The sequence below is a fragment of the Vigna angularis genome, chromosome 2 (assembly GCF_016808095.1).
Source record: "Vigna angularis cultivar LongXiaoDou No.4 chromosome 2, ASM1680809v1, whole genome shotgun sequence".
Lineage (NCBI taxonomy): Eukaryota > Viridiplantae > Streptophyta > Magnoliopsida > Fabales > Fabaceae > Vigna > Vigna angularis.
In genome coordinates, this window is record NC_068971.1 from 6,025,660 (window position 1) to 6,097,748 (window position 72,089).

At 31.8% G+C, this 72,089-nt stretch overlaps 6 protein-coding genes across 7 annotated transcripts in view; 4 read left to right on the forward strand and 2 right to left on the reverse strand.

The window, feature by feature from the left end:
- Positions 1–6,896: 6,896 nt before the first annotated feature.
- Positions 6,897–26,594, forward strand: LOC108329041 (sister chromatid cohesion 1 protein 4). Its single transcript, XM_017563021.2, has 14 exons — positions 6,897–7,494; positions 9,481–9,742; positions 10,028–10,125; positions 10,238–10,287; positions 11,247–11,339; positions 11,545–12,496; positions 14,528–14,971; positions 15,074–15,221; positions 15,834–15,970; positions 17,599–18,731; positions 24,409–24,436; positions 24,800–24,911; positions 25,402–25,531; positions 26,046–26,594. The coding sequence occupies exons 1-14, from the start codon at positions 7,371–7,373 to the stop codon at positions 26,142–26,144; spliced, it is 3,810 nt and encodes a 1,269-aa protein (XP_017418510.1). The 5' UTR covers positions 6,897–7,370; the 3' UTR covers positions 26,145–26,594.
- A 4,234-nt stretch (positions 26,595–30,828) lies between these two features.
- LOC108328182 (uncharacterized) lies at positions 30,829–31,723 on the forward strand. The gene has a single exon (XM_017562002.2). It carries the CDS (start codon positions 30,925–30,927, stop codon positions 31,477–31,479), a length of 555 nt encoding a protein of 184 aa, XP_017417491.1. The 5' UTR covers positions 30,829–30,924; the 3' UTR covers positions 31,480–31,723.
- Positions 31,724–32,242: 519 nt separating this feature from the next.
- Positions 32,243–37,741, reverse strand: LOC108329624 (phosphoglycolate phosphatase 1A, chloroplastic). The gene is made up of 10 exons (XM_017563931.2): positions 37,393–37,741; positions 36,627–36,694; positions 36,417–36,509; positions 36,250–36,321; positions 34,890–34,961; positions 34,444–34,503; positions 34,303–34,355; positions 33,652–33,749; positions 33,281–33,380; positions 32,243–32,638 (listed from the first exon to the last, which is right to left on the reverse strand). Exons 1-10 carry the CDS (start codon positions 37,670–37,672, stop codon positions 32,428–32,430), a joined length of 1,107 nt encoding a protein of 368 aa, XP_017419420.1. The 5' UTR covers positions 37,673–37,741; the 3' UTR covers positions 32,243–32,427.
- A 9,487-nt stretch (positions 37,742–47,228) lies between these two features.
- Positions 47,229–52,346, forward strand: LOC108329790 (chromatin assembly factor 1 subunit FAS1). Its single transcript, XM_017564174.2, has 12 exons — positions 47,229–47,962; positions 48,092–48,191; positions 48,485–48,632; positions 48,720–48,843; positions 49,281–49,627; positions 49,704–49,997; positions 50,287–50,368; positions 50,450–50,578; positions 50,828–51,223; positions 51,468–51,605; positions 51,837–51,873; positions 51,952–52,346. Exons 1-12 carry the CDS (start codon positions 47,429–47,431, stop codon positions 52,104–52,106), a joined length of 2,484 nt encoding a protein of 827 aa, XP_017419663.1. The 5' UTR covers positions 47,229–47,428; the 3' UTR covers positions 52,107–52,346.
- Positions 52,347–53,172: 826 nt separating this feature from the next.
- Positions 53,173–57,787, reverse strand: LOC108326884 (putative metallophosphoesterase At3g03305). Its single transcript, XM_017560478.2, has 4 exons — positions 57,358–57,787; positions 55,998–56,239; positions 54,015–55,589; positions 53,173–53,638 (listed from the first exon to the last, which is right to left on the reverse strand). The coding sequence occupies exons 1-4, from the start codon at positions 57,638–57,640 to the stop codon at positions 53,519–53,521; spliced, it is 2,220 nt and encodes a 739-aa protein (XP_017415967.1). The 5' UTR covers positions 57,641–57,787; the 3' UTR covers positions 53,173–53,518.
- An 11,925-nt stretch (positions 57,788–69,712) lies between these two features.
- The window catches only part of LOC108327904 (AP2-like ethylene-responsive transcription factor BBM1), a 4,432-nt gene continuing 2,055 nt past the window's right edge, over positions 69,713–72,089 (forward strand). Inside the window, exons 1-7 of one of the 2 annotated variants that reach the window (XM_017561637.2) lie at positions 69,713–70,146; positions 70,308–70,860; positions 71,084–71,166; positions 71,338–71,346; positions 71,467–71,555; positions 71,895–71,968; positions 72,057–72,089. The exon at positions 72,057–72,089 is cut by the window's right edge and continues 18 nt beyond it. In XM_017561637.2, coding sequence (XP_017417126.1) covers positions 69,906–70,146; positions 70,308–70,860; positions 71,084–71,166; positions 71,338–71,346; positions 71,467–71,555; positions 71,895–71,968; positions 72,057–72,089 — 1,082 coding nt within the window. In that variant the 5' untranslated portion in view covers positions 69,713–69,905. The remainder of the gene's footprint in view (positions 70,147–70,307; positions 70,861–71,083; positions 71,167–71,337; positions 71,347–71,466; positions 71,556–71,894; positions 71,969–72,056) is intronic. The other variant, XM_052873988.1, reaches the window with a different exon arrangement.

Below are 72,089 nucleotides of genomic sequence, written 5' to 3' on the forward strand. Positions count from 1 at the left end.
TGGTCCTTTTCTGTTTGTAGGATTTTGTTGGCTTATGGAGGCGCGATGCTTGCACAAGGTGTTGTGTTGTTTCGGGTGGCATAATGGTGTTCACGCATGGAGGAGATTGCGACGAAGGATTTCGCGATTTTAGGGTTTCTGTGTTGCGCGAATTTGAGGGTTTTTTCTGCTTCTGACTTGGGATTCTGGTTCTTTGCAGTGATTTCAGGGTGACACCATGGAGGTTGAACGAATTGGGTGTGCGTCACAATGAAGAATATTCATTTGGAAATTAGGGTTTTCTTATTTTTGGGTTTGGTTTGAGTTTGCATGTTGACGAAGATGGTGAAGGAACTCACAATTTGGTGCAAAGATGCTCGCGCTGGTGGAAGGAGTTGACTGATTATGATTTTGAAACTTGTTGTGCTTTTCTGGTTGTAGGTGGTTCACGAACATGCTTCCCGACGGAGATTGGTGATCTGATTCGCGATTTTGTGGTGGCCTAAGCGTGAACGATGTTTTTAGGTTGTTGCGAGAAACATTGCCAATGTTTCATTCATTCTTTCCAAAAAAAATTTAAAATAAAATATCCACGTCAGAATCAAGTACACCAAGTAATGCAATTCACATCGATTTAAAACATACGTGACCATGCCACGTCAACCTCACATTAACGTCGTTGGGTCCAATTTAACGACAGGGTTGCAATTTTCACAAAATAAGACCCTATTGAGACGTCGAAAAAGAAAATGACCAATTTGATATTCTCACCCCAAATAAAGACCTGATAAATGATTAAACTTTAAATTTCCTACATTTTTAATCACCCGACCATGCAGGTGAGGTCTCATCATGGAGTTGAAAGCTTCAAACTCGTCGTACTGTAGGTTCTCAGATATGGTTTGAAAGGATAGTTTTCAACCTTCATATGACAAATTGCATAATGTGATCCAATCTACAAGTTTGATTTTAATCTTTGTCGATATCACCTCACTGGAGATATGATCATTACCACTAATTTTGAGATTTATGTAGAATACTTTAACGTGTTCCATATAGTAATTAGGATTATGGAGCTGCATAAAATTTCTTTGAACCTTTAAAAAATAAAGGTTGTATAAAGTCTAACCTTGAATCGTCCAAAAACCACGAGACCACAAATTTATGTGACAACATGTGTCCCATAAAAATCATGCTAAGATATGAAATAAAACTAACTTTTAAACCACAAAATGCAAAATTTCATACAACTCCAATAAAAAACATAAAATTGTTTCAAACACTTTTATTGTTTTGATAATCTTTCCATATTTGATTTGTTATTTCATTCCTAATGTTACAACCATGTTTGTAGTCAACTTCACGATCTTGAGTATTTGAAACATCTTTGACTTGGCTCATCAATTCCCAATCCACTTCTTTGTGGAAGGCGTCATTGTTGTCTCCCCTCGTAAGAAGTTGTGAATAATGCAACATGTCAACACTACTTTGGTCATTGTACCGAAAAAATAATGAGGCTCTATTCCACTTGCTATGATGGCAAATCGTTTTTTTAGAACACCAAATGTCCTTTCAATAACATTTTGCATTGATGAATGACGATGATTAAACAACTATTAAGGATTTTGTGGACCTCTCGTGTTATACCCATTATATGAGTATTTTACATATCTATATGACGTAATTATGTTTCTTTTCAACATAAATCTCTCATCTCCGAAATAATACTTTTCTATAGTTAATTTCAAAATCCATGGTTACATCTAAATAAGAACCTATAAACTTCCAAGATATATTAAGAAACATATTTTGTTAACCTGTCGAGATGATCAAAGGATCCTTTGTCATTAAAACATCCTTCAAATTTTTTGAATCAAAAGATGTTTCATCTCACCTAACTAGTACATATGTGAATTTCATGTTAAAGTCACATGTTGTAAATACATTTTGCATTGATCAATCTTTCCTACCTCTGTATTTTGTTGTTTTGGATCTCAAAACATTTACTTGAACACGAGTTTCATCAATGGCCCCTATACAATCCTTATTCATACAAATAATTGTGTAAATGATAATGATAACACTTGTGAATATGTTAAGAAACATTGTCATTGACCATAAAAGATTACCTTAAAGTATGGATAAACCTATTATTGTTAAGGATATATGAATCAACCTCATTTATTGATGATTGACATAAAAGATATGATTCTAGCATCAAAATTGCATTTAATACATTGTGAAAATGCCTACCGACGATTTCCCCATATTAATGGAAGAAAAATGATACACTTCGATTCTTCACATTTAATGATGTGCATAAATTTAACAACTCGTTTCTCAATTGTTGATCGAAATGCATCCTTCATTAACCTAATTGTCCTTAAGTGTTGACTTAAATTAATAAATGTTTTCGGTCCCATGCGAATAATGTGGCGACACTGATTAGTGTGTACCAAATATAACATTAGATGTTCCCTATGATGCTCTTTCTCAAACATAAAATATTTAGGTGTACTTGTAGTTATTGGACTCAAATTCAATATTTGTAATACATATCCAATAATCCATAACATTATCATCATGTTAACTTTTGTCCTCGATTGTAACGGTTGATGCAAGTGTGAGATAATATTAAAACTCACACCTACATCATCATCTATAAAGTCCTCATTAACAAATGAAAACTCATCTCATCCTTCAATGTCTACCACCTTTTTAACGCATATGTATGTCTTAAATTTAAGAAAAATATAACCATATTTCATATTTGACATAATATTTTATACTAATATAAATTTAACTTAAAATTATAGATAAGATAATCTAGATTGTTTATATTATAATAATTAAAATCTAAATATAATAAACTAAATTAGTTAAACTTTACCTAAATTATAATTAATATATATTCTTAAACCTAAATAAAATTAAATACAATTATTTCATGGTCTACCAAAAAAATAATAAAATTCTATAATAAAATACGCATATCACTTTACACAATAAAAATATTACAAATCACCATAAAAAATACATATACCAACCAAACAATATATTAACCTACCAATTTATTTTTTAAAAATTTCACAATTACACTTCATACATACTATTTTAATAAAACATATTAAATAAAAAAAATCCAAATTCACTAACCTTTTCAAGATGTATAAGGCATAAGCTTAACCACAAGCAAGAAACCCCTAATTTCCTTAAGGATGAACCATAAGTACAAATCTATTCCTTTCCTAGCAAAAAGACACCAACAGGAACGACCCTAACCCAAGAACCACCACCCGGTATGCTACCTTGTTGTGAATATATCATCAACCTTCCACGAACACTAATCACACTCAAGAACCCAGGTAACATCAATAAGATACCTAAAAGACCATAAATTGACCACACATTAAAAACATCATACCACAAACGTTGTTGTGAATCCACTAACAAGAAAACAATTTTAGATTCATAGTGAAATTAATTTTATTGACAAGAAATATGAAAGGAATCAATTATATCCTCCTCGCAACCACAAAAATCATAAAACTGGAAATGCACAAAATCGATTCCAACAAGACCCATAATCGATTCTAATAGAATTGATTCCACCACTCCTGTAACCACTCACAAAATTGATTATATCATACGGTGAACATGAACATAATCAATTCTACCACGCTATAATCAATTATAGCATACTACAATCAATTATACCACTTAAATAGGATTCCATATTCAATTCCACCAATTCTATTACATTCTCGTAATTGATTCCATCACTCCATTACCACCACCATAATTGATTCTACAAGACTAAAAGTGGTTTTATCACTTCAATAAGACCATGGGGGCTTGAGCTCCAGTGCACCAACTGCTGACTCTGACTAACTCGCGCCCGGGCCCCCACTCTTTAGGGGCGCTTGAGTTCCATTTTTGCTGACATGGCATATTTGCTATATTTAACTCATAAACACGAAGAGCTTCGGGTCTTTGGTTTTTTGGAGGCACGATTTCACTGCTGGAGCTCATGGAGGCCGTGAGGAGCTTGTGGGAACATCTCTTCCTCTTCCTTTGGGTCTCTTTCTTCTTCCATCTTCCATTTTGTAAGCTTTAGGGTTCTCCATGGAAGTGGAGAACCAGATTCATCTTGTTAGGGATTGTTGTAGCCTATGAATTCTTGTGTAATGGATGGTTGATTTGATTATATATATGCTTTTTCTGTCAATTGCTAGTATTCTTGTTTCCAATCTTAAAGCTTGCATGTAATAGGAATGTTCATGACTTGAATTTAGGGTTTCCTGGATTATGGAGACGCAAGATGGAACCTTGAACTGAAACAAGAATCCTTGTGGTTATTGATTATATGGATGAAAGATAATTCACATGTTGCCTTAAGATCCTATCTCTTTAATGCGGGTTTGCTTGTTAGATTTTCCAAGGGATTGAAGTTTAATAGGGAAAACCTAGGCTCTTTCACCTAAGGGATTAGAGCTAGAGTGTTTTTGTGGATTGACTTTAGTAAATTGATGGAGAGGAGATGAAATTGGGTAAGCACAAGAGTGAAATAGGTGAAAACTAACCTTAGCAATGTCATTTCATACCATTTTTAGTCTTGTCCATATCTAAGTGCCTCTAATGACCAAGGTCCAACCATTGTATATTTGTGAATTTATCTCTTTGCACATGCTTGTAAATGAATGTTGTTCTATTGAGTCTAGATGAGTTGTTAATCGTACAATTCTCTAGTATTACGAGTCTCTTGGGAAAACGATACCTGATCTTACCATGATTTATTACTTGAAATGATCCGGTGTACTTGCCGAAATCATCCAACACAAACTCAAATCCTAAGATTCCCAGCATCACATGCATTCTCTCAATGGTTTACCACTACAACCTTGTTTAATAAAATACAGCATAACGAAAATTATCTCACCTCGCGAATGACTCCAACACTTCTTCTCTTTAAACTTCACCTCTCAATAGTGTAGCTAACTTTGTCATGTATCATAAATACACCAAATAACTACATTCATGGCGCTTTGATATAAAACTACCAACCTCATGCTTTATTTGTTTGTGGTTAAAAGTAACAAAAAAAATCTTATTGTGTGCATGCATAAATCTCTCAATGAATCTTTAGTTTTTTTTGTTAAAAATAAAACAATAGTACTTTGATATCTTATGTTTAAACAAACAATACCTTTTTTTCTATCTTTGCAACTTGCGAGATCACTTTATATCTCTTTCATGTAAATATACTCTCTTAAATTCCTTACTATATGAAAACAAAGCATAAGTATAAAATCTCTAATACTTAAAGAATCTAAAACGTCATACAAATAAATTTCTATAATTTGTTTGACCTAATTTAAAATAAGTAAAATTTATGAGGACAAAAATTAATTAAATAAATCTTAATCTATAAAAAGAAAAGAAAATTTGTGTTATATAAATAACAAATTAATAACTTACATTTACTATTACTAATAAATGAAAAGTGAAAAATTTACATTAACATGCCCTGAAAAAACATCATAATCATAATTTAGTAAACTATTATTTTAAATTAAATAAATTTATGGTACAATTAAATTTAACTTTATTAAAATTGTTATCTCCACTCATCCATTCGTCCACATTATTAAATGTTGTGTATTAAAGTATTAAAACCCTTTAAGACATGAATTTGAGATATCAACGTTAGAAGTATCAAAACTCAAGTGAACAGAATTAAGGAAATCTTTACTATATATTCCTCTGTCACAACAATAACAATAATAAAATAATTAATAAATGGTAAATGAAAAATGAAAAAAACTTAAAAAAATTATAAAACTATCTTTTTATTTTTTACCACATTCGATGAAATGAAACAATTTTACAATGTTAGGTTTCTTATTTTAATAAAAAATTATTAAGCTATAAAATAATTTTTAATTATAAAAAAAAAATATTTATAAACTATAAAATAAATTTTATAAAAAATAATTATAAAAATAAATAATTTTTATAATTTTTTATTGTGCAAATACTTTTTATTATTTATATAATTTTTTTAGTCTGCATAATTTTCTTTTAATTTTACTCTTTTAATAACTAATTTTTAATCCAAATCATTATTCAAACTAAAAATACCTGCATAATTAAAAGCCATTTATAATTAAATTATTTAAAACGTTTATTTTGATAATTTTACTAAAAACTATTTTGTGGTTTATTAATACTTTTTTCAGTAATTAAAAACAATTTTATAATTTAATAACTTTTATAGTAAAAATATAAATACACAAGTGTTTTTATTAATAAATAGTTATTTAAATTAAAAAACAATTATTAAAAAAAATATAGAAATAATTTTTTATTATAAATAATTATTTAAATTAAAATATAAAATATAAAATATATAAACACCGAAACCGAAACAAAGAGTTTCCGAAGTATAGATAACTAAATAATGATTTGGTAATATTATCAAGAAGCTTCTCAATCTTATCTAGCACGCTTTTCTGTATAGGAAAAATATACGAAATACAAACGAAGAAATTAAAGTAAAAAAAAAGTGAATGTGTTTGAAACAACTGAAAATTGAATAAATATTTAAAAACCTAAAACTACATTTTAATTTCTATGTACTAATTTTTTTATTATTTATTATTTAAAATTTTTTATGTACTATTTTTTTATTAATTAAAATTTGTATGTACTATTTATTTTTTTTATGAAAAACTTGCTGTAAATAAAGAGAAGAAGCAAACAAAATGGAAATGTAGATATGTATTGGGCAGGGTTTGACCAATCAGAGACAGCAGCAACGCAACAAGTAAAATACTCATAAGATGTTAGTTTGAGCATATAATATATTATTATATTATGACCACACCATTCCATACATAGACTTATATTTACTTTATTGTTTGTCTTGTCATATTATTTCGAAAATTAAACCCAAACACACCAAACCAAATCAAATCTGACTTTCCAAATCGCTCTCTTTCTCTGTTCAAATTTCAATTTCAATTTCAAAATTAGAATTACCCCCAAATCTATATTGTTCTTCATTTATTTTTTAATTCTCACATTTCTTTGTTCTCACACTGTTGTTAGGGTTTTCTTTTTCCACTTCCCGAAACCATGCTTAGTGATGATTCTCTCTCGCTCTGTGTTTTATCGATAGAACGGCGTTTTGGTGAATTTTAGTTTGTTTCACAGTGCGAATTGCTTTTCCCACGTGGTTGTGGTGGAGTTGTGTCGGTTTTGTTGACTGATGGGGTGCAATTAGGGTTTCTCGTGTTGGATTTGGTTTTTTTGAGGAGTTTGTGATGGGGTTTTAGGCTCGGGGAAAGGTGTTTGTTTTGGGTGGGGAAATTGCAAGGTGAAGAAAAGGGATGTTTTATTCTCAGTTTATTTTGGCCAAGAAAGGGCCACTTGGGACTATATGGATAGCTGCACATTTGGAGAGGAAGCTCCGGAAGAATCAGGTGGCTGACACTGACATTGGTGTATCCGTAGGTGCGTTTGCTTTGTTTTGTGCTTTTTGATTTGGGATTTTTGGTGCATTTGTTTTGATTTGTGTTTTTGGGTTTGGGATTTTAACGCTCTGAAAGTTTTCTTATGTTAGTTAATGGTGTAATTTGCTATTGCTAGTTAGTGGTGTAATTTATGATTGCAATTAATGTTTTGAAAGACTTTATTTTAATGAGGATATAAAAGTTTGTTTTATTGTTTCCTAATCTAAGTACCTTGTCGGTTAATTTCGGTTGTTGGGAATATTTAGTTATTAGTTACAGTTTAGAAAATTATGTAGCCATTGGTTTTCTTCAATCTGAACTTTTGTCTCCCTTATATGTGAAAACTGAAAAAGCTACTGGTCGGGTTGCACAAATTTCGAGCTTTGTTAGGTTTGTAACAATAGACCAACTAAAACAACAGCTACTTCCTAAATTTGTAATTATGCTTAGGGTAGCTGGTAAGAACATCAGTGGAGTTTGAGAATCGTGAGTGCCAAGGGAGATAGATATTTGCCAAGTTCGTCCTGTTTTGTTGTTAGTCCAAGTGCTTGAAATATTTTCTGAATATGACACTCTCTTCAGTGTAGAGGAATAAAAAAGGGATTTCCGAGACTAAATTAGATTGATGAATGGAATGGAAAAATATAGTACAAGCTAAGGATGAGCCAGAATTAGAAACATTGGGTGCTTTTGTATAAATTAGGACCATGAGTGCTTTTGTATAAACAACTTAATTAAGGGCTTGTTCAATAAGCTCATAAGATGGTATCATAATCTATCCTAGACACATTTGTCGGGGATGTTGTGCTACCCACTATCAGGCTCTTGTCGGACCGTTTTATCCCACACTTGAGACCACACTTGAGACGCTCATTCATTGGTGTGAGGGGATCCCTTGAGATATCTTAACATGCTCTTTACCATTATGCAATGAGTAAAAAGAGGATATGTCTTGAATCGGTGAACTCTGTTCATTTCAGAACTAACTTTAGATCTAGTAAGAATAACATACTCCAAAACACCAATTGTATATCTCCAAATAGTATAATCTTGAAATAAATCAACACAAGTTTAGGAAATTTACATGAAGAAGACATAGGAGAATAAATAAAGCGAGCTTCAATCATGTTGGCCTTGTGAAGGATATCTCAAATATAATTGTTTTGAGTCATGGAAAAAGATTTGTTGGGTAAGTGTTTAATCTTAATGTCCAGCAAATAGTTTAATAGCATATAATGTTTGAGAGAGAACTTACGTTGGGTTGTAATTTGTTGGATCAAGCTGAACTGCTATTGGTGACAATATCATACACATAGAGGAATAAAAATAGTGTGAACTTGATGGTTGTAATAAACACCGAAGGGTCACATTTACTGGCAGTCAAAATGAAATTACTGAAGTTGATTGCAAGAAATAAGTTGGGCTGGAGTAAAAGGTCTGCAAATCCTTAAAAATATTATATTCCAGATATGTCTATCTGCATGGCAGTGTAAAACAAATGCTAGCAACTATTTCTGTACTAGAGCCTTTTTGTGGTCCCCTGATTTTTTGGCTGATGTCAGTTTGTTGATTGTGCTTCTTTTGTCTTGAACATCTGATTGGAATTATTCTTGGGTAAAATAATGATGACGATGATGGTAATGAGGATAAGATTAATAGAGGAAAATATACCAGTCTTGTCAAAAGAAAGAGTTAACCTTGGTTGTGATAATTGTTCCTATGTAGATTTACCTTTTTAAGATTATAAAATATGCGAGAAAGATTGATTATATAGCTACATGTGTGGAGTGAGTGAAGACTATCCTATATTTATGTCAAATAATTTTGATTGCTTAAATTTTGTTATGATAGATGAAGAGGACTATCCTAGTGTGGAATTAATTTTGCTCAGAACGTTGTATGTGGATTTACTGCATTTGCTGTTGTCTAATTTTGATCACATTTTATCATTTCATATATTTATTTGGTCAATTTTATGAATGAACAGATTCCATTCTTTTCCCTGAAGTACCAATTGCACTCCGTTTATCCAGCCATCTTTTGCTTGGTGTGGTGAGGATATACTCTAGGAAGGTGAATTACCTTTTCGATGACTGCAGTGAAGCTTTGCTTAAGATAAAGCAAGCTTTTCGCTCCACAGCAGTTGATTTGCCACCTGAAGAGTCCACTGCACCTTACCATTCCATCACCTTACCTGAGACTTTCGATCTTGATGATTTTGAACTGCCAGATAGTGACATTCTTCAAGCGTTAGTTCTTAAATACTTGAATATATTGTCATTTTTAGCTTTAACAATTGTTTACTACAATGGTATTTTTGAGTTACATCTCAGATTTTTCCTTTGCATTTTCAGATGACTGATACAAATTTAGTAATAATGCCAGAATTTTTCAGTTGCCAACTTTTCATTTGTCTATCTATGCTTTTACAGAATTGCTCTATGTTCTAAATGGTGATTTTATGTTAGTGGTTCGAGTGGAAGATAGGTATATTGGCTTATTAATGGAGGAATTTATGTGTTGTGAACTTGCAGTAACTATGTTGATCACCATGTCAGTACTAGGGAGCAGATTACACTGCAAGATACTATGGATGGTGTGCTTTACTCTACTTCACAGTTTGGCTTGGATGGTTAGTCTACCTTTTTGTCTCTGTTTCTCTTTGTAGTGATTTGTTGATAGTGAATTTTAAATGTTCTGTGGAGAGTTTTTTGGCTAATTTTAGTGGTAAACATGTCTTGCAGAGCGCTTTGGTGATGGTGATGCTTCTCAAATTGGGCTAGACCTTGATGAGGTAAATTGTTTTTCTTATTTTAAGTTTCCCACACCACTCTGTTCGTGGAGTTGATTGACGAAATGTGATATATGTGGTTCAGGGCAAGGTTATCAAATTTGAGAGTTTACGTAAACTCGTGAGAGTTGAGTAAACTCGACTTGTAAACTCAACTCGTAAGAATTTACTTCAGATGAAAAAAAATTATATAAATAATATCTTAATTCAAATAAGTCTACAAAATTATATAACATTAAATAAATAAAATTTATAGTTATATTGTTCATAAAAATAAATATTGTAAAACATAAATACATGAATTATTGTCATTCATTTTGATGCATTTCATTAAATATATAACTTCCAAACTCGCAGAATCGCTCCAAACTTGTGATTTTACACGATCCTACTGATTTTACAATCGATTTTATCAAGTTTACGTAAAAAACGAGTTTACTTCCGAGTTAATTCGGAAGCCATGTTTGGGAACGTAAACTTATGAGTTTACGAGTTAACTCGAGAGTTTGATAACCATGGTTCAAGGCCTCCAATATACTGATTTGAATCTTATTGTTTTGTTGTCTGGTTATAACTAAGAAGCATAGATATGCTGCATTGGTGGGTAATATGCCAAAGAATTAACATATGCATCTGAAATGTACAGGCCTGGTATGCCTGATATATATGATACTTTTCTCTCTTGCATCCTTACATTTTTAAATATGTTTGGTATATTTATTCGTCACGAATACAACTGCTTTGCTGTTGTGTACCATCTTTATGATGTGCATAGATATGAACCTCTTGTTGTTATTGGAGCACAGTTATGCTTGGTTTTACTGAAACGGTGCCTGTTAACAAAGTGTCTTAATGTGTATTACTGTGTGTGGAAAATAATTTTCTTTAAATTGACTATGCAGAGTATAGATGCATTTTTCTTATTACTTCTGGAGATTTTAATTTGATTTGACAAAAATCAGGTTTTGTTAAATGACAAGGCTACTACTTTGGAGCATGATGACTTTGGTGCTAGTCTTCAAATGTCTCATCAAAATGATGAAAAGAAAGAGGAGGTAAGCAAAACTTGAGGTGAAAGGCTGTGGAAGCAAGATATTTTAAAAATATTTGAATGTCCTTGAATCTTTGGTTTTATTGCTTGTTGTGTTCTTTATTTTTCTCCCTTTTCTTTCTGGAAAGATGATGAAATGGAAGCAGTTCTATTTACTAGAGATTATAGTTTCTTCGGGTTTAATTAGTGCTCTGACTTGTTTTGAACAGATTGATGATTTACCCACCACTGGTGAAATACGTGAGTATGCTGAGGGTCCATCTACCCCCGGACTTCAAGAGCCTAACCTATTTGGAACTCAGATGGATCAGGGCAATAATGAAGTTGATTGTCCTAATTCAACTGATTTAAAATCAATGGATACACAAATCGAATTGTTGCATCACCAAAAGGATAACGATGTAAATGAATTCTCCTTGCAAAGTAATGGGAATCATATTTCTTTAGATTTGCATAATGAAGATAAAGGCTGCAATCTGATTGAAATGGATGGAAAAAGAGAGGAGCAAGGGCATTTAGAATGTCAGGTTGTAATCAAGGATCAAGAAAATTTGATGCATGATGATCATTCCTTAGCATCATTACCGTTGTTGGACTCTTCCAATAAAGAGTTTCCTGCCACCGTGTTACCAGAATGTGAAGGTGGGATGTTCAATGCATCTGCTGTTCATGACAAAAAGGAGGACTTGCAAGATGGAGTTTTGATGAACAGTGACCCAGCGACTGCTCCTTTGGTCCAAACTGTTACAAATTGTGTTATTTCTTCTCCTTTGACCAGCAATGAAAATGTTGCTTCTGATCAAGACAGCATCTCATGTAAACCATTGTCTAACATGGGTGGATCTCAGGTGCCGGGATCAGGTGGTCATTTGGAGGATGGTAACACATCATCAAAGCATGAAGTTCTGAATGACATTGAAGTTTCAAAGAGTGACAGACAATCCTGTCCGTCTGATGATGCTCTAGTATCCAATCTTATTAGTCCACTAGGATCACCTGGAAGACCTGAAATTGTTGTTGATGTGGAAGCTCAGGCTTCTCGAGAACTGAAGGAAGGTGAGGGTTTAAATCATGTATCACTTGAGGCTGTGCAGCCTACTGAATCTATCCTTCAACCATGCACCTCCCATCTGGGCCAGCCTTCTCTGTCATTTATTGAAGGTATTTATTCAACCTCAATTGAGGTGACTTATATTACGTAATCAGGTTCTTAAATAATGGACTATAATCCTTTTATATAGGTGTAGTGTAGGAATAGTGAAGTAGTCCTTGGCTGCTACAGTGGCCACGGTAGCAGAGCAGTTCAGTGTACCATCTGTTGTGAGGGAAATAGTGACCATAACAGACTTTAAGCACTGTCTCTTGATTTCAAAAAATGTTAGGGTGTTTTTGGTGGAGGCTATTCTCTGGATTTCAATTTGGAAAGCAATATTTACTTATAAAATCAATAAAAAAGCTGTTTCTCACTTTTCCCTCAAGCCATACTGCCTTGTATGACTTTTCAGGACTTCCATTTCTCTGAGTCCATCACTTCCCTTTATCCACTATAGCATCTTTTGGGCTGGCTGGCATGTGGTGCAACCGTGTTTAAAACACTGAATTTAATTATTATTTTTCTCTTCCTTCATTTACTGGGCTTTAATAGCTGGATACAATAAATTCTGTTGTATTATTTTTCATGATCTTGCTCTCTTCTTCTGAGCTGGATCGTGAGTAAAACCATCAAAAGGTGGGATCAGGGTAGGACTGTTGTAGGACCAGTGCAAAATTGTGAACTTGGATATCCCATCTAGCATCTTTTGGGCCGGCAGGCATGTGTTGGAATCAAGTATTTAAAACACTGAATTTATTGTTTTTTCTTCATTTACTCTCCCTTTTCTAATCCTTTTATTTTTGGGGTTGGGTTACACAACCTGGTATGCTACAAAGGTTTTTAAATTTTAACCAGTTTTTTGGTTCCCTATGTTGATACTTCCCCATTTTCAGACCTAGATGAACACCGTCTAAATTCTCTCTTGCCCTCCCTCTTTGATTCTTTCTTGCTCTACCTCTTTGATTCTCTCTATATCTCGACCTCTCCTCATCTCAGTCTCAACTTGACCCTCTCTTTGGTAACTGTGAATGTTTGCGGCTGTGCCTGTGACATGCTTTCAATATCACAGTTTTTCATTCTTGACACTGACTACTGTGACTGTGGGTACGTGCTCTGTTTTTGTATTCTTGGTAATGAAATTTCAATTTCAAGTTTGCTTTACGATCCTACTTTTAAGATTGTTCAACCTCCCTCCCATCCTACTTTTAAGATTGTGCAACCTCCCTCCCAATCATATGTACAATCTCTATCTGGGAAACATTGTCTGTTATTGCAATGCAATTTTACATGTGTTTCTTTTATATAAGAAAATAATTTAGTAAGAGAAGCGAAAGTTGCATAACAGGATAAGAAATCATGAAGTACTGTTGATGACAATGACCAAAATCAACAAAAATAGGGAACAGATATTAATAAACATGTGGCATAGCATACAGATCTTGTGAGGATGTTGGAACACCCGTCTGAAATATCATGACCAGAGTTTGACAGAAGCTAGAAAAATACTGGATTCGTACAACCCAATATAAGAAAATAATTTAGTAAGAGAAGCGAAAGTTGCATAACAGGATAAGAAATCATGAAGTACTGTAGATGACAATAACCAAAATCAACAAAAATAGGGAACAGATATTAATAAACATGTGGCATAGCATAAGATCTTGTGGGGATGTTGGAACACCCGTCTGAAATATCATGACCATAGTTTGACAAAAGCTAGAAAAATACTGGATTCGTACAACCCAATAGATGTTTTCTATTCTGCTAAATGTTTAGCATTTCATTCCTACTGCATGCACCAAAGAATTGCTGCCCAGTAACAGCGCCGAAGTCTTTTTGGCATTTTGCTTATTACCAAATCATCTGAACACCATGTCACCATGGTGTTGTACTGACTTTTACATTTGTCATGTTATTTCCATTTGATTTTTTTTTTCTGCATAGATAATTAACATCATAGTAATAGTACCCTTTTGTGGTAATTCAAGTGGATTCTGTTTTGTTAAGTTACTTCATTTAATTGTATAATCTTGTTGATAGATATTATCAAACATGCACATTCCATTTTATTGATAATCTGTTGCTTTTACTCTTTACAGGTGAAAAAGGTCATGGAACTGATGTTTCAAATCCTGCTTTAAGTTACCAAGAGAGTATAGAGCCATCCGTACCTAAAGAAACACCTGATTTTGGGAAAACAAATATGGAACTTGAGAGTCAGATATTTAGCAATAAAGTAGAAAGTATAAATAGATCTGCTGTTACTGACATGCCAGAGCCTGAAAAATTGCTCTCCTTAGCTTACCAACATGATGGTGAAGCAAATGATTTGCTGATGGCATCTACTCCTGACAACCAGGGTGCAACTGAAGGTCATGCAGGCCCTGCTGGGGTAAACGGCATTTCTGGTAAAAAACGTAGCTTCACAGAAAGTACTCTTACAGTGCAGAGTATGGATTTGATGGAGTCTTATGGGGGAGCTCAATCCAAGAGAACAGCCGAGTCTGTTCCTGATGATGACGATTTATTGTCATCCATATTAGGTATACGAGTGGTCTGTTAATGCTTTTTGCTATATGTTTTGTTACAGTGTGTATTTTCCCTGAGAATGTGGCAAGGGTGAAAAAACTTTGTTGTTGGTGCAGTTGGTAGAAAATCTTCAGTTTTGAAAATGAAACCCAGCCCTGCTGCCCCTGAAATAGCAACAATGAAGCGGGCTCGTTCTGCACCTCGTACTAGTAGTGCCTTGAAGAGGAAGGTGCTTATGGATGATATGATGGTCTTGCATGGCGAGTATGTTTTCCATCCATTCATCTGTACACATCTATTCATTTTGTTTTATATCGATTATAATGGAATGAAAAGCATAATATTGTGTCACTTATTTTTATAGTTTATATTTTTTTTACTATTTCTGATAGTTGATCTTTTACGCTTTTTATATATTTAACTGCCAAGGTAAGCCTGGCCGGGAATTGTTTTTTGTTGTACTGTAGGGAACTAAATGACTGAAACCATTCAGCACATTTGGAAGAAGAGAGAAAATTAAATCTGCTTAAACTTTTGTTTATCCATAATAGATGATGTCTAGAATGTTTAAAATAGCTTATATCAATATTAGATGGTTATTCAATTGGGAAGATATCTGATCCATTTATTTATAGACCTCTACTTTTTCCGTGTTGTGCACTATTTATTAAAGGATAACTTTAGTTATGATCTTTGCATAAACTGTCCGGCAATAGTTGTCACATGTAATATACCTTTTTTTTTCCTTTCAAACTTTGCTCACATTTCAATTTATTATAAAAAATTTTATGCCACTTTTTGTTTTTGTCTTGTATGCCATATCTCAGTGCTTTTGACTACCTGAATACTAATTGTTTTTCCTTCTTTGTTCTGAAGTACAATACGCGAACAGTTGACAAATACTGAAGATATCCGCCGTGTACGGAAAAAAGCTCCTTGCACTAGTAATGAGATTTTAATGATTCAGAGACAATTTTTGGAAGATGAAATTTTCCATGTATCGATATTTACAGGTGAGTTATGCATCTTGGCTTTGTTTATGTTATTGATTATTTGGAGCATTTGCTTAAGCCTTTCTCTCCCCCTTTCTTTAAATGTTAAAATCTCTAAAATGACGAGTTTATTCTCATGTATAGTATTTTCATGCTTTTTAACTATCTCCACAAAATATCTTTCCAAAACAGAAAACAAATGAAAATAAGTTGTGGTAGTGAAAGCATGTAAGCTGAAAATAATAACATTAATGAAGAAAGACACATTAGTACATTTTATGTTTGCAATGCAGTTTTTTCTAGCTCGTGATTTTTGAAATGAGGAAAAATAATACTTATCAAGGTTATCAAACTTGCGAGTTAACTCGTTAACTCGGACGAGTTTGCGTTCCCAGTTCTGACTTCTGAGTTAACTCAGAAGGAAACTTGATTTTCGAGTAAAATTGGTAAAATCGGTTCTAAACTCTCGGTGGGATTGGTTAAAATTGCGATTTTGGAACGATTTTGCGAGTTTGAAATAGGAAGAAACGAAGAAAGAGGAAGTCCTTTTGAGTTTAGGGCACCACCACGTTTCGTTGCCGTTCATGGTCGCACTTCGTTGGCTTGCCTTCATGTTCGTCGTTTGCCTGGCTCGTGGTAGGGCTCTGTTTGCCTGGTTTGCGCTCACCCCGCTCCTGATCTCGCCTTCTACAAGCTCCGCATATGGAGTGAAGCTTTTCTATTTTAACGTTACAACCCCTAAATGGCACTGTTTGTGCTTTTATTAAAGAAATTAAATCATTAGGGTTTTAATCCCCTCTACTGTGCGATTCTATCTTCGGTGTTTATGTTTTTTATTTTAGCATGTAAATATTTAATATTAAAATATTTAATATTAAAGTAAAGCTTAGTCCTCTGTCACTTACTATTTTGGATCATTGGGCCTCCTTTTACTATGCTAAACTTTTGGGTCAATATTAACTTCAACAACTTGTTTTTTTAACTGAACTCTCAATTATATTCAATTAAAATTATGAAAAAAGAATAATAATATTAAAGAAAAATATTTAAATATATATTATAAACTAATAATTATAATAATACTATGAAAAAATAAAAACATTATTTATAACATTATAAATATTAAATTATTTTATTATTTATAAATATTTTAAAATATTTTTACACAAAGTAAACTTTTATGAGTTTACGATTTGAGTTTATGATCCAAGTTTACAAAGCTTCCACGAATTTACGTAAACTCTCAAATTTGACAACCTTGATACTTATGATTTTACACTGTATCTAATTCACTGTTCGTCTCATGACAACATTTATCTCAATTAGTGAGGCTTCTAATGTAATATGTTCCATCTCTATAATAATTTTTCAAGAAACAACAATGGTGCCATTAGACCAGTTCATGCTTCATGTTATGGGCTGGCTTTAGTGGTCAACTACATATTGTTTCTGCATCTATGGGATAGTACTTTCTGTTTCTTTTCAACTGTTCTGAATTTCTTTTCTAAACCTATTTTTGTAAGTGCATTTGGCCATCATTATCCTGATTAAACCATTCTCATTTGCTTAATTTTTCACCGAGGCTCATCATATTCTTTTATGAAATTTCCATGTAATATAATCTATGTTCATTCTCTGATACATTCCAGATTTGACTACTGATTTTACTATTCTGCGAAATGAGACAATTGATCTGACTGGAATCAAGGTTTGTGATTATGGTATGGATAGCTCTTTCATAGAAAAAACAAATGATCAAGAGTCCTATTCTAGAACAAATACCGAAGTTCATGGAGTGGTGGGGAGTAATGAACCTATGACAGTCCAACACCAAGAAGATGCAGAAGTGCAACCTCCTGAGATACCTGTTTTGCCTGAGAGTCATCAATCTGAGGTTAATTTGGGATCTCATGATGTTGATGCTCATAGGCACACAACTCATGAACCTATGGGTGTTCAACTCCAAGAAGATGCAGGGGTGCATACTACTGATATACCTGTCTTGTCTGAGAGTCATCATTCTGAGGTTAACTTGGGATCTCATGATATGGATGCCCACGGGAATACAAATGTTGTTTCTCATGTGGAGGAGCTGAACAATTCTCAAAATGTTGAAGTAAACCATGTTGGAGGAAATATTGCAGTTTCTGAAGCAGAGAAGTGCTCTGCTGGCCCTGGGCACGAATCTACATCCTTAACTGAAGTCCTTGAAAATGATTTTACCACATCACTGACTCTCATGGATAAAACTAATGATCTCGTTGGTTCTATTCATTCAAATATTTTGAGCATCCCAAATGCTGAGAATTTGGATACAATCCCTATTCTAGAGGATGAGTTTGGGCAGGACCAGAGTGATAGAAAGGGAGTAGGTGCTATTGAGCTTAGCATGGAAACTGGAACAGAAGTTCAAACAGATGGTTTTGACGCCAACGATTTGTATGCTTCCTTGGCTACTGGTTCCAAAGAAACTGATGGATTTACTGATATTCAAGCTTCCTTTAGTGGTGATCTACCATCAGAGGAAAATGGAAACAGCATGCTAGGGCAGTTAAATGAGAATCAAATTGTTGCTTCTGCCATGGAGTGTGATGACAAGGGTGCAAGGTCTGACAGCATATTTATAGAAAGTGCTAAAGTAGACTGTTTACAATCTGAAGCTCTCAGTGTAGATGAAAAAGAGAGTTCTCTGAAAGATGAAGAAAACCTAGTCTTTCAGGAAGCTGGACTACAAAATACAATGTACCCTGAAATTAGGAGTCCCTATGTTGAACAGAATGATGTAAGTTCTCCAGTTTGCCTTAATTTTGCCTCTTTCCATATCTTTTATTTGTCTCTTATTCTTCTACTAGAATAGTTTATCATAGTTGATATACCTGAAAAATTTAAGCATTGTTTGATGACATTGAGATATGTGACTACAGTGGCAGCAATCTGTTTTTAATAGCCTGTAGTTTTGAAAATGGCTACAATTCTACACACCACTTTTATTATTATATGGTGAGCCTCACCTAACCCAAAAGGCACTCCATCCAACTTGCAAGTGTCCCTAACTTCTTCTGGCACTTTGCTATTCATTGAAATTGCCTTAAACTGCACTTTGGATAACACTGCACCTTGGGATGTGATATGAGAATAAGTAGTTATACTAATTTCACTACTCTTGATGTGTACATTTAAGCCTTTTTGGTTTTTATTATTGCACATGTTTTCTTTCTTCTGAAGTCTAAATATGTGTCACTATGTTTTTTGGCATTTATGTGATTGCCCTGTTGGAATTTTGAAATTTTATTTTGAAGCCAAAAGAGTGATGTGAACTGTAAAATAATTCTAGAGGGCTTGATTGATCCCTCTCACAATCTTCTATTTATATGAATAAATTGATACACAAATACATGATAAATAGGGTAACCCTAGACACAATATAATCATGATAAATAGGGTAATCCTAGACATAATATAATCATGATAAATAGGGTAACCCTTGACACACTATAATGATGATAAAATAGGATAAATATCCTAACACTTCCCCTCAAGCTGGAGCATACAAATTGTATGTACCAAGCTTGGAACAAATAAACTCAATCCGAGGACCCCTTAATGACTTGGTCAATACATCTGCGAGTTGATCGTTTGACCCAATAAACTCAGTACATATTTCTTTGGTCAACAACTTTTCACGAACAAAATGACAATCAATTTCTATATGTTTAGTCCTCTCGTGAAACACTGGATTTGATGCAATGTGGAGAGCAGCTTGATTGTCGCAATACATCTTCATAGTATGGATGTCACAAAATTTAACCTCTTGAAGGAATTGTTTCACCCATATAAGTTCACATGTTAGTGATGCCATTGCCCTATACTCGGCTTCCGCGGTTGATCGAGCTACTACATTCTGTTTCTTACTTTTCCATGAAATAATGTTTCCTCCCAGAAAAACACAATATCCTGTTGTAGACCGTCTATCAATAGGTGAACCTGCCCAATCTGCATCACAATACCCAGAGACATGAATGCTTCCTTTATCTTCATATAACAATCCTTGCCCGGGAGCCTTCTTTACATACCTTAGAATGCGAATGAGAGCATTCCAATGGTCAATACATGGAGCCTGCATGAACTGACTAACCACTCCAACTGCAAAGGATAGATCTGGCCTTGTAATAGTGAGATAAATCAGTTTGCCAACCAGCCTCCTATACCTCTCTGGATCGGAGAATAATTCACCTTCTTCTGTCCTTAATTTCTGGTTTGGGTCCATGGGACTGTCTACCGGTCTACAATCAATCATGCCTGTTTCTTGTAATATATCAAGAGCATACTTCCTTTGGGAGATTACAACTCCATCTTTTGATTGCGCTACTTCAATGCCTAAGAAATATTTGAGACTTCCAAGATCCTTGGTTTGAAAATGTCTACACAAGTACTCTTTTAGTTGAGATATTCCAACAGCATCATTTCCTGTAATGACAATATCATCAACATATACTATTAAGTAAACACATTTCCCGAGAGAAGAATGACAATAAAAAACTGAATGGTCTGCTTCACTGCGTTTTAGCCCAAATTTTTGAACAATGGAGCTAAACTTTCCAAACCAAGCACGTGGGGATTGCTTGAGGCCATATAGAGATCGATGCAATTTGCATACCATACCAGACTCCCCCTGAGCAACAAACCCTGGAGGTTGCTCCATATAAACTTCTTCCTCAAGATCACCATGTAGGAAGGCATTCTTGATATCCAATTGATGAAGTGGCCAGTGACGAATGGCTGCCATGGCAAAGAAGAGACGAATAGTAGTCATCTTGGCTACAGGAGAGAAAGTGTCACAATAATCAAGACCATAAACCTGAGTGTAACCTTTTGCAACAAGCCGAGCTTTGAGCCGATCAATTTCACCATCAGGGCCAACTTTAACTGCATACACCCATCGACAACCAACCGCCTTTTTTCCTGGGGGAAGGGGCACCAGCTCCCAAGTATTACTGTGGTCAAGAGCCTGCATTTCTGCAATCATAGCTTGTCGCCATCCAGGATGATCAAGTGCTTCTTTCACATTCTTGGGTATAACAACAGAGGACACTGAGGATAAAAGAGAAAAATAGGAGGGCGACAATCGATGATAGCTTAGAAAATTATAAATGGGATGAGGGTTCCGAGTGGAACGAGTACCTTTTCTGAGGGCAATAGGCCATGCTGAATCATTTGCACCAGGAGGCGTGGGAGGAGGTGACGAGGGAGAAGAATCTGAAGTAGGAGATTCACCATTGTCTTGGGGATGTGGACTATCCATTGGGGCCCTGTGTGGGATGATCTCAGTATGTGGAGAAACAGGTGTAGAAGGATTGTGATCATGACTGGGAATGACAGAGACAGTGGAGCTATTTGACTCAACCATTGGAATAGGAAGGACCTGCTGGAGGATAGAAACATCCTGAACAGATGGAGAGAAGTAAGGAGTCTGTTCAAAGAATGTGACATTGGCAGACATGTAATACTTCTTAGTTTCAGGAGAGTAACACCAATATCCTTTTTGAAGTCGAGAATAGCCTAAGAAGACACATTTGAGAGCGCGAGCGGAGAGTTTGTCTAGACCTGGAGACATGTCATGAACAAAACATACACAGCCAAACACTCGGGGAGATGTATGAAAGAGAGGATCATTAGGAAACAAAATGGAGAAAGGGACTTTATTATCAAGAGAGGAGGAGGGCATCCTATTAATAAGATAACATGCAGTTAAGATGGCATCCCCCCAGTGATGGACAGGAATATGGGCACCAAGCAAAAGGGTACGAGCAGTTTCAACCAAGTGTCTATTTTTTCGTTCTGCTATACCATTTTGCTGTGGTGTATGAGGACAAGTAGACTGATGTAAGATACCATGGGAACTCAAGATGGCAGAAAAGGAGGATGAAAAATACTCTTTGGCATTATCACTTCTTAATATTTTGATTACTTGACCAAATTGATTCTTGATTTCATTCAAAAAGGATGTAAAGATAGCTAACAATTCAGAACGATTTTTCATAAGATAAACCCAAGTACATCTTGAATATTCATCAATAAAGGTAACAAAATATCTATAACCAAAGGAGGAGATACGACTAGGTCCCCATATATCAGAATGGATGATGGAAAAACTAGAATTACATATTGATTGAGACCTTTTAGGAAAGGAAGACCTAACATGTTTTCCTAATTGACATGACTCACATTCTAAGGTTTGGAGACCACTAAGTTCAGGACACATCTTTTTTAATTTGGACAAATGAGGATGGCCAAGTCGATCATGTAGCACTTTAGGATTAAGAGCAGCAACACAAGACACCCTTGGACGAGATCCAAAATGGTATAATCCGCCAGCTTCATATCCTTCTCCAATCTGTCTCCCCGAACCACGCTCCTGTATAACAAAAGATTTATGATCAAAGGTTATTGAACAATTTAACATTTTAGTCAACTGGCTTAAGGAAATTAAATTAAAAGGACAATTAGGGACAAAAAGGACTGAGTTGAGATTGAGGGAGGGAGACAAAGAAACATGACCGACTCCTTTGGAAGAAGTTTTAGATCCATTTGCAAGGGTTATGAAATGAGGTTTTTCTCGAAAGGAAATAGATGAGAACAAAGAGGTATTACCAGAAATGTGATCAGAAGCACCTGAGTCAATTACCCATGAATTTTGACATTCCATAGATTGAGATGTTGATGTATTGGGAGATTGAGATGGTTGTGCCAAGCTGTTAGACTTTAACCTTAAATACTCTTGATATTCATCCTCAGAAAACATAGAAGTAGAGGTTTCAGTTTTCAAAGTGGAAGTTTCAGTCTTCGAAATATTGGCGGTTTTGGAAGGGAAACCATGTAAGGAGTAGCAATTCTCTTGAGTATGACCCATCCTTTTACAATATGTGCATTGAGTACGTCCCCGACCTCCTCGTCCTCCTCCTCTAGTGCCACGTCCTCCTCTTCCTCGTGTGGCAACCATGACAGATGGTTCCACTAGTTCATGCGCTTCTTGAGTTTGAGATACCGGGACACGCAGAAGGCGAGTGGTCAATGTTTCCATAGAGGGGACCTCATGACTAGTTAGAAGTTGATCTCTGAGATGATCAAAATCGGGATGTAGGGCACGAAGGATCAACACCATGTAGAATTTGTCTAGTTTCTTTTTTATATCCTCTAATGGATCTACTTCCAAAAACATCCTAAGTTCTTCGACAGCAGATTGGGCTTCAGTCATGAAGGACACCATATCATGGTCTGCCATTTTAAGAGATGCAAGTTTATTCGTAGTGTCATAGAGACGTTGAATATCGTTGGCATAAATGCTTTGGGCTTTCTTCCAAAAGGAGTGACAAGTTTTGAAAGCCCTCAAAGATACAAAAAGTTTGGGTTCCACTGATTGCCATAACAGGGCACACAACTGGAAATCTGCTTGTTTCCACTGATCAGCTTTTTCAGTAGGCACATGGCTTCCATCTCGCTCAAGGTGGTCATAATGCCCTTGGCCAAGGAACCACATTTCAACGGCAGCAGACCATGATAGATAATTTTTTCCATTTAGCTTCTCGGAGGTAATTGATGGACTTCCAGAGAAGGAAAGAGTACTGCCAGACGCCATTTCTGAAGAAGACGAATAGTACTAACGAAGAACAAGAAAACCCTAAGGGTTTAGACGAAGGAAACTTTGACAGTGATGGACGACGGTGGCCGGCAATGGCGGGCGGTGGCCGGCGGTGACGGTGGCCGGACGGTGGCCGGACGGTGGCCGGACGGTGGCCGGAGACGGTGGCCGGACGGTGGCCGGCGACGGCCGACGGTGGCCGACGGTTGACGGTGGCCGGCGGCGGGCAGCGGCGGGCGACAAAGAACTGTGGCGCCGAACAAATATATATTACGAGACAGAAACCAGAGCGGGATCGACCCGCTCTGATACCAACTTAAGATTGAAACTGTAAAATAATTCTAGAGGGCTTGATTGATCCCTCTCACAATCTTCTATTTATATGAATAAATTGATACACAAATACATGATAAATAGGGTAACCCTAGACACAATATAATCATGATAAATAGGGTAATCCTAGACATAATATAATCATGATAAATAGGGTAACCCTTGACACACTATAATGATGATAAAATAGGATAAATATCCTAACAATATGAGAATAAGTAGTTATACTAATTTCACTACTCTTGATGTGTACATTTAAGCCTTTTTGGTTTTTATTATTGCACATGTTTTCTTTCTTCTGAAGTCTAAATATGTGTCACTATGTTTTTTGGCATTTATGTGATTGCCCTGTTGGAATTTTGAAATTTTATTTTGAAGCCAAAAGAGTGATGTGCTGTTCCTTGGCAAAGATGTTTTAATTGAGATGCTGTCTGTTTATTTACTATGTTGTTCATGCCTAATCAAGCTCTATGGTTACATGGTGCAGGAAAATTACATGATTGCTAATGACACAGGTTTGCTTCTAAAAGCTCTTTGCTGTTCATTTTATGAAAGTGCCATCTAAACTAATTAGTTAATATTAGCCAGCAGTCAATCATTCAATGAATTACCAAGAGTCAATCACTCTTCATTTAGATGCCAGCTTCCTTTCCTCGATAGTTCCTTCATGTCTCTCCTGTTCTTAGAAGTTATTTGGTGTGGGTTATTTTTTGTGCGCACTGGTTTCACCCTTTTTTTTAGTTTGGAACATGCAAAACAATATTAAGTATGTGGCAAATATAAGCAATAGCTGTTGAAGCAGGAGATTGAGCTTTATTACTTCTATTTTTTTATGTTTCTTTGATCTGTGCTAATTCATTATTTCTGTATACTCCCAGGGTTTTTGAATGTTGGGGATGATGAGATAATTGATGATGATGATGATGATAATTTTCAACCATCTGCTGAAGGAACTCACCTTGAAAATAGTGGATGGTCTTCCAGAACCAGGTTTGTTTATGCAAGAGTTTAGCAACTAACGGCACTTCCTTTTTTTTTTTAATTGTTGAGTTGCTAATCCTTGTATGTATATGTTAAACTCAGATTTAAAAATCATTTTGTCATGTGTATGGCTGTTTGTGAATTTCCTTTTACACCTAGTCAAATACTTCCATTTCATTTGAAACCCCCTTCGCCATTGCCTTAGATGGGATGGATTCCCTTGAAGATATTGATAGATCACTTCATCTGCAATTAAAATGTCTTTTTCACCTGAGCCCAGAAGTTGTTGTGTGCAGATGATTCAGGTTTAAGTCATTTTGGCAAAATAACAATTAATAACATCTGAAATGTATTTAATATGGATCTGAATTTAGATTGTTTACGATTATATAACTAAATTTTCCTTGTTATTTCATTTGATTTCGCCAGATCTTTGTGCACTGATTCCCAGTTTCATGCATGTTATATATCAACAGCTAACTATTGCATTTATCCACAGGGCTGTTGCCAAGTATCTGCAGACTGTGTTTGATAAGGAAGACCTTCATGGAAGGAAGGAGCTGCATCTTGACAATTTATTAGTTGGTAAAACAAAGAAGGAAGCATCACGGATGTTTTTCGAAACTCTGGTATGGTTGAAAATTATTTGAATTTACACATACAATATCTATTGCAAAATGATCTTGTTCCAGTAATTTAACATCTTGACATGTATGATTATGATAATTGAAATATCTTATTTGAGAGGGAGGGAATAAACAATGAGCTGAGGACAAAGTATTAGGTATATTTTAAGTTTTAAAAGTGCCCAAAATCGATGCGTGGAAAAAGTGAATGAAAGAGAGAAACAAATAATGCCAAAGATTAAATCGTTCTCTTTACTAGTTGGAAGTCAAACACCCTTGAAACAAGTTAGCTGAACTCCAAAGGGGCTGAGAACAGTGTCTAAATAAAGCATGTTCTATTGATTTAGCTTTAGTTCCAGTTCTTACTTTTGGAGGGTCACACATCACTCATTTGGTGTTAGATTTTTCGTGTTCTCTCACACCGTGACCTGTTTCTTAATATGCTTCGTTTGAACTCTTCAAAGGCTCACTTGGAAACTCAGCATGGGTTCACATTCAATTTCAACTGTGATTTCAGGTTCTCAAGACAAGGGATTATGTCCATGTGGAACAGCCAAAACCCTTTGCCAATGTTAGCATAAAACCTCGAATGAAGCTTATGAGGTCAGATTTCTGAAATCTCATGTAGTGGCAGATATAGTTGTAAAGATCCATTCGGCGGTAGTTTGGCTGGAATATGCCGGGTTGGGATAATATTTTCAACATTTCTCCCCAATTCTGGCTATGGTTTTTCATTTATAATTTTTTGGAGATAGGATTTAGCTGTTCAGTTTTTAGTTCTTCAACGGCTGGGGGGTTGAAGTGGCGCTTGTATCACCCAATTGATTATTCTGGGTCTGAATGTATATATTTCTGTAAAATGTCACAATTTGTAATTTAAAGATGCTAATTTGTATGCCGTTTAAACTCATCCCTCCAAGAATGATATCCTGCTTTCTATATAGGCGTCAGATTTATGTAACAGAAAGCACCTTGTAATTTAACTGTCACTGGACAAGGATCATTTCTGTACTTTTATTTGTATAGTATCTAATAACTGTATTTAATATTTATCCTTTTAAGAGTATATCGTTTTCTGTACATGTTTTGTTTGGTTAATTTTTAGATGTAGATTATGGCTCGCATTGGATCATTGCCGTACATACTTTTATTTATTTGTTTGAGTTTTTATCCTTGAAAATAGTTTGCCATTGGTCTCAATCTCTGAAGGACTAAATAGAATTTTTTTTTAAATATTTGTGGGTTGATAACTTGTTTAAATTATTCTTTTATTGGAAATTTCCCCTGTGCTGGAACTGTAGAAAATAATTTAAGCTGTTGATGCTTACATTAAAAATGGCATGCCCCTTGACGATTTTTATATTGCAACAGCTTCATTTTGAGTTTCATTAAAATTAAAAATCTAGATAAAAGTATAAATGTGGGAGTAGGAGTATTCCCTTTTGGGTAAATTATGTTTTGGTTAAATAATTTTTAAATTATTATAGATGTAACTATTTTCACTAGAGTAAACTAGTTTAATGAGCACATAATACACTGCTAAAAAAGGACGTTATTTTGTTGTAAATATTATCATGAATGCATACATGTAATTTTCAAGGGGATTCTTTATGACTTGTATTTATTTTTAGAACTATTACACTTTCCTTCATCTTATAATTAGCAATGTCTTTTCTCTCCTAGTAAAGGCCGCAAAAAAATAAATATTCTTAGTTTTCTGGTGTAATTTTAATTCTTTTGTATAACTTTAGAATACCATTGATCTTTATAAGAATAGATGACAGTATGTCCTCATTATGAAATAAAGGTCTATTTTCAAGTGTATTAATTACTAATTTTACATAATTTGTTCAAAGTCTTTCACATGCAAATGTGAAACATTATTAAAATTATTTATAGTAAGTTCAAAACAAATGTCAGATTGTCGATGATAATACATATTTTTTGCTCAGTCCAAATTTCATGTCTTCACATAATAATAATAAACACTTGCGCTTACTCGAAGATAACTTTTAAAGGAAATCTACATAACTACTTGGAATAACGAATTAAAAGTATTTTGGATTTTATTTTTTAAAACTATAGTAATTTTAAAAGGGTTATTGTAAGAACCTGAAAAATAGAGTAATAGAGTAGATAAGTGGATTGAAATAATGAGACGAGCTTTTTAATTTTAAAATAAATGTATAATATAGATATAATTTACTAAAGCTCGGTTCATTATCTTAAACACTTAATCTCTCTAAAACTTTTGTTCTCTACTCTTTCTCTAACTTCTCTCTAGATTTCCTTCTCACTGAGCTGTCGGATTGACGATCAGGAGGTGCCCAAACGTTTATGCTGTTTTCAAACATGGACCAGGCAATCTCTACTGATTGCATGTGTTTTGGGTATTCTCCTGTCCATTCTCTGTCAAATTTTAGCTCTAAGAGTTGTTCTTGATCACCAATTGGTGATTTGTAGGGTCCTGTTGAGTTCCCTTGCGGTGCAAGGTACTGTAGAGGTAATCCGATGAGCTGGGCTGTGAATCTCTGAGGTAAGGGGGGTTAGATTTCTATTTGAATTGATAGTTTGATAGGTGTGTGTATTGATTTATGCATGTAGTTGCTGTTTGAGTTGAAATGTGGTAATTGTGTAAGTTGAATCATGTGTGTTTTGAATGATTAATGTGAATATGATAAATGTGGTTTGTGAGCTGATTTGGGATGAATTGTGCATCTGTAATTTGATACATTATAAGATTATATTTTGTGATAGTAGCTGCTGGATAGAAAGTTAGGGAATTGGAAGTTTTTTAGGACATTCTAGAGGAAGTAAGATGGTGAAATTGGGAATTAGAGGTCAGTGGCTCTTTTGGTCTGTTTAGACAGTATAGGTAAGTCATTTGTGACTTGTGTGAGTCTTCTAAATGGTCAGAAACATGTGCAAAGTGATAGAATTTGATTTGGGTCTATAAGTGGTGAAATTGAGTGTTTTAGAATGGGAATTGGGTGATAATCACTTTAGATTAGTGGTAGGCATGTTTAGAATCACTTAGACAAGTATAATTAGGTATATAATACAATCTATGAGTGTTAGAAGTTGAGGAAAATAGTTAGAATAGGTATTTGGTGTTTGAGTTGCATAAATCTGCAGAATTACGTTATGCAAATTATGCAGACTCGTTGTGTGAGTAGTTTCGCATAGCGAGTCGCTATGACAAGGTGCTCTATGCCAAGGGCATTCGCACAACGAGTTGGTGCGATGCGTGAATGACATGAGAGGTTGTTCTCTGTTTGTTTATTCGAATAGCGAATTTGGGCGTTGTGCGAATGGTTGGAGTGAGTTGCTCTCTGTCTAGTGATTCGCATGGCGAATCAAGGCGCTATGCGCCTGGTTGTGGTCTGGAGTTAAATTCTAATTTTATTCGAATGGCGAAAAGGATAGCATAGCGAGTGGTTTGGGAAGGTTGGTCTCTGTTTGGAGCTCTCGTATAGCGATCTGGGTCCGCTATGCGAGAGGTTGAGGTCTGGTACCTCTGCGAGTTAATTTGCATAGCGAGACAAATCGCTATGCGAGTGACTCCTGGTCTCGCCTTGCGAATTGGGTACGCAGAGTGAATGGTGTAAGCAGATTTCTCTCTTTTGCTATTATATGGGATGGAATTCTATTAAATGTTGATATATCTTGTGAAGTATATTTAAGGTGTATGGCAGTATATAAATATGTATGATTATGATTGAAATTACAAGTAAAAGTATGTGATTCAAGGGGATGAATGTAAGATCAGTATAGAATCTCTTGGTGAGCTTCCAGGTTGTTTAGAGTAATTGCAGGAAGTTCAGTCTTGGGGGTTTTCCTGAAATTTCAATGGTCTTTCATTCTCAAGTAGAGAGGATTGAACCATGTGGTGAGGAGTAGCAGGAGGTCTTAGTCTTGAGGGCTTCCAGTATGCCTCAAGACCCGGAACAGACTAACCTCGTGAGGGTGGCAGGGTGAAACCCTTTGGCAATGGCTTTGCAAAGTAGTAGAAGTCACCATGAGTGCATAACCTGCCACAGCTCGGCAATTATTCTAAGTTTGGACAAGTCAAGTCTAGAATTTAACATGTTGGGATGTGTGATCTAGTATGATGTGTTTGATTGAGCTCTACATGTCTTATGTTATTATAATTATATGATCTTTGTTTACCTAGCTCACCCTTACGCTTGTGTTTGTATGTTGTATGTGTGATGTTTTCCTTTTGCAATGATCATCTATTTGGATGTGAGAAGAGGTCGATGAGGTTCCTCTGGAGCAGACATTGGAGGACGATGACGCTGTTGTTTAGTTTAGTTAGTATCTTCTAGTTGTTTTGTATAGTTTTGAAATACTCTATTCTAGATAAGATTAATTCCTTATCTACAAGTCTTTAACTGTTCTATCATGTTATGATGTTGATTACTCTTTATATAGTTTATACTATATATTTTGAGATATTACATTGGTGTAGAAAAAAATTATAGAAATACAATAAGCAATTACTAAACTCCTATAATATATATATATATATATATATATATATATATATATATATATATATATATATATTTATATATATATATATATATATATATATATATTTATATATATATATATATATATATATATACTTACATTTTCTACAGACAAATGTTAACTGCTTCTTTCCTTTTCTTTTTCAAAATCAATTGGGGTAGACGAGAAGAAATGGTGATCATATTTAAAGACACAAAAAAACGTTTTAATAAAACTAAGTTTCATTGGTCTAGGTAATTTTTATTTATTTATTATATTTATAATGCTTAGTTGTCGTTAACAATATATAACGAATTATTTATTTCTATTAATAACTCGTGTGATAGTTATCATCTCTAATTTATTTCTGATGTAATATGAGAGAGTAAAATATTAAACAATTACATCCAAAAAATCTAAAGTAATCTTAAAATCCTTCAAATTCATTTAACATTCTAACCTCTCTTTTTTTCAATATATATTTTTTATGCTTACATATTTGAAACTGAATTTTCCAAGTTATATATTTATTAATCACATCATATGTTGACATAAAACATTTAAAGCAGAGCTCCTAATCCAAATTATTGGAATTAAAAAGAAACGAAAAATAGCATGCCAAAAGACATGAATTAAAAGAACAAATAGGCGTTGGAAAATCCAACGTTAACATCACAGCTGGCTAGGTCCACTTTCCCCAACGGTCACATTCCACCAACCAAACAAATGACGAACAAAAAATAAGACCGTTATGAGCAGGAACTTCAGAACACCTATAATAGCAAGCACCACTCTCACTCCACCCATCACAAATCCTAAACCCAATCACTCCATCTTCACTTCCCTCTTCCAAAGATTCAATCTTGTCACTCAAAACTCAAATGGGTCTCTCCACAATGAACTCTTCTTCTTCCATCACGCCACGCCACTACAACACCCACAAGGTGTTCCTTTTCTGCAACTACATTCTCTTGGGTGCAGCCTCCAGCTGCATCTTCCTCACCCTTTCTCTGCGCCTCATCCCCTCTCTCTGTGGCTTCTTCTTCATCCTTCTTCAGATCTTCACAATCGCGGGTGCTATCTCGGGTTGTGCTGCTGTGGGGGCCAATAGCTGGTACTCTGCACACATGGTGGCCACTGTGTTAACGGCAATTTTTCAGGGTTCGGTTTCCGTGCTGGTGTTCACTAGAACTGGGGACTTTTTGGGGCAGTTGAAGTCATATGTAAGGGAGGAAGATGGTGCTGTCATTCTGAAATTGGCTGGTGGACTCACCATTTTGATCTTTTGCTTGGAATGGGTGGTGCTGACTCTTGCTTTTTTCTTGAAGTACTATGCTTGTGTTGAGGGAAGTAGTGGTACTATTGTGCCTATGAAGAGTGGGAAGGTGCAGCAGGATGAGGACTTGAAGGATTGGCCATGGCCTTTCCAAGTTTGATTCTTGTTAATGACAAGAACAAGAACAACAAGATGCTTCTCTACTGATATATGGTCATCAAATTCGTTGATTTGTTGGAGAATTGGATGCTTATTTCTCCTGATATAGATAAATGTGTGTTCGTTTGTTTGTCTGTGATGTAATTAGGAGTGTGGTTGTTCTCTCCGTTCATTTTCTTTGTTGTTACCTATTTTCCTTGTCCATCAGAAGTTCAATTACTACAATATATCAGTTTTGCCTATTATATCTGGCCTACGAGGTTTTTATATTTTGAATTTTGTTGTATGATGTCAAATTCTGAACATCCTAATTAATTTTGAAGAAAAATGTTTAGTAAATAACTTATTTTATGATTAAGTCTTATCCTTAATTTCTTTATATATCCTTAATTTCTTTATATATCCTTAATTTCTTATCTAAATCTATACTCATTCAGAATTGTTGGTATTAAAAAATCTTATCTCACAATTAACAAAGAGCTAAAGAAACAAAATTGTTGATATTCTTCATTAAGATGAAAAGATAATTTCTCCCAGATCTTGATCTCTTTTTTATACACTAAGATTGTAAGAAGCAGTGTAACAAAAATGCACGATCAAAATTGTTTAAAAAACCTCTTGATTTTAGATGAAAATCTCTTTTTAGTATCGATGTAGAAGAAATTGAAATCCTATTTTCACTTTTGCTTAATTCAAGAATCGCAACGTCACTCCGGGACTCCTTTTTTGTTTTCCAGATGATAACTTTAAACGTCATGAGACAGTTTGCATAATTAAGATTTATATTGACAGATAACCATTTCATAATCTTGTACACAATTCTCTTTAGTGGAAAAATAAAGGAACATTTTCTAATTATTTACTTAAATAAAATACACGATTTTCCTTCCCCACCTTCAATTGGGGGATGATACATTTATAAATTAAATTATAAATGCAAACTGTATGGTCATACAGCTGCAGCGTTAAGGCTAAGAAAATCTGAAATTTCGTTGGTGTAAAAGTCTGGTTGTATGGCGTTGTTAGGACTCTGGAGCATGGGCAGCGTGGTGACTCCGGAGAGCACAAGAAGAGTTTTGCAACCACCATTTTGCCCAAATAAGATATCAGTGTCTAATCTGTCCCCAACCATGCATATCTGTGACTTCGAAATGCCAAATCTGTTCAATGAAATTACAATAGTTAAGGGAAATTCTAGAGAGAAAAGTTATTTACAGTTTACTATCCATTGCCCTAAACTTTCTAGAGAGAATAGTGGTTTACTAAAAATAGCGATGAAGTCTCTAAACTTTCTCATCCCTATGGGGGCATCAGTGGACTGTCCTTTCTCATTCCCCCATTTCCCATTGAAAAACATCAGACATAAACACATTTATGGTTAAAAATCTGTGAGGAATAAATAGAACAGTTTAATAATCTGCGATCCCGGCAAAAATTTGGACAATAATATCTCAACAGCTCAACAAATTTATACGACCGCTTCCACTAATTCTTCTTTCTCTCTTTTTCTTCAAAATTACAAAAGTATATTCTTTTTAATGATCACGTTACTCTTAAAGGCTGGGAAAATGATCCATTGCAGCAACAACAGATGGGAAATATGAAGAAGTAATGATTTGGTGCAAAGATGTGTAAAAAGATAAGACTTGTGTCAAGATTTAAAATATCTTGTGATATAGGAAGACCACGCATAAAAACATTAAGCGACACAATACCATTCACTCAAGCAGATTATTTATGCCACGGATAACTTATCTATCATGCACTGAAAATAAAAAATATGGTAACAGAAAGCTTTTTACTCGTTTGCTAAGTAATCCATCATAAACGTTGAGGGTTTTCCAACGACTATCGGCTCACGTTGAGTAGATCCACTGATGGCGCCAACCATTGAGCCCCCACCTGAAATGCAAGTACAAATTATTCTAATACCATTTCAAGAATTACTAACTATAGGGATAGTAACAAGTGCATAATCATATTTCCCATGTTGATACTTTGAACTGTTTCTAGTTTGTGACCCTGTTTTGAAACACTTATTTTGCTGTTTTCTTATGTAATCTGCTCTAATTCTGTAAGTGTGACATAATAAAGAAAAATCAAACGAGTCCTGAGATTATCATGCACAAAGTAATAAATAAAATCAATAAGGAGAGAAGAAAGAAGGACAAACCGGCCCATTCTTGAGCATCTGTGAGATGAGTAACAGCATCACGATTTGTAGCAATGAAAAGGCATCCAGGGTTTTCACGTATGCAGAGTGTTCCATACCTTTCATCACGAAGGAAAAAGTAATATTCAATAATAACAAATCCAGAGTTTCTATCTACCTCAGCGTGACTTTTGAAATAGGATTGCCGTCATTATCATGCTCATGCTAAAGGATATTATTTTCTCACACCCCTTTCTCTATTATTTCTACCTATCATTTCCTTTTCCATCACATAATCTATCACATTTGCTTTTCTTCCTTTTTTTCCTTTCCATTCTTTTTCTCTCTTCCTTCAGCCCATCTCACAACCCCATAAAATAGTGCAAGACAAACATTATTGCATATTAAAAATATATGCAACATCGACTGCTTTAAGAAAACATTTCAGGCTCATAAAACTCAGATTTTGCTAACCAAAGAAAAAATAAATCCTCTTCTGCATTAACATGTACAGATTTGAAGGAATAAGATATCTCTTACGCTTGGAACTCAATGACAGCAACATTTTATAAAGAAAACAGGAAAATAAAAATAGAACCATTGCATGCTATCTGTCTAACTCTAGTGCATAAAAGTGTCCTTAATGTTTCGGTGACAGCTTTGAAATCTTACTGGATTTTATAGTAGTTGAAGTAGCGATCAAACCCAACAACAACTGCTCCAACCTAATAAATATTCACATTTTTTTACACGAACTACAAATAATATCAAATAAAAATCTTAAAATTTTCAATAAAGGCAGGAAGCACATACATTTTCATCGTGCTCCATCAAAAAACCTGGCTTCAGTTCTATCTTTTTCCCGCCATCTTCCTAAATGAAGAACATGCATATAAAAGTGGGATAGAGAAATCAGACATAAGGATAATTCCATACTAATATTATGCATAACTACTTTTTACACTTTTTATTAGCTTCTCCTTTTCCCTTAGAAAGACATAAAAGTACCATGTACGTCACCTACTAGTTTTGTTTGACTTTCTGCGCCCTTCTTCTACACTAGAAGTTGAGATTATTATATCCCATTCATTAACATTCAAATCTAATTTATGTGTTGTTATCTATCAACCTGATTTTGGAAGAAAAAAAGAAACAAATAAACAAACAAATGATATTGCACAGTGACCTATTGATCAGATTTATAAGTATTAAAAAGACAGACGGTAAATATGTTGCATATGGAACTCAATAGTACATACCGGCCCACCAAGGTACTGATATCCAGCAAGCTCAAGCTCTTTCAAGATGCCATCTTCTCCAATGACATAAACCTAAATCATGTTCATGTATCAGTCCTTAACTTTCAGATTTATACACCGGTTGCAGAAATAACTAATATTTATGAAAGATATAGTATTCAGGTGCAACATAATTCAAATGATAATGTTCTGAAGCATTGCTTGAGAAATATACTTTAATATCACGAAAATCGCGGTAGTATTACGTACAGCGTTGCAATTACTACAAGAGTTTCCACATATATATCGTTGACTTCACTTATCATTAGCTTGGCCTCAAAATCAATTAATCTTTTGGGTTCAAAATGTCATATGATTCATATTACGCCATGTGGTAATCAAAGACATTGCCCAATAGGTTTCATCAAAATCCAAGTTTGAGTTGCGGCCATATTGGGCAAGGTCTTTTCTAATTGTTTCTTCTGCAATTTTCTTAGGTTTGCATATGCCCTTTAAACCTACAAGAAAATCATCTGTTACACCGCCATTCATTCTCCCATCATGACAGCTAACACAAAAATAGATGCAGCTTCTGCTAATGGATACAGCTTTACAAAAGGAATGCGAGTAAAGGACACTTTGCATTTCAGGAATTAAGGGATTTCAAGTTAAATGTATTTTCGCTTTCAACCAATAGAAGTAACAAATAGGAAACTTTATGCCAGGAGAAAATACCACAGATAAAATGAAACATGTTAAGATTCCAGCATAAAAATAGTTGGCATAATTATAAAGGTAGAGAGAATATATTTCAACAAATGTTGAGATAAAACGCCAAACAAAGTTACGGGGAAGAATTTTAAGGGAAGAAAGGTTCATTGCAGAAACAAAGAGCCTCTTTACTAGTCAACTACATCAATGAAACTTTCATATAAATATACATGTCCGTAAGGATATAATGGATAAACTTGATAAATTCAGCGAAGGGGTATTAAACAAATCAAAACTTAAATGTAAGATTTTGTGAACTTTTATGTTTAAGTGGAATGTATTGAGACTTGTCGTGTTTGGGAAAATTAATCTAGCGTTCCTTACTTAATGGAATGCTCTTACTCTGGGATAACCTTTTCTGTTAAATGAAAAAAATGAATCACACATATCCCTTCCTTTACAAAATGGTCCTTTCAAAATAACAAAGCATGGGGAATAAGTGTAATCTCCCAAACAAAAGGCATGTCATGATAGTAAGTGTTAACCTGGAGGCCAGCGTTTAGTTACTCCTGATGTTAACTTAGGGTACCATTTGAGGTTAAAAGTGTTCCTAGATTAAATACTTAATAATAGTTTGGGTCCTACTGCAAACCAAAAGATTATATCTTACCTTTTTATCTTTTGGGAAATCAATGGACTTCAGATATGCAGCAGCAGCAAAGGATGACGCAAAAATCTCCTCCTGAAATAACACAATAGTTAAAGATTACAAATTCATTATTATTCACTAAACAATTTCAGTGCTAACAAAGAGAGGAACAACAAATGTGGACTAACCTCGCTGACATTCAGGCCAAGGGATTCAAACTTCTTTCCATACTGCTTCCTAGACTTGGTTGAGTTGTTGGTGACAAAAACTAATCTTTTTCCCTAGAGATTGATCACAAACCTCAGACTTTTTTGCCAGAAATGAACAATAATAAATTGAAGGATAGTTCACATTGACCTTTGCAGGTAAAAGCCTAGTGCCTACATTAGCACACAAACCTTTGACCGGAGCATGTCAAGTGTTTCGGGCACTCCTCCTATTAATTTGTCCCCTTTCCATATAACTCCTGTGAATTAAGTTTTAATGGTAAAGGAAATTCGCATTTTGTCAATATACTTTTGAAACAAGAAGTTGGAATCATATTGATATTGTAATTTTTCCCCGAAGGACCTCAGAAAAAAAAAATCAAGCATCACCATTTTTTCCATTAATCAGGTCACTTTTGTACACAAATATCATGTATGATATCCATTAACATGACACGGACAAGCTGGAATATTAAACTCATACATTCAAAAACAACTTTCTCTGCAATTTATCTAAAATGCACCGATAATCACGTATTAGCAGTTTATTATTATAGAGTTTTATTTAATTGTATAATAACTATTTCAAAAGTTGACTTCTGATTGATTGATAATGTAAAAGAATTTGATCTAATAGCATACAAAAATTAAACAGTATAGAGTTTTTTTTTTTGTCAAATTAATCGTTTAATCTCTATAATCGACTTCATTTCGAGCTTAGTCTAGTTTCAGTTTTGGCATATACATAAAAATAAGTAAAAGATTAACCACTTTTTTAAAATAGCTAAATAATTTTACAATAGTTATATTTAAATTGATCTCTAATTAATTGAACTGAGAATATAAAAACATTTACAATGAAAAATGTATAAAAGTAAAACTCTTCCTGAATCGGTATAAAAATGAAATGATGTGTGCGAAACACAAATACATGAAGCGTTCGAATTCAGTAACATACCGTCACAGTCGAAGATAAACGTCTCGACGGAATCGATGAGCTCATCGGCGTTCCTCAGCGGCTGCGCCAACGCGCGCGTGGTGAAGGTTCCCATTCCAGAGCTGTTACGTTTAGTATTCGATTTTCTCTTCCACTTGAAGATCGCGGAGTTCGATGACAGAGTGTTACGAGAAGCGTCACAGACTCTATAGTTCACAGGAATTGATTGGTGCCATTGTCTGTGACTGTGACGAACACAGGTGACTGTAACACTCTGTGTTAAAGTGCTGCTTCTGAGCATTTCCTTCAGAATTGCTGTTTTTTGTTTTTTTTTTTTGGGTTATTATTTGTGTGGTGTGTGCATGGGTGCAGCATGTGATACGAAGGTGAAATGGTTGAGAGATCGAACATAAGCCATAGGTTTTGAGTGGACCAAGTTCGTGCGCTTTTGGATCATAATCTCCAGCCCAACCTGAATTTTTTGTGGATCTTATTCTCTTCACATTACAAACATTATTGCGTTACACATATTATGCCATTTTACAACTTTATAGAAAACAAATTTAACAAGAAAAAATAATTTTTTTGTCAAGTTATAAATGAGGACTCTTAAAAAAATATAATACAAATTTAAAATAATTTAGTACCTGTTAAAGGAATCAAAGAAAATAATTGAAAAGAAAATTGAGGAAAAAAAAGTGAAAAGGGACTATAGTCAATGTATTTTCTTTTTATCATATAAAAAATGCAATGACATACTTTTCACAAGATGCAATTAAAAATGGGTACATGCAACTTTTTTGATGATGGATTAGGTGAAACTACTTGTGCTACATGCAATAAAATAATACATAAATAAAATGTCATTAAGTTTTAAGTAATATGTGATAAATTAAAGTATGTTCACTTGAGTTTTTAATAAAAAAATTGTAGGTTATTGAGTATTAAATAATTTTATAATTTTTGTGTATTTTTTTTATGGGATTATGTTATTTTATAACTAACTTATCATATATGTGATAATTTTCATCACCAATTTTAATGTGTAATATTTTACAATCCAATATAAAAAAAAAAATCCCAACATCAACCACAATGTCTTCATCAAAAAAAGTTTTGACCGTAATACTGTCAATAAAAAAGTGGTAAAGACATTCCTATAAAGATTAAGAGCCTTTAACAACGTTGTTGTGTGACTTAACCTAAAAAAATTGCATGTGAACAATGTGATTATAACATAAAAAACCTCCAAAATGTTGTCACGTCTCCCGATATGTGACGTGAAAATTTATATGAAAGAATTGAACTCAAGTTTCATGGCTCGTGGGTGCGCATTACAAAATACAAAAGTAAGGATCGACTTCATAAACATAAAACACCTATGATTTAGACTATTGAAAGATGTATGAAATTTAGACAACTAATTTGTACTGACACAAAGGACATTCTCCATAGTGTGAACAATAACTTGAAAAATTAATACATTCTCCATAGTAGTCATTAAGTGAATGAATATTTTGAACTTTCACCAAGAATACTCGATATTACTATAAGATTTTTCACATGTGAACAATAACTTTATTGAAATTAGTTAATTTATTAGGCACTTTGTAAGGTGATGCATTAAAGTATGACAAATAATCTTACACATTTTTGTAGGATTACTCACATATAAATAATGATAACACATGTTTTAGGTACACATTTGTAACTATTGAATATTGAATGCATTTTCTATGTTTTATATTCAACTTTCAACTTGTTTTATTGTAATAGTAATAAAACGTTTTCATTATACATATTTACTTTAATGTTCTATTTTTAAATCGTTTAAATTTCCTAATTATTTTGATCATAACATTTTTTTGCAGATGTTATTTTTTTTTTATTGATTCTAATTGCATTGGATTCTACATTTACATGGCTTCAAAATATATTAGAGTTCAAGTTCTCTTTTATTTTCTATCACTTTTATAAGTTGAGACAAATTTTTAAAAATTTTGTAAAACAATTCATACAGGTTATATTTTCTCTTCTATTGTCTTAAACTTTTACAAGGGAGCTTGTGTGCCAAATTAAAACAAATAATCATTACTTTTAATGACTATCACGTAAACCAATGTCTTGAATTGTAACAAGGATGTTATGCATTAATGTAATACTCATCGCATAATGAATTTCTCAATAGTTACAAAGGATGTTATGCATTTTGCATAATTCATCGCATTTGAACAATAAAAATACGTGTATTGAAGGTTGAGATTTTAGATTATGCATTATGGGTCTTTTTGTTTTTAAGTAAGACTTAAATGGTAGGAGGATCAGTCACACAAAAATAATGTAACCATAGATACCTATACTTAAATAGTTGTTTTATTAGTCGATAAAATACAAATAAAGACTCAAACAATATAACCTATCACGTGTAAATGATAACTCAACATCAATCAATGTTTTGGATGTGTCTATATTAGTCAATGTGTTTTGGTTTTGCCATTCTTAATGATTTAATGTGTTTTGGTTTTGCCATTCTTAATTATTTTAATTATGATATATATTATATCAAGATTACCGAAATGTGAAAACGCAATTAAGATAATAAAATTATATATTATATCATGTCCTTATATTGAAATTGTAGTAGTATTTTTATTTTATTCATTGTTTAAATATTATTATTATGATTGTGAACATTTAACATAATTATCATGCAAAGATATTTTGTAATATAATGTAATAAAGCATGACATGTTGTCATTATCATACAATTGATTTAATATTTTTTGCTTTTCCATGTTCCCCATTACTAGTTTCGACATCACTAATTATTGCAAAAGCTTCTAAAAAAATTACCATTAAACTATTTATCACCAAATCAATAACGATGGAAAACAGTGTATTTGTCTGTACATTAACTTCATCATCTCATGTATCATTAATTTGATTTTTATTAACAATTCAATTATTATTCGAAGGTGGCCAAAAGAATTGTGTATCTCATATACTAATATCGAAGAAAAATTAATATTATTTTAAATTAATTTTATCAATTTAAATTTAGTTTTTTTATCTTCTTTTATCGTTTTTCACCTTTCAGACTCTTTAATGTTCTTATATGCATTTTAAAATTCAATTTGTTAACTTACTTATCATATTATTTGATAATATTCACATTTACTTCTATTTCATAATACTAAAAAAGTATAATTATTAATATTATTCAAAAATTTGAATATATATATATATATATATATATATGAATTCAAATAATAATTTTATATTATAGACCTAAAATTTGAATTTTAAATGCACAATATTTATGTCTTAGTTGAATATTATTTCTTTTTAACCCACACATTCATTATATTAAATCGATCATATTTTACAAAATTTACTTTAAAACTACAATTTTTACTTTTTAAAAAAATCTACTAATAATCACATAAAACTAAAACTAATATCAAAATGGATCAGTCTAATCAAACTCATTCCACCATAGGTTAACCACTAACCAAACACGATTTATTTATTAGTGAATTAAAATAATTCGAATTCAGCCTAATCTACCATGAGTTGATGTATTAAACACGTTGACTCACTAGCACTAGCACTAGCTTACTTAATGACATTTTCTTTTTCAATTATAAAAAGTAATATTTTTTTTCTAATTCAAATTTAAATAAATTTTAATATAAAATAATCTTAAACTCTAAATATAATCAAAAAGTATGTATAAAAAACAAATGAGTTCAACATGTGCCAAGTTGTTAATAGATCAAGCTCAAAATAAGTCCGTATCAAACCATCACGCGACCTTCTTCCAGCACCTCTCAATTTACTTTTTTCGAAAATTATCTTAAGTTAATTTTTCTTTTTACTTTTAAATTAACTTTTTATATTTTTAATTAAAAACCCTAATTCTATACCCTCATTCCAGCACACACCACACCCCCTCCTCTCCCTTCTCTTTCTCTTTTCCATTTCCGTCACCCACCACCTCCCCTCCCCTCTTCTCCTTTTCTTTTCCATTTTCCTCACCCTCACACCCACCCCCTTCTTCTCCTTCTCCTTCTCTTTCCCTTATATATATATATATATATATATATATATATATATATATATATATATATATATATATATATATATAATGTGTGTGCTGGTATGTGAAAAAAATGAAAAAGATTCATTAACTACTAAAACCTTATTAAGAAAAAGTTGTGTGTCTTACAATATAATGTCTCGTGAAAACATCAAAAAAACTCAGTTGACGAAGAAAACATAGAAATAGATGACAGATATGGAGGCTTAAACGGATATTCGTATCCGTTTGGCTTGGCATACGGATGTTGGATCTTTCATTTCGGTTTTTTTTTTAACGTTTTAATTAAGGTAATTCAATTTTCACTAAGGGCAATTGTGGAATGGGGTGGTGCAGGAAGAAATTTATGGTGGTATAAGGAGTAACACCCAAATTTTAATTTATTTTCAATCCAGTCCAAACTCGTGATGGACTAGACTAGTCCACATTCTACAACCTATTTTGATAACACTAATTCTATTTATATATTATTTTATTTTATATGTTGTATAAATACTTAATAAAATTTCTCATTTAAATTTTATTTCTTCAATATTAATTTATTAGTTTATTTAATTAATTAAAATTTAAAAAAACTTTTAAAATCCGTTATCTTTTCTATTGTACTATAACTTTTACATCAATAATTATCAATAATATTTAATATTAGTCAATAATAAATTCTTAAAAATTATTACTTGTAACTATAAAATTATTACTTGTAACTATAAAATTATTACTTGTAACAAAATAATTGTAATTATTGATATTATCTTTTAAAATAACTTCTCCATTTTCTTTTTTAAAAAATGAATCAGGTTTTCATAATTATCAGGAAAGTAAATTCTGGCTGATTTTCTAGCCTACTTGAAATGAAACTTTTGAAGATCACGAAAATATAAACTCTCCAATCTGAGTGAATAAAAAGGTATCTTATCTGTGCACTCTGTTTTTTTGCCACAGTGCTCTCTGGAACAAGAATTCAAATAAATCTTGTCTAACGGCTATGCTGCTCTGGGGCCAAATTTTCACTATTGGGTGTTTTTCCCCTCACAGCAGACATCGAAAGTTGCAGGGCAGAAGTAATGTAGCAGCAGAGCATGGCAGACCTAACCTGCCATGCACCGCTAATTGCCATCGAAGAGCGTGCCACAGCAGAGCAGATTAAACCGAACGGTAACAACATTGGAAACATTACACCTATCGTTAACAACATCGGACAGCATGCATAACGTTTAAATCGAATTGCTATTAATTTGTGTCATATTCCACTTAAAAGGTTTGAATTTGATTGATTCAGTTTGAATTTCATTGATTAAAAAGTTATAATAAATATATAATAAAAATTTGAATTATTATATTTTTAATTTTTATTTATAATTTTTTGTAGACTATTTATTAGGATGAGTCTAGTCATAATCCAATTCTGTTTATATTTGATTGCTGACCTATAGATTAGTTAGAGGATTAACTAGTTTTAATATTGATCAATCAATCTCCTCTATACTAAGTTATTTTGATCATTTGGTAAATATAATATAATTTTTATACGAAATTAAATTATTGTAAATAAAATCAACTACACAAACAAAAAAGAAAAACTAAACTATTATCCGTAAACATTAAATTTAACCATTGTTTTATATCATCTTTTAAAAAGTAGACTGTAGAAAAAAATAATATTATTTAATAATTATGAAATTAAGTAAGGTAAATAAATATTAATCTACTTTTTTTTTCTCTTCTCAATTTTGAAAAAATATTCATACTATAAGATAGATTCCAATATGAAAGGATATGTTTATTGCTGGATTTGTTACCATTAAAAAGTGAAATAAAATTGATTGAATAATAATATATCATGCATGCATATCAACTACTTCTTCATTTTTCACAGTGTTACTTAAGGCTTGGAGATTCCTAAAGTGTCTTTTTTCTTTTCGAGGCATGTTATGTGATACCTCTCATAAGTTCTAATTTAGACCACGGGTGTAATACACCAAATGACATCTTTTAGTAAATCTTATAACACAAAACCTCTTAAAGTTCTAAAAATTTAAACATAACTTAGAAAAATCAATCACAGTTAAGTTATTCAACACACATAACACACACAAAGTAAAACATGTAAACACGTGTAAGAATACGAATACGAGAATACGAAACAACAAACCTAAAAATTACAAATGTTGTAACAAATTGTCCTATATAAACATAATTTTCATAGGAATATGAGAGACGCCTTTTTACAAAAACTTACCTGAATTTGTTTGAAAAAGTTTGGAATTGTTGTAGTTGTCAAATTCATCAAAAATTGCGAAGAATAACAATTTCAACCTTTTTAATATGACTATTCAACCTTTGATTAATTGAGAGAAAACTTAAGGATTGAAATAGCAATGAATTAATTACTTAATTATATGAACAATATAACAACTTAAAATGTGATAGGATAATTGTCTTTGGTATAAATAAGGTCACTGTTTCGGTTATTTGGGGACTAAGTTAGCAAATACCTCCATAATTTGTTCTCGTCCACTTGCCGTCCGGTCTCGCTCCAAACTCCGTTGTCCATTCCAAACTCCGTTGTACACTTGGCAATTTTGATGAAACAATAATAAATGCGCAGTAAATGCAACATGGCTACCACTACTTCTATTTATAGTTTTTGCTATGGGTTTGAGATTAGTGAAAAGTTAATCACGATTCCAACTCCAATCCAATAACTCTAATTCTGATTTATCTTAATCTCTTATCCTAACTACCTGGCTTACCTGTCGGTCGGTCTTAAGCGGTCGTCCGAGCGATAAACCGGCCTTACTCCAAAATGGAGGAACGGTCGGTCAAATAGCGTGTGAAGTGAATTTCTACACGAACAACCGCCCCCCATGCTGTTAAGAATAAGATGGAAAAAATGCTGGTGGTTGACTGAGTCTCGGGATTACTCCTAGACCGGCCGGTCCATACGGTACATTAACTACGAACGGAGAATGCAAACTTGAATGTTTTGAAAAAAAGAAGAAGGAGAAAAATGTAATTTGAATGTTTCTTATAAAACAACATCAATTGATAATTAAAAACTTAACTAGTAGTTTATAAGAAATATTTAACGAAACTCCATTATAAATTTTGAACTGCTAGATTGACTTAAAATAAAATTTTTGTATATGTATAAATTATTTCATAAATGTAAAATGACATAAAAGATAAAATTACATCATATAACTATACAAAAAGAAATTATCTTTTAAAATGAAAATTTATTATTATGTAATGTGAATTATCACTGAGTTTAGTGATAAATTTTTAAAAAATCTATAATTGAATTTTTTTACTATAATATAATCAAAATATAATCAAAGTTTAAAGTAAAAAAATCTTATATTCATTTAAAAAATCTGATATTCATTTACCTGATTTTATTAATGGAAATATTTTCTAATAATACAAATTTTAAATTATTGATAAGATTTTACATACGTATTTTATCAATATATTTTTAATAGACAATTAAAATTTTAAAATTATTTAAATTCATTAATAAATTTTGTTTTATTGATAAAAATATTTTCATTAATAAAATTAATTGATAATATGTTATTTCTCTGTAATAAGAAATTTAATCTCTTTAAAAAAAATCTAATTAATTAAAAATATTCAATAATTATTAGACTACATACAATATGATCAAATTTCATAAAAATAATACATTAATAAAAAAAACAACTTTACAAAACTGCTTATGATAACCGAGTTGATAAAAATAAAATGATATAAAATATCATAAAAGTTTTATTACAACTATTTTTTCTAATCGAAATAAATTTTTATGTATTATAATTTTAAATTTTTTTAGAGAAAATTAAACTCTGATAGAACTTTATATAAAAAGAATTGTATAAAATTTTTATTTAGATAAGTAATTTTATTTTAAATAAATGATTTAACAAATGTTAATTAAATTTAAATTTTATTTACTTTATAATGTATATTTTTCGTTTATGTAAAACTGAAAACATGTAATCATAGATAAAAGAATTAAAAATGATAAAAAAGTATATTAAATATAAACCCAATATTAAAGAAAAAGGTTAAAGAAGATATAAGATAGAAATTAAATAACCAATCTCTCATATGATATAAATAAAAATGTTCTAAGGTAAGTTATGTTAAGTATATCACTATATTATTCAAACTAGCTAATAAATTAATTAAATAAATCGATAATTAACATGTTACTCTTACTAATTATATTGTTTTCATATGCAAGTCAACTTTTTATTAGGGACGAAAAATACACTAAATTGATAAAATAATGTAAATATGAAACAACACTATCATATTATATTAACGCAACAAATTATCATGTTACAGAAAGTAATCATGATATTTTATCCTCTTATATCTTATCTTCAAAACAATGTAGTAAGTAAAAATCAACAATATTAAGCTAAATTTATCATAAAGTTCTCCTGCATGGAAAATCAAAAATCACATTTGGATTCACAAATATCTACTAAATTTAATCCGTAATTAAGATGACATTAATATCATTGAACTAACTTGCACAACAAAATTTGATTTTGTTAATTAGATTTGAATTAAAATGTAAATATAACTTAAATTTTTGTAAGTTGTTTTCTTGCTAAATCAACTTACTTACTACATTTTATGACATTGAAAAACATGTTTAAAAAAAATGTATACTGGAAACAATTTGCACTTAATAATTCTAAAATTAGTTTAAAAATAATTCAAAATAGTTGAGTTTAGTTTACTAAAAATTATTATACAATTCAATTTGTTTTCTTAAAGTGTTATCCAATTTAATTTCAGGCAATATTTTTTATATTTAATTTTAACATATGATATCTATAACTTAAAAAAAAAATATTAATTTTTTCAAACCAAAATCACAATTTAATAATTTCTTAATAAAGAAAAAATAATTTTAAGTTTTATAATATTAAATATATTTTTACAATAAAATAATATGTTCATTATGTTTTTAGTAACAAAATTCGCGAGTTACATTGAAATTTTTTATGGATATGTTATCATTAAACTATAATGGTTGTAATTTTTATCATTTATGCTTTTTTAAATATTTAATAATTATTATATTTTTTCTATTTCCTGTTTTTGGTTTAAGACATGTGTGAAAAAATTATTCACAAATCCTTGTAAAAAGGGAGAAATCAAAGATAAAAATGCAACGAACATTTTTATGAGTTAAGTTTATCTCATACCTAAGTTATGTATACAAGTTTTGCAATATAACTTTTTTTTTTATTCTTTTTAGAATTTCATTATAAATAAATTTTAATTTATGATTTAATTTTTTTTCAAAAGAAATTTATGATGAGTTTTATCCGATTATACTATTATTATGGTTATTCAATTAACAATTTAATGATATATTCTTTAAGTGAAGTTCCTAATTAATACATAAGTTTTAAGATATGAAAAAAATGAAAAAAATTTATGAAATAATAATTGGGTTACTTCATGGTATATTTCTGTAATCGGGTTAAAACGGTTGGGAAGGAAATAATAATTAAGTTAATGATATATTTTTGTAATGGGTTAAACTGTTGAAAACAGGTTTCGGATACCCAATTGTAATCGGGTTAAAACGGTTGAAAACAGGTTTCGGACACCCGAAAAAATAGATTCGAATGCCCGAAAATACGATTGCAATGGAGCGAAATATGCGAGTTTGGCGCGAAAAACAAATTTTATTACCCTTTTTTGTGTTTATATTCTAAACCTTATTCATTTCTTCTCCAAAGCCAATTTTCAGTTTTTCTTTACCATTGTGTTTATATTATACATGTGTCCAAACCGATCTTTTCTTAATCCAGTCTCCTACACACATCATAAGAAATAGGGAGTTCATTTATTTTCACTACAGATCTCACAAGTTTAATCAGTTATCAAAATTCACAGCAGGTTTTGAGAAAAGTGGAAGAGGTGGAAATGGCAGAGCCCACAGGGACCATGGCCGGCGGTGCCGAACTTTTTTCTACTCCGCCTCGTCCTTCTTCTCAAGATCCGAATTCGAATCGTGCCAAGACCACCACTCCGAGGAGCACCACCCCGCGGAGCCGGAAGAAACTTCCATTGGTGCTGCAAAACCTAAAGAGTACCGAGGAAAAGCAAGCCTATATCGAAACCCTAGAGAAGGAGCAAGACGCCTTGTTCCGCTACTATAAGGAAGCCGTGGCCGAGAAGGTGGGCGTCGAACTGAGCCAGTGCGGTGGTTCACGGAACGCCGTCGTCGCGGCTCTGTTGGAGGAGAGCGACCTTCCGCTGTCTAAGCTTGTCGATCAGATTAATGACAGATTGAACGGAGAGGTAGGAAGCGGCACAATCGTGCTGGCTGAGCCGGTGACCCACGCCACCGTGAAGAGTAGCGTGTTGTTTGCTGGACAGCGAGTGACTTATGGATTGCCTAATGCCGATGCTGATGTATTAGAGGACTACGCCGAGTCGTGTCTTTGGTGTTGGGAGGTGATTGAGAATTCTTGCTTATCTTGATTTCAGTTCATGTTTAGTCAATTAAGTATTCAATCGTATAACATGCATGCTAGGGCTTGGTCATTCAATTCTAATTGAGACTTTTTTTTATCGGTGATGCAGACTAGGGATTTGAAATTGTTGCCGCAATCTGTTCGAGGACAGTTTGGTGTTCGACGCATGTGCAGGAAGAGGATCCATGATAGGATTATAGCGGTGTCTGGTAATGTGCTCGCTATTAGTGTAGTTAGTTTTGGTTGTTGTACTTTGATTATAATTAATCAAATTATTTATTTTTCTTGAAAGTAAGAATGTGAGTTTTTACTCTTGCTGTTGGTATTGTGACTTTCTTTTTGTATGGTAGCTGCATTTATACTGAAGCTAGCCATAGTTTACGTTCGTAGTTGGTGTTTAATTGTTTTCACCTTTCCATGAGTTCTTTATCTGATCAAGTTTTGGAAATGAGATTGTTTGTTTATTTACTAGGTATTTGCTAACTATATTTTTTTCTTCCAGAAATGATAGCAGCTCTGAAAAGGCCAGAGGGTGAGCCAAATTTCAATGATGCCTTAAAGAAGGCATCGACAAAGCTCAGTAAAGCTTTTCCTGAAGCAGATATCCGCTTGTTAGTGGATAGTTCGATGCAGAAAAACAGTGAAGCCATGTACATAACACTTCCTAACATAATTTGATCTGTGTATTAATATTTAAATGCCTATGATTGATTTAATTTTCTCACCTATGATTGTAGGGACAAGAAAAGAGCAAATCAAGAAAATAAATTGCTAATGAAACAGCTGGAGAGAAACAGAAGAGAAGCTGAGAAAGAGAAAGCAAGCATGCACAATGAACTGCAACGAGAAACACAGCCCAATGTAAATGTGACTATTTTTGCGATGCTATGTGTTTTTTATAGCTGAAGTTGCTTCTTCTTGATGCTGCTCTTATTGACAGTGCAATCATGTTTTACATATGTTTGAAATGAATATTTTCTGCTAGCTAACAGGATTGTAGCAGTCTGTTGCGTTATATGGTATTTGTTATAATATAGTGGTACCAATTCTTAAAATTTAGGATACAGTACTTTTTGAATAATTTATTTTGAATTAAAAATTGATTTATTAGACATTAATACTTTTGCAAGTATATAATTGTAATGGCTTATCAAGTTTAATTTTTTTAAAGCATTATTATATATTTTTTGCACTATATAATAAAAGTATATTAAAAAATCTTTAATACATATGATATTCAAATGAAATGATATTTATTTAATACATCTGAGAGTTTTTCAACCACTTGATTCTTTTAGGAATCTAATTCACAATTGTCACAAGGTGAGGCAAAAAATGATGAAAAATGTTCTATAAAAAGGCAACAGCAAAAGAAACAAGTAGAGGAAACAAAAAGGGATCAACGGCGTCGAGAGAAAGCTGAAGCAGAGTTAAAGAAGAAGCGTAGTTTAGAAAAACAAGCCTCACTCATGGAGCGTTTTCTGAAAAAATGTAAAACTAATTCCTCATCTGAGAATGACCAAGTTTCAACCAAATCAACCGATTTGTCAAACAGCAAGAATGAAAGTTTGTCTGAGTCAGCTACATTTTCAATGGATTGTACTCTTGCATCAAGCAATGATGTAACACTTGAGGAGATTCGCAAGTAAGTTTGTTTAAACATTATTTTTTACACTGGTGGTTCTGTTTTCAGATCTAACTAAAAATGTCTCACTTTTCAGGTCACACTTTTCTTCATGGCGCTCTTTAGGACAATCAATTCGCTCAAACAGAAAACAGAACTGGGGCATTCGTCAGAAGCCTAGGACTGAAGTTTTTAAGGAGCTTAAGCTGACAGCTATTAAAACTGATGTTCATGATGATGAGTTGGGTGAATGTAGTTCTGATATCAGTTCATGTCCAGTGAATGCCGATGGTTCTCTTCACGATGACAAGAAGTACCGTCGAGCAAGACAATTATTTCAGTTTGATAAGTCTCATAGACCTGCCTTTTATGGTGTTTGGCCCACAAAAAGGTTGGATTGTGCTTCATGCATGGGTTTTTTATTTCGACTTTTAATAGGATGTAGTATGCATTTGCTTAAAAATGGGTAAATCCAGTGATTCAACTGTCCGTCTAAAGTTTAGTTATGCAGATACTGTGCCTAATGTCAGATGCTCTGTTGTTGATTTGATTAAATGCCTTTAAATGATTAACATTGGAGTTCTTATCAATGATACTTTTGCTTTTGTGTGTTATAATATGTATTTTCAGTATTTTCTTGTTTGAGATTGCATGTGTATTAAAATTTGTCTTTCTTCTAGTCATATTGTTGGAGCACGCCATCCGCTAAGGAAGGATCCAAACCTGGATTATGATGTCAGCAGTGACGAGGAGTGGGAAGAGGTGCATTGATTTTTCTCTATTTAATTGAATTGATTTACAATGGATGCCGTCCATCTGCTAACAACATTCTGTCTACTTTAGGAGGAACCTGGTGAAAGTCTTTCTGATTGTGATAAAGATGAAGAGGATTGTCAAGAGGAATGCTCGAAGTCTGATGAAGAAAGTGAAGATGGATTTTTTGTACCCGATGGTTATCTCTCTGAAAATGAGGTATAGGCTTGGTCTTTTTGCTATTACAATGTTTTGCATTTCCTGATTCTGAGACGAGTCATGTTTAGACTTTTTGATTTCTTGATATCCGTGCATGCCGTGTATATTTTTTTATCAGCCATGGGATAGGAGCAAGATCTCAAGGGCTTCTTTTATTTCACCTAGAACAGTAGTATCGTTAACAAACAACTGTTTTGAATTTTTAAACCACTACAACTGCTTAGTTAAATTTATTTTATTTATATATAGGGTGCACAAGTGGACAGAAAGGAAATGGAGGGTGACACTAAGGGGAATGATAGCTCATCTGGCTACAATGAGGAGTTTTGTGCTTTACTTCGGCAACAAAAATATATAAACAGTTTGACAGACCTTGCTCTACGGAAAAATCAACCCTTGATTATAACAAATTTCAATCATGAGAAGGAGTTGTCATCAGATCACAGTACTGGTGGTATTTCTAAGGTGGAGCAGAAGTGCTTGCAGGCCTTGAGTATGTACATAGTTCCTGGCGGCTCACTTGTAGAAATACCCATGGGTAAGATGCAAGACGAGGAGCAAAAGGTCCATCGCTCTGATGGTAAAGGTGGTGCTAGTTCAATATCCGGTGTAGCTGCCATTTCTGACTCAGACCTACTCACAATTGTAAGTTATGCGTTTGAGTTAGATAATTTTCTTGCATCTATCAAAATGTATGTGTAGTTTGCTAGAGTCAATGTAGTGAAATTGGTTGAGGGAACAATCAATCATTATGTTGGTTGAGATGACACTTGCCAGGTGCAGGGATTTGGGGAAGCTGCCCCTTTTGTTCTCTCCCAATTTCATTGTGGCTAATTTTATGAGATAACATGCAAGTTTTATCACTTTACAAAGATTGTTAACTTTTCAGGTGACCACTATTCAAAGTTGTTCTCAAGGTATGAATAAAGTGCTACTGTCTTTGCAACAGAAATTGCCTTCTTTGCCGAAGTCCTTAATGAAGAATAAAGTACGCGAAGTATCTGAATGCGTTGATAACCGTTTGCAGGTTAGTTTGGTGGAGAGATCTCACAAACTAAAATAAGAGTTTCATATGATATATGATACCAGTCACGTTTTTAATAAATTTTTCCGGGTCATTGAGATGCCAAGCTGTATATGAATTTGCGCATCACGACCTAAAAAGCCAATGTTATTTTTACTGTCTGGGACACAGACTCTCGTTGATTGAGTGTAGTGTGTATCTATGCTGAATTTTATTTTTCTCATTTTTATCCAGGTGAAGAAAGAAGTTCTGGATAAGCTTGGTTTGACAGGTAAACCTGGTGTTTGTTTCAACCCGAAGTCTTGATGTTGTTTGTTTCAATATCTAAACTGTCTGATTGAACTGTCAGAAAAATCCGGCGAGGGACCGAAGAGTATTGCTGCATTTTTTTCAAAAAGATGCTCATCGCCGGGTGGTGAAGTTGTGAAAGGTGAAACTTCACCGCTGCCATCCCAGAAATCATCTTCCACTGATGAACGACCAGAAAGTTCATATAAGATGTAATGTCTCACATTTTATTGCCTTATAGTCGTTTTTCCTACGTTCAGATTTCCTAGTTTAGACTTTGTTCACCACTGTAAGCAAGTTCCTGAATATCCTCCATGTCCAATGCTCCCTTTACTATGTTTTGCAAGCTTAGACTTCATTTTGTTAAATGTTGTATAAAAAGAGAATGTACTATTTGCACCCTGTTTTTATTTTTCCAATTGTCTTTTAATAATAAAAGTGATTGATTTATATTTGTCCTCAATCTTCTTGAATAATGTATTTGATTTCAATTTTTTTACTTGGATTAAAACTCTAAGTATTCCAAGTAAAATGTTAAATTATAGAATCAATGGGTATGAAATAATAATGAAGCTATATTTATTATATGTATTTTAAGTAAAATGAATATAAATATACTATCACATTAAATGTTACTTATTAATTGACCTATTAATATATAAACAATTTGATTACCTTCTAAGTTCATATTGAATTGCAGAAGACGACACTCATATTTTAGCTTATGTCTATTCTGAACATATTTGGTACAACAATCTTAGATGTTGAAAGCGGTAAGATATGGGAAACTATTGAATTTTTAGTTGATCAGACTTGTTTTTTAGTTATGATAAATGATTAAACTGTTTTTTTTTTCTTCTTTAAATGATTTTTTCTATATGCCGATAAACTGAATCCGTGTTAATGTTTTAAATCTAGTTCTCTAATAATTATGATTGCCCTTAGTAAAAATAATTGAACATTGCCAACTAAAAATAACCCTTCCCTAAACCTTTAGTTTTTTTATCTGCTGCTTTATAATTAGGAGATTTAAGGAAACATATGAAAGGTAATGAGATGTTATTTCAATGAAAAGACTTCACCATAGTTTGATTTGGTAATTATTATTTTTTTTCACAAAATTATTGAAGCTTATAAAATTTTATAACATTTATGGATCAATTAGCACTCACTGCACTATTATTTCAATATTCTAAAAATAATCAAATATCATATAATAGATTATATATTTACAATTTTTTATTTGGTCTTGTTATCACAGTAACACTACGCAATTCAACAGTGAATTAATAAACTTATATTCTAAACCTTGTTGAATACTGTAAGAGTCACAAAAATCCAGTTGCATACTTCTTCAACCCATGTTAAACCACTACCACAGTGCATATTAGATAGGTCCTTTTTGGTGCTTCTAACAACTATTAGCGTAAACTATCAAAGGCAAGCCCTATGAATTCTGACACAAAAACGTAATAGTGAATGAGGTAATTTCTTGGGTGGTTGAACATACCAAACAACTAGTTGATGAGTCTATAATGTTTGTAGAACCCAGCCAGCTTCAACCACAAGTGTTTCCTCTGGTTGTTGTCATAACATGGAGACATGCAGGTGAACCTCTGGAACAAGTTTCATCCAGCGTTTCTGGTTTTGATGATAGCATTTGCCAACAAGAAGGGAACTGAAATACCATAGCCCAGAAAATGGAGAACTGGGTTCATCTCATAAGCTTTTAGAAGAGTTCTGCAGTTCTGTAACGGAAAAAGTTAAGTAAATGAAACCGAACAAAAAACAACGAAAGAAAAAGGAAAAAGTAAGGACAACCAAAAAATTTAATGTTATTCTCTAACTAAAATAAGAGTTTCATATGGTACTACTAACATTTACCTATTATTGTGTAATTCATCAAGTTGGCAATTTAATTTTATCTGAGAACTTTATAATTGGAATAATCCATGTTATACCAACTCTTAATTTCGGTTGCATTCTTTACAAACTATACTTCAGATTCCTCCATTATAATTGGATTTGACTACTTCAAAGACATTAAAGACAATATAAGTAATATCAATTGTTGAAGAGAAAATTGGAGCTTGATATGCTGCAAAGTTTTATTTTAAGGCTTACCATAAAATGTTTCCAACAAATTGTCAGGCACACCACACACAGAAGCTTCCTAATCCATCGCTTGTAAAGGTGAAAATTTGATACTATGCTGCTATGGTGGTCATTTAATACAGTTTTTCTAGAGTCCATACGAAGGTCATCTTTCTTCTTCTCTAAGAATGCTAACACATATTCCCGGAAAATTGCTCTTTCTGCTGTCAGAGCACCAGTGACCAAAATTGCAGGCAAAACCACGTATAATAGATGGGGAAGAACCACCACTATGATATCAGGAGATCCAACATACTCAAGCTTCCCCTCTCCATTAGAAGTCTCTATGGCCCACCCCATATAGGTCATGTATACCATATTTTCCCCTTCATTGAAAACTTGCCCCATAAACCAGGGGGACAATATCAGATAAAATAGGTATGCTATCCAACCAAACCATAATGTGTTGATCCTGCACAGCTCCTGGAGAAACCATAATACACCATTTACCAAGCCTTTATTGACAATGAAGTTCTTGTAAGTGTATCTCTTCTCTAGAAAAACAAGGAGAGCTTTTGGAAGAAGAAGGAATAAGAAGAAAAAGTAAAGAGCAGACCAGAATATTGGGTAGTATAGGGCAGCCCATTGACACCCCATGACCATGAACTCCTTCCAGCTCCAAGAAAGTTTGAGGCTAAGACCATTGATAGAAAACGGCCTCAATTCAGTCAAAGTTGATCTGCCTGCACTGTCATTTGCTTCAATTTGAAGCCAATATCTATCAGGAGAAGCATCCTCAAAGGCTTTGTAATTCCATGGTGCAAGATAGAGGTCTCCCGTGGTGTTCTCATCATCATGCCTGATCATATGTGTTTCTAATACTAAATCAAGGTTTCCAGATTTTGAGTCGTAGATCCTAGCTACAACTGATGCAACTGGGGCAACAGAAAACACCAGAGCTCGAATTTTCTCATAAGATGAAGGGAGCACAGATTTACATTCATAGTTGTGACGGCATGAAGATGTTATCATGAAGCGAGAGTCTAATGGAAAAGTGGGCAATATAATTGCAGGTTTGGTTCCTGATTTGAAATCAACATCAACATATGAAACATGACCTCTATCAATGGCTAAAATTCGAAAGGCTCTACTCTTCCTCCAATCACCCATCTCCCACTCCCAAAAGTCTTGAATTGGTGTGACTCCCATTGAACAATTTACAGTACTTTCAAATGATCCCTGGTGTATATTGAACTGAACTTTTTTTTGCAAGGGAGAAAAATGACCACTCAACTGATGGTGCCGCTTTAAGTTCACACCAAATCCAGTATGGAGATGCCCACACAGGTAAGCTGATAGGGAATGCTTTAGGAAAACATCCTCCAAGGCCCTTCCAGAAATAGAGGGTGCAGAAAATGAGAGTGGAAAATGCCCAAAGGAAATTTTGGTAACTGGTTTTTCTGACTGAGAATCCCACTGTGAGAGTTTCAAGTCTAGATCCTTTAGTAATTGATCTGTGGGATGCCCAAACAGATTGGTTGGACCTCGTAAGCCAGTTGACATTGTGCTGTCAAACCCAACAAAGAGATGTTTTCTTTCTTTGGTCTGTGTGATACAATGCGAGTTGTAAAAATAAGTAAGAAACAACATCATATCATAGCACAAAGCAATAATAATAATATAAAGAATCAAACCTACAATTTGAGAGCTCTGAATTCTTTAGTCTAGTCCAAACATGTGCATGTATAAGAAGGAACTCATTTTAACAACTTTATAATTCAGTGTATAAGCATGTATTTCATCATGGTTTCAACAGTTAATTTTCTCATCAATGTTTACAATCCTAAATTCCATGGATCAAAATGGAGTCTGATATTTAAATTTGTGTCTTAGAATATGCTTACTGTGAACGTTAACAACACCTTAATGCTTGCTCTAAAGTCAGGGAAACAGTAACATTTATATTTAATAATTTGATATTTACTCAAGAGAAAATGAATATGCGACACTGACCTCAACTGTGACACTATTGACACGCCCATTTCTTCCTAATTGCCCACTGATGCTGTATTTAGAAAAAAAATCAGAAGAACAACCAACAAACGGAACACCAAAGCTATCATGGTTGCCTCTGAGGTCAAAGAACAAGCTCTTGTCGAGTCCACTTCTCCCAATAACAGTGTCCAGTACGCTCCGGTATTCCACCCATTCATTCTCATTCTGCTTCATTGTCAGCAAATCCTTGCTTTTACCGTCTGGTAAACAGCAACATTAACCACAACATTAGAATAAAGAGTTTAATCTTCATACATAATTATCTAATCAGAAATCATCTCTATAGATAACTTTTAAAGCAAATTAAAATTACAACCCATGAAATTTCATCAAACACCACGTGGTATGGTATCTCTACTTTGTTTTACCCCCACACTAGCTTCCCTTAGTTCTGTTATTTGTTTAAAAATAGATCACACTCATGTCTTTTTATTACCTAAGAAATACGTTATACAATCAATGTACCCTTATAAAATGTTTTATTTACGAGAATAGACAAATTTGTCTCCTATATTACAAGAATAGGCAGATTGTACAACCTCACACGAGGTCGTGTATCTTTAAATTGTTGAATCTATTGAGGATGAAGTTTATTCAGAAGACCCAATACCAAATGAGATCTAAGTCCATCCACTTAAAGAATTGACATCATTCTCTACACAAAATTTTAAGATAATGAATTAATAGATCTTCAACCTTATATCATGTTCTACTTTCTCATTTCTAACTAACGTGGAACTTAGACTTATACACTTAGAATCGATTATGTACTATTGAAGTTGTCTACCTCTACACGATTTCAACAATACATACAGGTTGAAGTGGTCTAGAGAGTACATGATTTCAACTTTTCACGTCTAGGGATGTACGACTTCTTCTTATGAATTCAAATACTACCAGACTTGTCTATTTTTGTAATTTTCTTAAAATTTTTCTATTTGTCTACTATCATTATACACTTGTAAAAATACTCTTATAAGGGGATTCAGTATACAAAAACAAACAGTTACGGGTATACTCTCTGTTTTAAATATTTGAAGACTGACAACCGATCAGAAATCATCTTTAACATGAATATCAAAAAAATAATCATATTAACAAGTTTACACCTTTACAATGTACATTCTAATTAAATTCTAACATCTCAAAGCATTGTTTCAAAAGTCAACGACAGTACTACCCCAATTTATGAATAGACGACCGTAAAAATTCTTAGAACAAATCCCACACATCATTATTCGACACCCCAGAAACAATTTTAGCTTAAAAATGGAAACTTAAAAGGTGGGTAATGAAAGCAATGAAAGACAAGACGAACCAGTGAGGTCGCCAGTGATGAGGACGAGGGAGGGGTTGATGACGGAGAGAGCGGGGCCCACAAATTCGGCGAAATCGAGGGCACGATTTGGATGGTGAACGCTGAAATGAAGATCGGAAAGCTGAACCACCCAAACCACAGAATCTGGGCCTTCTTTGATGTGTGTATCTCCATCACTGCTTTCAGCTATGCAAATGTCACACAGAATCGCAACAGCAAGAAGAAGAAGAAGAAGAATAAGCTGTGTGCTTCTTCCTCGGTGGTTTTGGGTTCGCAGTTTCATTTTGAATTGTTCAAATTCAGTGCTCGGAATTGGGGTGCTTTTTCTACGTTGGTTTCATGATCACTGTAATGAACTACAGTGAATGAACCATGTTCTTCCTTCCACTGAGATTCTTTTATTAATTAACAATCTCGTTTCTTAAATATAAATTAATCATTAATTGGTCTTTCAATTTGTTCTGAGATTTTGATATTGTATTTGTAAAGTTTTTAATCTTAGTTTAATTTTAGATTTCACATACATTATTTCCTTTTACATTTCAATTACTTCAATTATTCTTCATGATATTTTAAATAAATGAGTTCACTTTTGTATAAATTACACACACACATATATAACTATTTCTATGTTTTTATTTAAATGATATTTAAGATAAAGCTCAAGGACCAGATGTTCTAAAATACAATTTAGGAAAATGACTAAATAATTGATTAACATAACTTTTTAATTTTTTGATGAATTGAATAAAAAGAGCGAATTAAAAAGAAGAAATAAATAGAAAATAGCTGTATTGTATGTCATTAATTTGATAGAATAGAAAATGGACGATAGATTATTATATAATGTCTAAAATATTTGTTGTGTCTACTTAAAACAAAAAATGACTTCTCTTACTATTAAAAAAAAATTGTTCGTTATGTTTGACAAAATAAGCCACATAATTAGTTATATTAAGACATAATCAATTACATTAATATTATATGTACAATGTTTTATTTTTCTAAATAATTACTTTAGTAAATTCTTGCATGTGGGTACATTACATGTAATATATATATATATATATATATATATATATATATATATATATATATATATATCCATCCGTCTTTTACATTGTTGGTTGAGTCATTCATAAACGATAATGGAAGCTTATGTGACAACATTATAAGATTGAAGCCACATAATTAACTTTGTGCTTTTAAAATTAACCAATTGGAAGATGATTATGTGAAAGATTTGAGACCAATACGTCGGAACATTCTCAACATATTTATATGCTACCTTATATCAAAGTTAATAATATAAATGGTTAAACTAAAACGAGTTAGTCCAATTTACTTTTTTTTAATGAGTTAAAAATTTTATAATATACTTCAATTCAATAGAAATTAAAGAATTGATTCATTAAAATATATATTTTTATTTTTATTTATTTTATATATTTATTTTAACACAATCAAAATTAATTCATTTGATTTTTTATTTGTTATCTTATTTTAACTATTATACAATATTTTGATATAAGTGAAACTTCTATATGTTTAATCTCAAGTTCAATTAAAAAACACTCATAATAGAATTGAGCCCAACTCATTAAATCATAGAGTTCTAATTCAATAAAAGTAAAAACGTCCACTACTCCATTTTCTGCTGAGTTCAAATTCATTCTTTCTCTTTGAAGAAAATCAAATACAATTTTTTTTAATTATTTAAACAAAATTGTTTTGTCGAAGAATGTTGCTTTAGCATTTAAAAAAAATGTTTTTTACTACAATAAAATAATGAACATCAAGATAAATTGAGAGAACAAATGGGTATGAAGATATCCTAATAAATACAGAAGAAAATGTTATTTAGAAATAATTACTTAATTTTAGAGTGGTTAAAATGAGTAAGAAGGAGCAAAGGTTTTATGTTCAAATAATGCATAGTACAAATTCATTTATGAAGGAAAAATATAATAGAAACATAACTTATAATAAATGTATATATAGTAAATTCATTACTAAAGATTAAAACTTTGAAATGTGAATAAAATTATTCTGAAAGTAAGCCACCCTGTTCATTAGCACGAAGTCAAGAACAATAGGATAGAAAGTAATGTAGTTAGGTTTGTGTTATCTTTTTGTACATATTTTTAACAACACTCATAATTTTATATTTGAGTTAGGTTGGCACATAACTCACAACTCATCTCAAAAGCCATAGACTGTTGTGCACGTCAAGCTTCCCAATTTTATTTATAGGAATATTCTCAAATCAATATTACTTCAAAATTAAAAATAATAAAAATCTAAAGATTTCAAAACATATTTCTTTCCTTCGTTTTTAGTTTTTTAATGTAAAAATTAAAATTAGTATAATTTTAGATTAATTTTTTTCATTGACATAAAAAACTGTCAATAAATATAAATAATTTAAATATTATCATAAATAAAATGTATTTAAAATCTTAAATAAAATTAATAAAATTTAGTTAAAAAAACTAAATTTACGAGAAATTAAATTAGATCAAAGTATTAAAAATGGACTAATTTCAATTTTCACTACAGGTTAAAAGAATCAAAAATATATTTACCCCACTTTAAATATTAATATTTTTGAAAGCACTTGCAAAAAAGAATCCATTTCCATATTATAAAGCACCTGTAATACACTATTTTTGTTGTCTTATTATATCGGTATAAAACATTATAAACATTTTATGATTAGTTTAAGTAAAAAAACCCTATCTAAACACCTCAATCAATCTCTTTCACCAATATATTTTTTTAATTTAAAATAAGTTAAGTTCAAAGAAAGCTGTTACTATATGTTTATTAATAACACTTGTGATATAGAATATAATAAAAAGCAAGTCCATTGATTTTTTTTTTGTTTGTTTGTTTTGCATAGGCCCATTATGTGTAGGTATTGACACTACATGTAGGTCAAAAGTACCTTTTCTTGTCAAATTACGAGGGCTCTTTTTGTCGAGTACGTAGATTCATTCTGGGAAAAAACTTAAGTATTTGATCTTGTTGCTAAAATCCTAGTGATAATGTTATTAAATAGGAGTAAATCCAACTCTAAAAGATGTTTAAGACATTAAGAAAGTTTAAAATTTTGATAGATACAATCAGTATTAGTAATTATAAAATAAGTATTTCAAAAAATATTAGTTATATTTATAACATCGACATAAATTTTAAATTTATGTTTTTATTAAAATAATACATACATTAAATATATAATAATAACCTAGTTAATAGCAATTGATAAATAATAATTAAAATATAAAACTGTTGAGAGATTAATTATGATAAATGAATATGACTTAAATAAATTTAAGTTATTAAATTGAACAAGAATAATAAGTTTTTTTTTCTGACTTGTTTCTTAACGTAGAATTAATAAATATATTTAAAACGCCTATTAATGATTAAGTAGTCCAAAGTAAAAAATTGAAATTTTTACCATTTTTAGTGCAACTTTATCATAACTTCTAAAAAAAAAGCATTATTTGTAATTATTTAAAATACCAAGGTAAACATTATTTACTATAAGCATGTTTTTACAGTGGCAAGAGGGGATGGCACCGTCAACATGGATTAGTAATTTAATAATTGTAATTAAGAAATGAAAGTTTATTTAATTAAAAAGTATTAAAGAAAAAGTGGTGGTTAAGGCATGTGTTATATGGTCCTTGATTCCTTTGTTGGTGGTCAAAGTTACATTATGAAAATTGCACCATTCGAGATCAATCTTTATCTCTCATTAACCAAATCTTCTACACTAATCTTTTATTACTATTATCTTTTTCACTCTTTTTTCCTCCTTCCACATTTTAACCTATTGCACCATGTGCCCATTAATTAATTTCAACTTCAAAACCATAAAGATAATTAATTTCCAACTTCTCATTCAACTTTTATCTACTTCTGCTTTCACACTTCATCATCAAATCCCCACTTGCAAACATATAAAAAAAATTATAGCAATGATGTAAAAAATATTTTTACTTTATTTTAAAGGACTCATTCAACAAATACCATTTTTAGTTATAAATACTTTTAAACATGATCATATTTATTATGTTCTACTCTTATTGATAAAAAAAAAAAAAGTTAATGAAAAAAATAGATTATTTTTTTTGTAAAAATGAATCATTGGGTATTTCATACAATAATAACATGATTTATATGTGCATATAACTTTAATTCCTTACACAATGTTTCATTCATAAAATTAGACAAATTTTGTTTATATTTAGATAGAATGGTTATACAAACATGCTATAAAGGTATTGATATCTAAGCAATAAAAATGAAAACTTTTTATTGGAATGCAGAAAAAAATGCATATTTTTAATGTACTTTTTTAATTTTTTTTATGAGCATCCTAAAATAGTGATAATGATATCCGTAATTAAAGAGTACTTTATTATTTGTAAAGTTTATGTGTGAAATTCCACATTGGAAGCTTGGGAGTTAGATATTTTTGTCCAATTTGTCTCTTCACAAACTTTTGAGAATGAAATATGTAACCCGCAAGACAAGGGTTGTTGTCCTTACAAAGGGGCACAACTAGCAATAATAATCTTACTAGCTAATCTTTCTTTTCCCCATTAATCTATGTCATTAGTCTATATATAAAAAATTATAAATTGTTAGTGCTTTTTCATATCCTATCAATACCACTAGTAACACTAGCTTAAATATGGAGAGTATTAAGTGTAAAAATCAGTAGGAATGCAATAAATTTGAGGATTAATTATGTTATTTTCTAGGTGATAAATAATAAATTATTTTAGATGTAATTCGTTTTTTTTTTCTGTCAATATTTTAAAAAGTTAACATAATTAATTGTTTAATTCTGTGACGTCAACAAATAATATAATTTAATTATAAGGATTACGTTCATGAATTTTTTAAGTATAGAAATATAATATGATCAAAGTTTATATATGAATAAAAATCAAAGACAAAAATATAATTAATCCTAAATTTAAATATCAACTATTATAAATTCTTAATAATTTTATTATTATAGTGAAACGTTGAAATTGAATTTAATTTAATCTCATTAAATCCACTAAGATGAAATTTTGTTCGTTTATGTATTCTAAATTATTAATGTGAAATTTTTCAAAAAAAGTGGCAAATTAGACACCCAAAATTATCAAATAGTTATAATTTTTATTTAAAATAATGTTTTGATCTTACTTCGATGAAACAACATTTTAGGTTTGTTTTTTTTAAAACTTTTTGTAACTACTTCCAAATTTGTTCTTAAAATTGTTTAAGAAATATAAATTATGATTGGTTTTAACTTTTGAATGATATCAAATTACATAAATACTAAAATAAAAAATAAGTATTTCGATTATGAAATCGATGTTAAATATTTAATGATTAATATATATTTTAAAAATGTAAGTATTTGTTTTTTAATATTGTTCATTCTAAATACCATTTGAATCAAATTAAAAGATTATTTATCATGATTATTTACAGAACATACTTGTGAGTGAAGATTTGATCGTTTGAATAATTAATACGTATTAAATGAAATCACTCACTTTTTTCATCACATTTATATTTATAATTTTTAAAATAAACTCATGATTAACATGATCTAATCGGGATCAATTTAGTGATAATTATACTTTGTACTAAGTTAATTAATATTAATAATAATGTCGTGAGATACTCTTCAATAAATGGTCGTTCAATCTATTATATAAACCCAACCATACAGTCTCATTGGACAATAATGTAGAATAAGTATGATAGATTTTCTTTATAAAGTTATTTTCCCCTATTTTTTTATGTATAGTTATAAAAATATAGTTTTGCTAAAAAAAAGGTTGTCTGATATAGATGAATTATTGTTTGTGTGGGTTTGATGAGAAGAGTGAGAGAGTTCCGTTTGAAATGGGGGAGCAGATTGATTATTAGGACGATGAAATAATACTTACATATTGGAGTTATGGGTTGCTACGTCGTTCTTCGTCAGAAAATTTTCAGAAACATTTCAAATTTTATATATTATTGCCAGTGAGAGCATATAACATATAAATTTAACATTTTCGATTAAATACGTTTTCTTTTATTAAAAAAAATGTAAGATAAGTTTTCATGTATTTCAATAATATTCACAAAGACACTTTTAAATATTAGCTGTTGACAATATTCTGGTATTCGTATTATGATCAGATGTAAAACTCACTTTTTAGCATAATTATTATATAATACAAATTTTAATATAACTACATATAAGTTAATTGTTTTTAAAAATTTATCAAAGAAAATTTGTATAAACTAATTAATACACACGCCGATTTTAACGTATAAAAAATCTAGTTTCGTTTTTTCTTCTTATAATTTTTCAGAAAAGACAAAAGTTCATCTAAATAAATATATTCATCATTAAAAATAGTTTAGAATATAAAAGTTTACATTGCAAACTCCCTCATTAAAAAGTAATATTGTTAAATGATGCTAATATAGAAATTGTTTATAACTTCAAAATTGAACATCCATTCTTTTAAAATACTTGTTAATATTTATCACCTCTTTTTTTTTTCCTGTCCCGTTGACTGATCTATATTTACACTTCATTCTCTTTTTATTTGTTATCATATATAAATAACACCCTTGTGTTATTTTCCAAAATAATAATAATAATATATCAAATAAACCATTTAAAAAACATTTCCCAAACCAACTTAATTTCAAAATACCAAAGTAGTGAATAAACATCACAAGAATAAACAATAATATATTATTAAAATAATAAATAAGTGCATATAAATGTATTTTTCTTTTGTTATGCATTAGTTTTTTTAATCATATTAACTTAAGTAATGTGAATCATAAAACATGTTTTTCATATCCTGTATAAATATTTTATATACCAATATATTTTTACTTCTAATAAATACTGGATTATATAGACAATATCAATGACAATTTTTATTTGAATATATAAAGTTCTTTATGAGTTTGAAGTCAACAATTGTAAAAGGATGACAATATACCATTTGTGACCTTTCTTTTATCTTCACAATCTAATATCTTTATTAAATTCAACACGAGATCAATGACTATTAAAATATATGTTGAATGCTAATTTTTCTTTGCTGAAAATAAATATAGTGTCAAAGTCATTTAGATAATTGAAGATTGATAGTTATTGTATACAATAATTAGAGCAAATTATTCTTTCAAACAAATTAATGAACTTTTGTGAAAATGTTGCTTGCTCATATTATGGACATGTTTGATGAAATTAGAAAAGAAGAAAATGTTTTAGGCAACAAAACACAAACAATTTGGTGTAAGACAATAATTGACGTAAACATTTATTTATAATTCATTTGGAATGATTTAGATTCTTGAAATCATTGATACATTTACAAATTTTGCATTCCTTGATTATATGGTACCTAACTTGTGAACAATATTATTCATTGGCAATCATTAATGTTTTTCATGCAATTGGTCTATTTGTATGATTGTTACAAAAATTCCTCATTAGTGAACAATAATATCATGTAAATTGGTGCATTTATAAATATTTAGTCTTTCAGTGCACAAATAGTTATTTTTTTTATTGTGAGTAAAGATAATTCACCAATGCTGTAACATTATATATATGTTTTGTTGATTTATAATTCTTACATTAATGTGAATCACTCTTTTTTACTATATATCATAAAAAAGACAAATCAATGAAAGATTTATAATTAGTGAACTGTAATATCACACAAAGTGGTGTATTATATTGTCATAGTTGTTCTATGATGTTATAATAAAAGAAATATACTTTTCCTTTTTAAGTTAAAAAATTTTAATTTTTAAGATGCTTGCATGTGTGAAGAGGTATGAAAAATAGCATTGACCCAATTTTATTGATTTATAATAAATGTTTTAGTTGCATAAGGTATTATTAAAACATATTAGCACACTTGTTTGATTTTTCATAATTAGTATCCAATAAAATGTCCACTATTCAACGAGGGTATCATGTATTTTGTCTTGAACATTATTACAGTGTGATGATAATTCACCTTATGTGCACCAAATATATCATTTCAACTTATTAGTATCTTTGATCCCAAAAAAAGTATCATCTTAATGTTGAAAAACTTTAAATAAAGTCATGTAAGTAAAGTTGTGACAATAAACTTGATCTCACCCCTTAGTTTGAAAACTATGCAAGATATAGGTTAGGTATAAAAATTGTGCTTAATAATTTTTGGACGCAATTCGTGTAGTTTTTTGTGTCTTAAATCAGAACAATCATTTTATAAAATAATATTATATTTTAAAAAATATATAATAACATGTTTTTTAAAACTTACATTCATTATAGTTTATATATCAAATCATTATATCTAAATTTAAAATTAGTTTAATTATTATAACTTTAACTTAAATTATTTAACTTTTTTTTTAAAAAAAGCCAAATTTGACCTTCGAACTTGATATACAAAAATATCTTAGGATGATGTAGAAACCCACCAAATACAAATATTTTAGGTGATTTGTAGGGTTAATACAAATCCACGTGAAAGTATGAGTTGAAAGTTGATGTTTTAATAGGTAAACAAACAAATATGATAGTAAATTATCCAAATTTTAGTCAAATGATTATAGTTTGTTGTCAAAGTTTGTAAAACATAATGTACTTTGCATTTGAGGTGAATGAATGTTGTTGAGACACTAGTATGAAATGAGAGTTTAATGTGTGAATTTTAATGAATCTTGATAGTCTGTAGTAATTATGACATAAATAAGAAATAAATGGATTTGATTATGTTCCATTTCATGTATTCATATATGGAACAACAACCATTGTATTGGATCCATGTAAATTTATGTGCTTTTATTTTTCTATAAAAAATATCTTGTTATGCTCATTGATTTAATTTTCGTCAACTTAATCTTGTATGTCAATTTTTTGGATCTTATGTAAATTGTATTTTGACCTTTGGTGCCACACAACAATGAAATAGATAATAGTTGTGGATCACATCCATAGTTGATCATTCCTACATGTTTTTTTGTTACAATGTTCTCTTAGAATATTTAAAACGGATGTCTCCACCACATTTACAAATTAAGGGACATTAGTTCACTGAGTATAAATAGGTATGAGGGATGAAATTTGTTGTCAACTACCAATGGTTTTGAAGTTTACTTTTGTATACTCCTTGTACACAAAAAAAAAACTAGATGTACAAACAATTTAGTTATGATTATGCTAAGTTCAATTAAAAGAAACATACAAACATAAGTAATCTTTATTTACTAATTCAAATAATAAAACACCTTCGATCAAACTCGAGATGTATGTTTTATAATTAGTGTGAAGTTGTTCTTATATTTGTTTGTATGAAAGTGAAAACATTTTTTCTCTTAGTCACTTTAATTTTATATAGAGTTAATAGTGACTGTCTTCTAACAAACATATTTTTGTATGATAACTAGTTCAAATAGACAATATTTTTGTATAAAAAATATTGATGAATTTTATTAATGACGTGTGAGATGAGTGTAATATTTCAATTACGTTTGTTATAATTGAAAATTAAAATATTGATACCAAATTATTATTTTAAAATAATTATGAAAATAAGTTATAAAAAAATAAATTTTGTCAAATTGTCTTTTACAAGTTTATCACGAATGTATATACAATATTTACAATAAAAAAATGTATTTTTACTTAACAATTTCATACATTATTTAGAACTTCATCGCGATACTTTATGTTGTGTTTGCTTTGATGGAAGATATTGTTATAGTTGATTATCGAAGATGGATTTGAGATGAATTGTATGTTTACTTTAAATGATCCGCGAGCGATTCAAAACGCGGACTTGCAGGAGAAATGATTTTTTTAATCTTCCCTCACTTGTACAGATTTGCAGTGATGTATCATCCATTCTCATTTTTACCCTCATACAATTGCATATGTAATGGATTTATAAAGGATGAATTAAAACATAATAATAAATAAATAATAATAATATTAATAATAATAATAACAATAATATTAATATTAATAATAAATATAAATATAAAAATAATATTAATAATAATAAGTATTACTATTATTATTTCAATTTACTAAATTATAATTTTTTTTACATTTTAAAAATTAATTTTTTTTTTCTCCTTATAAACATTTTTACAATTATATATAACATTAACAATTATCATTTTATATTACTTTTATAACTAGGAACATTTTTTGTAATCTTCAATTTCTACTAATTGAGTAATATTTTTTATCTGTTACATCAGTCAAATCCTACACTAGTTTTCACAAACTTTACTTCCAAATTTACTTTCACTTACCTCCAAATCTACTAAAAGAACAACAAACAATTCACCTTCAAATCCTCTCAAATTCATTTAATCACTCTTCTCCAAATCTATCTTCTAAAGTGAACACAAATTTAATGATGTGAGTTAGAAATGATACTGAAAATATGTATAAAATTTCTATAAAAAATATAATTTTTAATATAATATTAAATTAAAAATACTAATGAAATTTGTATAAGTTAGAAAATGATACTGAGAATATGTATACAGATTCTATAAAAAGTAAAATTTTTTAATATAAAAAATACTAATGAAATTTGTATAGTAATTTCATTTATGTAAAGAGATTAATAAGAGTAAATTTAAATTAATGGTAACAAAAAATTTGTAATATATTTATCAACATGCATGTAGTATATTATTGATAATTTTTTTCATAATAATAATTATTAATGTTTTAAAACTGATAATAAGTAATTTCATAATTTTTCAAATAACTATAATAATAATAATAATTAAAAATAATGTAGATTAATATAATAATTTTTAAAATATATGAACATTTCTGAAAAAAAAAACTAATAAAAATACAATAAATTATCCAGTTGAATATCTGAGATGCCATTGTCATAAATCATGTTCTTTGTTCTCTATAACCAAATTTTAATTTATGTTACAGATAAACATAACATGATAAGAAAGGGTGATTTTGAAAATGATTTAAAATAGATTTATCCAGAAAAGAAATTAAATAGTACTTAACTTATAATTTGAAAAAAAAGCAAGTTAAGGTTCTGACTTGTGATGGTGATAATAGGTCTGACATGAGGTGACTAATGTCCAAGTGGGCTTGAATAAATGGGTGTGGCGAGGGGCTGCGTGTGGTTTTTTGTCACGCTATTTTGTCAGAAAATTATTATTTCAACTTCCCCTACACTACAGGTGTTTACAGCCATGAAAGAGAATGCAACAACCATTCTTCGGCCAGACCACATAATTCAACATCATTTTTAACTACAAAATAACATTTTACAAGGTTCCTCTCACACAACCTTTGTGAAAACACTGCTACATGTCCATATAGATCATTAATATTACTTTATTCTTCTACATGTGACTTTTCTTTCTTAAACATTCTATGTATGGAGTGAACATACATTTGTACTGTTTTTTTAATACACACTGGATTAAAAATAACTCATGCATACAATAAATTTCATACACAATAACTTGATCAGTGTCCGTACACAAATATATACTAAAAAATACATGTTCAATTATGCACCAGACTGATCATTCATGTCCACACGTGTTTATGCATATGAACAATGAGTAGCTTATCTTTGAAAAAACTACAATACTGCAAAATCTAATCTTCAACCTTAGTTACAAACAGTCAAAAAAAAATCAAATTAACCTGTCAGAAAAATCATTTTATACAATTTTTATAATGATGATCCTACATAAAATAATAACAAGATATCAGAACTAAAACATTTAACAGTATTTATACACATACTAGCTAGATTTCTTTAATAAAACAAGTTCATTTATGGGTTTCTTAACCATTGATGTCTTTTCCATCACTTTGAAAAAAAAAAAATTATGAAATCAAAGTTCATAATATCTAACTTTTCACTTTACTAAGAAAAGGGTGATATCACATATCACATCAGAAATTGTTTTCATGTGTCACAAGTCATAACTGATGAGAAAAAGTTATTATTTTGCAATGCCGAGAGCAACTAGGGTTGTGTTTGGAGTATTTATTACGAAACGGTTCTCTGAATGTGTTTGTGTGTGTGGTTATATCTTTTCATTAGCCTTTGAACCGAAGTGGTTCAAAGATTTTCAAAGTGCCCTAGGATATCTTCTACGCGTCTCCTTTCTATTGTACGCGCGTGTGTATGCATATCGTCCAGAAAGAGAAAATTCAGAGTATATAAATATAGTTTAAATATACTATAAATGGTCTCTCATCTCTATGCTATAAATGTTTTTTTTTCAATCTTTGAGCTCTTCAAGAATTTGACCCTTCTTCTTCTCCTCCTTCTGCTTTTCTTCATACCCTTTTCATATAAAAACTATATGCTGTTTCTGCTTCTTCTTCTACATGCAAAACTGCTACTACTTTCATCCTATATATAATCTACTTCTCAAGAGTTCTTTCAAGCTTTTGTGATCTCTTTGTGATATTCAATAACCATTATCACACCACACACATGGGGTCTATGAACTTGTTGGGGTTTTCTCTCTCTCCTCAAGAACACCCTTCTAGTCAAGATCACTCTCAAACACCACCTTCCCGTTTTGGCTTCAACCCTGCTGGAATCTCAAGCACTGATGTTGCAGGAAACTGTTTTGATCTCACTTCTGACTCAACTCCTCATCTACTCAATCTTCCTTCTTATGGCATATATGAAGCATTTCACAGAAACAATGACATTCACAACACTCCTCAAGGTTTTCATTTCTCTTTCATTACTTTACATATAACATATCTTGCTTTTCTTGGATTTTCCACCTGTGCAAATCCTAAGAAGGATTTATTTTTGGTTAATACTATGTATTTGAAAGTGGTTGGTCTTTTGCTGTTCTTTTAATCTTTGCTTCTCATTTCTCAGATTGGAAAGAGAACTACAACAGTCAGAACTTGCTGTTAGGAACTTCATGCAGTGACCAAAACATGAACAACAATCAACATCAACAACAACAGCAACCAAAGCTTGAAAACTTTCTGGGAGGACATTCTTTTGGAGAACATGACCAAACCTACGGCGGTAACTCAGCCTCAACAGATTACATGTTTCCGAGTCAGCCAGTGGCCACCAGTGGCGGCAGTAGCACAGGCAATAGTAACTCCATAGGGTTATCCATGATAAAGACATGGCTGAGGAACCAACCGCCACCGTCAGAAAACAACAACAATGAAAGTGGTGGGAACAGTGGAAGCAGTGTGCAGACTCTCTCACTTTCTATGAGTACTGGTTCACAATCCAACACTTCACTTCCTGTTCTCTCTGCAAATGTGGAAAATGGAGAGAGTTCTTCAGATAACAAACAACCACCAACCACTGCTGCACTTGATACCATCCCAACAGGAGCCACTGAATCTGCACCCAGAAAGTCCATTGACACGTTTGGACAAAGAACTTCTATATACCGTGGTGTAACAAGGTTTTTTCTCATTTTATTTACCCTAATAAAAAATCTGTATTACTATATTTTAAATTAACTGTCCCAAATCTTTCATAACTGCTTCAAATCTCAGTTAAAAGGTTACCTCAGTCAGTTTCATTGTTGTTGGAACAAGTTCCCTTTTTTTCTTTTTTCTTTTTTTTTTACTTTTTATTTTGAAATGATGATGAAATTATTCCGTTCTGTTTTTACTTTATCCAAGGCATAGGTGGACTGGGAGATACGAGGCTCATCTGTGGGATAATAGCTGCAGAAGAGAGGGACAAACTCGCAAAGGAAGACAAGGTAAATGATCTACCATGTTCCTCTACAGTTCTATGCTTAATGTTGTCAATGTTTTTCTTTTTCTTTCTTTGCCTTTTGAGTCTTTATAACTAACCGACACTGTTAATCTGTGTTCCTCGTCTCGACATCCATTATGGGACAATGACTTTCTTCAACACGATGACCTTTTAGTTTACTTGGGTGAGTAAAAGAATATACACTTCTTATGTTGAATTATCTCTATCTTTTTTCCTTAAAAAGTAAAGAAAAGAACCATAAAATTCGTTATTATTGGTGATCATTTGTCGTCACTACTTTCAGGAGGCTATGACAAAGAAGAAAAGGCAGCTAGAGCCTATGATTTGGCAGCACTAAAATACTGGGGAACAACCACAACAACAAATTTTCCAGTAAGCTGTCATTTCTTGATTTTGTTTTGCCACTTTTTTTGCTTTTTTTTTCCTGTTTATGTTCACTAAATTAAGGTTGTTGTTTGCACACATTGCTTTATACAAAGTTGGTATCGGTATTAACGAAACAAGTTATGGCATCATGGTACTCGAGGGCACATTGTTTAGTTGGTGTCCCTGTGGGATGAAAAAAGTTTCCTCATTTGATGGGATGTGTCTTTTCCTACGAGGAACTGTTATTTGTCTGATAATGCAAACTATGTATGTGTACATGATCACTTGATGTAATCTTTTGACATGGAATACTTTATGTCTCCCTCAACAATCAATGCATTTTAGATTAGCCACTATGAGAAAGAGGTGGAAGAAATGAAGCACATGACCAGGCAAGAGTACGTTGCGTCATTGAGAAGGTATTTGCAAGTGTCTATACTCACCAAATACAACTTTTATTAATTTTTTAAACTATGTTATTCACAATAAAAAATCTCATTGATGCAGGAAGAGTAGTGGGTTTTCTCGCGGTGCATCCAT

Excerpts from the sequence above, each read along its gene's own strand:
- LOC108329041 (XM_017563021.2), top strand. The coding sequence starts at position 7,371 with ATGTTTTATTCTCAGTTTATTTTGGCCAAGAAAGGGCCACTTGGGACT. Across the intron at positions 18,732-24,408 it reads CCTATGTTGAACAGAATGAT|GAAAATTACATGATTGCTAA; the intron begins GTAAGTTCTCCA and ends TACATGGTGCAG. Across the intron at positions 24,437-24,799 it reads CATGATTGCTAATGACACAG|GGTTTTTGAATGTTGGGGAT; the intron begins GTTTGCTTCTAA and ends GTATACTCCCAG.
- LOC108328182 (XM_017562002.2), top strand. The coding sequence starts at position 30,925 with ATGGGTCTCTCCACAATGAACTCTTCTTCTTCCATCACGCCACGCCAC.
- LOC108329624 (XM_017563931.2), bottom strand. The coding sequence starts at position 37,672 with ATGCTCAGAAGCAGCACTTTAACACAGAGTGTTACAGTCACCTGTGTT. Across the intron at positions 33,750-34,302 it reads TTCAACTACTATAAAATCCA|GTATGGAACACTCTGCATAC; the intron begins GTAAGATTTCAA and ends TCGTGATGAAAG. Across the intron at positions 32,639-33,280 it reads ATGGATTACTTAGCAAACGA|ATTTGGCATTTCGAAGTCAC; the intron begins GTAAAAAGCTTT and ends TTCATTGAACAG.
- LOC108329790 (XM_017564174.2), top strand. The coding sequence starts at position 47,429 with ATGGCAGAGCCCACAGGGACCATGGCCGGCGGTGCCGAACTTTTTTCT. Across the intron at positions 47,963-48,091 it reads CGTGTCTTTGGTGTTGGGAG|ACTAGGGATTTGAAATTGTT; the intron begins GTGATTGAGAAT and ends TCGGTGATGCAG. Across the intron at positions 51,874-51,951 it reads GGATAAGCTTGGTTTGACAG|AAAAATCCGGCGAGGGACCG; the intron begins GTAAACCTGGTG and ends TTGAACTGTCAG.
- LOC108326884 (XM_017560478.2), bottom strand. The coding sequence starts at position 57,640 with ATGAAACTGCGAACCCAAAACCACCGAGGAAGAAGCACACAGCTTATT. Across the intron at positions 56,240-57,357 it reads CATCACTGGCGACCTCACTG|ACGGTAAAAGCAAGGATTTG; the intron begins GTTCGTCTTGTC and ends GCTGTTTACCAG. Across the intron at positions 55,590-55,997 it reads TCAATAGTGTCACAGTTGAG|ACCAAAGAAAGAAAACATCT; the intron begins GTCAGTGTCGCA and ends TGTATCACACAG.